The sequence below is a fragment of the Engystomops pustulosus genome, chromosome 6 (genome assembly GCF_040894005.1).
Source record: "Engystomops pustulosus chromosome 6, aEngPut4.maternal, whole genome shotgun sequence".
NCBI lineage: Eukaryota > Metazoa > Chordata > Amphibia > Anura > Leptodactylidae > Engystomops > Engystomops pustulosus.
The window spans coordinates 92,969,117-93,036,680 of NC_092416.1; the positions used below are offsets into that span (position 1 = coordinate 92,969,117).

The 67,564-nt window shown below is 42.0% G+C and overlaps 1 protein-coding gene across 1 annotated transcript; it reads right to left on the minus strand.

The window, feature by feature from the left end:
* Positions 1-18,208: 18,208 nt before the first annotated feature.
* On the minus strand, positions 18,209-29,762 carry APOC2 (apolipoprotein C2). The gene is made up of 5 exons (XM_072110390.1): positions 29,739-29,762; positions 29,473-29,497; positions 26,220-26,300; positions 25,307-25,457; positions 18,209-18,472 (listed from the first exon to the last, which is right to left on the minus strand). Exons 3-5 carry the CDS (start codon positions 26,272-26,274, stop codon positions 18,385-18,387), a joined length of 294 nt encoding a protein of 97 aa, XP_071966491.1. The 5' UTR covers positions 26,275-26,300; positions 29,473-29,497; positions 29,739-29,762; the 3' UTR covers positions 18,209-18,384.
* Between the last annotated feature and the right edge of the window lie 37,802 nt (positions 29,763-67,564).

The window sequence follows — 67,564 nt, forward strand, 5'->3', positions numbered from 1 at the left end:
ATCCACATTAAACCTCATTTGCCAAGTGGATGACCAAACATTCAGTTTGTCCAAGTCACCCTGCAGCCTATGAACATCCTCCATAGACTGTATTACACTACACAGTTTGGTGTCATCTGCAAAAATAGACACAGTGCTATTAATTCCTACCTCTATATCATTAATAAATATATTAAATAGTAGTGGGCCAAGCACAGAACCCTGAGGTACACCACTCATAACTGGTGACCATTCCGAGTAGGAATCATTGACCACAACTATCTGGATACGATCCTTCAGCCAGTTTTCAATCCAATTGCAAATGATTTCTGCCAAACCAATAGCCCTAATTTTACCCATCAGGCGTCTATGAGGGACAGTGTCAAATGCCTTTGCAAAGTCCAAGAACACAATATCCACAGCTGCTCCTCCATCCAGGCATCTGCTCACCTCTTCATAAAAGCAGATAAGGTTAGTTTGACAACTTCTATTCTTAGTAAACCCATGCTGGCTATCACTTATTATTCTATTTGATGTCACATACTCCAGTATATAGTCTTTTACTAACCCTTCCAATACTTTCCCCACAATGGAAGTTAAGCTTACAGGCCTGTAATTGCCTGGCGAAGTTCTAGAGCCCTTTTTATATATTGGCACCACATTTGCCTTGCGCCAGTCACTTGGCACCACACCAGACATTACGGAATCCCTGAAGATTTTAGACAGTGGTACAGCAATAACAGAACTGAGTTCTTTAAGAACTCTGGGGTGTAACCCATCTGGTCCAGGAGCTTTGTACACATTGATTTTATTGAGCTTAGATTGGATAATGCCTACATTCAGCCAGTCTACTATATTACAGGGTGCATGACCCGCACTAGCACCACCCAAGTCAGAAGTTCTCTCTTCTATTGTATAAACGGAGCTAAAAAACCTATTAAGTATCTCCGCCTTCTCTTGGTCTCCAATCACCGATGCCCCATTTTCAGAATAAAGGGGTCCAACCTGTTGTGACCCATTTTTTTTTGCATTGATATACCTAAAAAATTTCTTGGGATTTGTTTTGCTATCTTTAGCCACCTGTCTTTCATTTTCTATTTTGGCTGATTTGATTTCCTTTTTACAGATTTTGGTAAGTTTTTTGTAAGTATTGAAAGCCTCAGGTGACCCGTCAGATTTATATTTTTTAAATGCCCTCTTTTTCTCATTAATTGCCCTTTTAACTGTAGCTGTAAGCCACGAGGGGTGTAATCTAGCCCGTCTATACTTGTTACCTATTGGAATAAATTTAGAAGTATAAAAACCCAGGGTAGATTTGAATTTCTCCCATTTAACATTAGTATCACCATGTGACAGTATCTGATCCCAGTCTATATCTTGTATTGCAGCCCTGAATTTTTGGAAATTAGCCCTCTTAAAATTCAAAGTTTTCGATTTTCCCACCTGTTTCTGCTTTTTAAAGTTTAAGAGGAAAATAATTATATTATGATCGCTGTTCCCAAGGGGTTCCCGGATACTGACATTTTGGACATTCTCCGCATTGTTAGAAATCACAAGGTCCAACAATGTGTCACCTCTTGTTGGATCTTCTACAAGCTGCAACATAAAATTATCCTGCAGAAAGTTCATAAAATGTCTCCCCTTCACAGATGAAGAAGAGCCCTGACCCCAATTTATATTTGGAAAGTTAAAGTCTCCCATTATCACTACGGTCCCCTCCTGTGCAGCCCGCTCCATCTGTTTATATAGGTGACCCTCTATTTCCTCAGAGATGTTAGGGGGTCTATAAATTACACCAAAAATAATTTTCTCAAAGCTCTCTTGGGTTTGAATTTCCACCCACAAAGTTTCAGCCTCCTCACACTCTGAGACCACTGACTCATTCACAATCGCTTTTAAGTCTCTTCTGACATACAGACATACACCACCTCCCCTCCTATTTGCCCTGTCTTTCCGAAAGAGTGTAAAACCTTGAATATTAACATCCCAATCATGCGATGCATCAAGCCATGTCTCTGCTATACCAACAACATCTAACTGTTCCTCTAATATCAGAGCCTCAAGCTCGCCCATTTTGCCTGTGATACTTCTGGCATTTGTGAACATACAATTTAATTTACCACAGTTATTTATCTGATTTAAAGTAATTTTACTGGCACATATATCCTCACCACCGTTCTGTAACTTGTGGATCTCCTTATCCACTGCCTTAGGCCCCCATACACCGCCCACATCACCACCCACCAACCTAACCTGCCCCCTCTCTGACCTGTCTACCCCTTCAGTGTCTTCCTTTTCCTCCTCCCCCGATCCTAGTTTAAATACTCCGCCACCCCTGCTAGGATCTCCTCCCCCAGCACAGCAGCCCCCCTTCCACTTAGGTGCAAGTTAATACATTGAGTATTATTGTACTCATTTATTTATATCATCATGGGTTTTTGTGTCAGACGTTCATATTTCCTGTTTGTGCCAGTTTTGTGTTACGACTACACTGTGCCACCAAATTAGCCACCAAAAGGGGTGTTTTGGTGCTGATTTAGACTGTGTGCCACATTTATTACTGTGATTAGACAGAATTGCGTTGCACGCTCTATGTTCGAGGTGCACCACAAAAAAAAAAAAATGGTGCACTCCTCCCAAGCAGTGCAGTGTGTGCCAAATTAATGAAGATCGTGCACCAGTATTCAATAATCTGCTGCACCATGAACATTAGTAACTGAACATAGTACAGACTGAACTACTTTTGATAAAAGTGGGCCATTTTATTGTGCAAGGTCACAGTGGGATGAAGTATAGGAAGGAAAAGAAAGAAAGACGGGTCACTCACCAAAATATGCAGTCTTTATTCAAGACAGCAGGGTAATATTGAGAGGTGGCGTGCCCGGCATCTCTCAATGTTACCCTGCTGGCTTGAATAAAGACTGCATATTTTGGTGAGTGACCTGTCTTTCTTTCTTTTCCTTCCTATACTGGATGATATGTGTCTTTGCATTACTAAGAGGAGTGCACCACCTTGCAAGATAAGTGTCAGTGTCTGAAAAAGTTCTGTATACCCTGTTAGTGCAAGAGTTGTGCAGTTGACGCAGTTGCCTGCTTTCTTTTTTTCTCTTTTGGATGACAGTGGGATGAAGCATGGTGCATGCAACATGGCCATGGTGCAAATTACAGGAGATTCGTGGCAGGGTCACTCTTTGTCTATTGACTTGGGCATGGTTAGTGGTGCTCACTTGCCTATGTCAGACCATGTGCATAAGGCCATACACATGTAGATGCATACCGTATTTTCCGGACTATAAGGCGCACATAAAAGCCTTGGATTTCCTTGGAAATCCAAAGTGCGCCTTATAGTCCGGTGCGCCCTATATGAGGACAGCGGACATAGGTCCCCGCTACCGGAGACAGCAGATCTCCAGCGGGAACTGCAGACGGTCTGCAGTTCCCGCTGGAGATCTGCTGTCTCCGGTAGCGGGGACCTATGTAAGTATGGTCCGCTGCCCTCCTCCACCTCCCCCTCACCTTCCCGGCTCACCTTCCCCGCATCGCCGCGTCTCGTCGGGTCTCGTCTTCGGGTCGCGTCGCGTCTCTTCTCGTCGGGTCTCCGCTCCGCCCCCGGACCTCCGCCACGCCCCCGGATCCCCTTATGGAAAAAGATGAAAAACTGAAAGGCTTCCATTTACCAACAGTTTTAGGTGTTTGTTTTTCTCTTCCATAACTGAAGAGAGGAACAGACACTGCTAATTAAAGTTGCTTATTTGTAGGGAAATGCAGGTCATGAAGAGCTTCCTATTGCCCAGACATTGATGGAGCCTGAATAGTATAAAACCAGTGGAACCTCTAGATAGCTATTATATGAGGTTAATTTGGGTAACAGAATTTAAAACAATTTTCAAAGATCCGTATACATGTTTGTAGCATAACTATAAATGTGTACTTTTGGTTCCAGAGGTGACATGGTGTGAACTGTGATGAATACTACAGCCATACACTGGATTGCACTGGAATACAGCAAACATCATCATTTATAAGATATCAGTGCATCAGAGAAGTGATGATATAACATTTAATAACTTTCATAGCAATATTTTATAAGGCAGCTTAACTGTGACAGCAAAAAAATCATTTGTATGCAAGAAAATGGTCTAGAAAAAAAACTTGGAAAACTAGAATCATTGTGAGTAACAGCATAGTCACAACAGTGCTTTAGTCTTAGTACCAAGGCAGGTCACTGAAAGCTCTGAATAGTTGAATGTTCCTTAACCTTGAAAATAGGCATGATCCAACTCCACAGTAGTACTAGTCAAAAGTTGATAAGCTACAAAATAAATTGTTTACTGTACAATTTTCAATAGGGTTTATGTGTCTAAATAAACAAGTTATCAATGATCCCCTTATGTATTGGAATGTACTTATAAAAGCAGTGGGGCACATTAATCCGGGACGGTATGGCTGAAAACTGGTGCATATCCTTGTGCACGGCTGGGAACAGCACCTATTTCCCCTATTACACCACCTCCATGCCCCAGGGGTGCATGAAGAATGGGCAGCAGAATGGGCATGTGCACAAGCAAAAGCCTGCACCCATCCTGGAGTAGAACTGCCCTACCGGGGCAGCACTGCGGCTCTCCAGGATTTATCAGAAAACAGGTGCCTGGTATAACTAGTATATAATAAATGTGCCCCATAGTCTTGTGTGTAGAAGCAGTACAAAAGAGTATATGAGTAAAAATGATGCAGGTCAAACAGATGCAGCTATCGTTTTCAAGTTTTAATAACCCTTTGATGTCTGAATTCAGCTTTCTAAACCAGACTCCCACTTGTTATGAAATTAATTATGTTTTTATAGCTGTATTTTTAGTGGGGTTTTTTTTACATTAGATAATTTATATAAAATGTGTGTGGCATCTGACAAATATGAATTCTTCTACAATGAAAATGGATCCTAATGACTCCAGATATGGTTGTCCTTTTTAAAACATTCAGGGCGCCTTCCCACGTGTCATTTTCAGCGCATTTTTAAACGCATCCAAAAGGAAAGTGGGAGGGGGGGTCTGCCTGAAATGCATGCGTTTCCAATGAAACGCATATGCGTTTTGGCCAAATCCCCTCCCACTTTCGTTTTGGATGTATTTAAAAATGCTATGAAAACGTGGGAAGGCGCCCTCACGGTCTAGTTAGGATGTAAAGTAGCTGTTAGTATCAATCAATTAGATCCCAGAGAGATGGTATGAGGCCAAGAAATAATGTGCAACCTTTGCTAACAGATTTGTTAATGCTATCCATACCTTAGTGAAATTGGATGTCTGAGAATCCTTAGTCATTTTATGTGGCTGAAGGTTCAGCTTGTTCTCATTCCCTGCAAATAGTCAAAATAGTGAAAAAGCTTGAATTTCCGTTGGATATTCAGGGTTTCTGTTAAATCTGTCTCAGAGTCTTCTGTAGTCTGTATGGTCAACAGAGCAGACACTGAATTCTGCTGATTCACTTCAGTCGGCAATCTGAACAGTGGTCAAGTGCTTGGCCTGCTAAAAATCTACCACACCCAGCTGTCTGCAAGCTTTGCCCTGGTCTGGCAAGATTTAATATGCTCAGCTTTGCTCTCTGATAAATGAACTGTCTTCTCTGTTGTCCCTGAGTCCAGTGTCCCCATTTGTTTAATTGGAAGAAGAAAAGCAGGTGGATATTTTTAACACTATAATAGGGAGACTTTTGAAGAAATAGGATTTACTAAATTATCAAAAGATTGGGGGAAATTTATCAATCCACTTTTGCCAGACTTTTTGCGTAATTTGTGCCTAAAACCTGTCTAGAATGCCTTGCACAAAATTTATCAAAGATTTTAGACATTTTTTTGATACTTTGCCACATTATGGCGCACAGTTTAGGCCACTAAAAGTAAGTCTATAGTAGAGCTTGACAGCACTACACTGCACTAGAATGCTTTATTCACAATGTTTTTTTCCTTGCATAGGACTGCATATTATCATCTTATACAGTCAGTGGGATTTATCTTCCTGTTCGGCACCTTGTCCTTGGAAGCAGGAGGAGGAATTATAATTGATGTTCAGAGTATCACTATATATTGGCGACGATTTTACTGAGGCAACGCTCACATTTTATGATTAGTGGAGGTCTGGGATGGATGCCATACAGTGACATGTATCTCCCATTACCTATTATAGCATCCACTGAACATACACATTTTTTTATATCAAGCAGGATGATGAAAAAGCCCAATATCCTAAGTTTTTTCATCCTGTATTTACTGCTGTATATTGCTGACAGAGGCCAAAACGCTGGAGCTTTCCTGGCCCACACTGGCAATTAAAAAAGTAGGTATGAACCCAGACTTTTCTAACAACTCTAGCACTGCCTTTTTCAACCCTAGACACATTTCACTTTAAATATCGAGCTAAAATTGTTTCACTATTTGCTGAAGTGCTAGATTTGCACTTAAAAACTGTTTTTCCCAGAGAATTTATGTAGCAGACATAGAAAGTGATAGTTAAGGTTTTACTTTTACTGAGAAAGATTATGATGAACCATTCACATAACATCCTGTGGCCTTGGTATTAAGTTATGAAATCTTTTTTTTACTGTGCAAATTTTTAATGATATTCATGCCAAGAGAATTTATAGATGAAATTAAGCAAAAAAAACCCAAAACAAACAAAGACAAATGGGAAACCTTTTTTCAAATAATAAAACAACTGAAAGTATATATGCGTATAAATGGGGTTTATTTACGGAGTACAGTTTTAACCAGTGTTTGTTTTTACAAAACACAGTTTCCATTTTGGGTTTATTTAAACATCATTATACAATCTGGTGAATGTAATGAAGCACATTAGGGCCGATTCTAGCCTTTTTGCGGTTTGAGGCGAAACTTGAAAATGCTGCCCTCCTCTCCCCATGCCTGATGATGCTACCTTACATAAAATTAATCAGTCAGTGACACAGACATTAGTGACATCCAGTATTTAGTACCTTACAGGTGATGATCTGCTCCATCAGGAAGATGACTTCTTTACTATTTCTCCCAACCATGGTTTTTCTCTGGGGCCTCCCCTGTATACACAGCCTCCTTCCCGTATATACAGCCCCCCAGTATACACAGCCTCCCCCTGTATACACAGCTTCCCTCCAGTACACACAGCCCCCCAGTATACAAAGTCTCCCTCCAGTATACAAAACCTCCTCCTGTATACACAGCCCGCCTCCAGTATATGAAGCCTCCCTCTACTAAATACAGCCCCTCCTGTATACACAGCCTCCCTCCAGTATACACAGCCTCCCTAGTATACACAGCTTCCCTCCAGTATATACATATTCTCGACCTTGTATACACAGCCTCCCCCTGTATACACAGCCATGACACCCCCCCTAAAAAATACCCCCTCATAGGTATATTATGTACAGACCCCTCAGCCCCCATACACAGATGCCCCCCTACTTGGGTCTATTATATATAATCCTGTGATAAATATGGCCAGGGTGAGGGGGCCTTATACTACTCAAATCCCCCATTTCCCCACAGCCTCATGCTAATTAGCCTAATTGAGCTAGCTAGGGTGTTACCTATCACTCCAGGAGGGGTAGCTTCAAAAGATCTCTGCAGCCACATTGTCACCATGGACACCATGGAGTTATGGTCCATCTCAGCCCAAGGGCAAATACATGTTTTTTGGAACCTGTATTCCCAGAGTATCATATTGGTATGTCTATTTAGGTTCTAGCATCCTTGGGCCCAGATAAATATCTCTGGATAGGACCATAACAAATGGGTCAGGTTTGGTATTAATGGGATCCACGGATTCACCCGGATCCAGTGATACCAGAACCCTGACCTTATGACTTCCCCTTAAGAAGTTATGACTTTTCCAAGGTTCTAAACTTAATACCAGGTAGAAGGGACCCATGACCCTTCCTGGGTGTGGGCAGAGGTGTGTCTGCACCTGATATAATCAGACACCTCTAATGCTCCTTGTCTAATGTCTGGGAACTAGAGATGAGCGAACATGCTCGTCCGAGCTTGATGCTCGTTCGAGCATTAGCGTACTCGAAACTGCTCGTTGCTCGGACGAATACTTCGCCCGCTCGAGAAAATGGCAGCTCCCGCCGTTTTGCTTTTTGGCGGCCAGAAACAGAGCCAATCAAGAGCCAGGAGACTCTGCACTCCACCCAGCATGACGTGGTACCCTTACACGTCGATAGCAGTGGTTGGCTGGCCAGATCAGGTGACCCTGGGATAGACTAGCCGCTGCCCGCGCTGCTCGGATCATTCTGTGTCTGGATGCCGCTAGGGAGAGAGCTGCTGCTGGTCAGGGAAAGCGTTAGGGTGTTCTATTAGCTTACTGTTAGGCAGGAGTGATTCTCCAAGAACCCAACAGCCCTTCTTAGGGCTACAATAACGTTCTACTTTTTTTTTTTTTATTTGCATCTAGTACCATTTTGTGAGGAATTAGCAGGGGGACTTGCTACCGTTGTGTTTAGCTCTTAGTGGCACACATATCCACCTCAAACACCAAAGTGGGAAAATTTAGTAGGGGTTGGATTTCAATTAGGCACAGTCTGCCATTTTTCCTTTTTTATTTTACGTTTATTTTGTTTAATAACTCAGTGTCATCTCATCTGGCATAGTAGTGTGCTTTCATACTTGGCTAGAAAATAGCCATAGGAGAATCTAAACGGCTTACGCCTACAGTAGCGTTATATATTTGATTTCTGGTTGATCTGCTGGTGGCTGTACTTGCTGCAGTGCATCTACTAGCCAATTGTGAGCAATTTGTAGTGAGACTTGCGACCGCTGTGTTTTGCGCTTAGTGACGCACATATCCATTGCAAAGACCGAAGTGGGAAAATTTAGTAGGGGTTGGATTTCAATTAGGCACAGTCTGCCATTTGTCCTTTTTTATTTTACGTTTATTTTGTTTAATAACTCAGCGTCATCTCATCTGGCATAGTAGTGTGCTTTCATACTTGGCTAGAAAATAGCCATAGGAGAATCCAAACGGCTTACGCCTACAGTAGCGTTATATATTTGATTTCTGGTTGATCTGCTGGTGGCTGTACTTGCTGCAGTGCATCTACTAGCCAATTGTGAGCAATTTGTAGTGAGACTTGCGACCGCTGTGTTTTGCGCTTAGTGACGCACATATCCATTGCAAAGACCGAAGTGGGAAAATTTAGTAGGGGTTGGATTTCAATTAGGCACAGTCTGCCATTTGTCCTTTTTTATTTTACGTTTATTTTGTTTAATAACTCAGCGTCATCTCATCTGGCATAGTAGTGTGCTTTCATACTTGGCTAGAAAATAGCCATAGGAGAATCCAAACGGCTTACGCCTACAGTAGCGTTATATATTTGATTTCTGGTTGATCTGCTGGTGGCTGTACTTGCTGCAGTGCATCTACTAGCCAATTGTGAGCAATTTGTAGTGAGACTTGCGACCGCTGTGTTTTGCGCTTAGTGACGCACATATCCATTGCAAAGACCGAAGTGGGAAAATTTAGTAGGGGTTGGATTTCAATTAGGCACAGCCTGCCATTTGTCCTTTTTTATTTTACGTTTATTTTGTTTAATAACTCAGCGTCATCTCATCTGGCATAGTAGTGTGCTTTCATACTTGGCTAGAAAATAGCCATAGGAGAATCCAAACGGCTTACGCCTACAGTAGCGTTATATATTTGATTTCTGGTTGATCTGCTGGTGGCTGTACTTGCTGCAGTGCATCTACTAGCCAATTGTGAGCAATTTGTAGTGAGACTTGCGACCGCTGTGTTTTGCGCTTAGTGACGCACATATCCATTGCAAAGACCGAAGTGGGAAAATTTAGTAGGGGTTGGATTTCAATTAGGCACAGTCTGCCATTTGTCCTTTTTTATTTTACGTTTATTTTGTTTAATAACTCAGCGTCATCTCATCTGGCATAGTAGTGTGCTTTCATACTTGGCTAGAAAATAGCCATAGGAGAATCCAAACGGCTTACGCCTACAGTAGCGTTATATACTTGATTTCTGGTTGATCTGCTGGTGGCTGTACTTGCTGCAGTGCATCTACTAGCCAATTGTGAGCAATTTGTAGTGAGACTTGCGACCGCTGTGTTTTGCGCTTAGTGACGCACATATCCATTGCAAAGACCGAAGTGGGAAAATTTAGTAGGGGTTGGATTTCAATTAGGCACAGTCTGCCATTTGTCCTTTTTTATTTTACGTTTATTTTGTTTAATAACTCAGTGTCATCTCATCTGGCATAGTAGTGTGCTTTCATACTTGGCTAGAAAATAGCCATAGCAATAGGATAGCATTGTTTGGTTTTAAAAACTCAAAAACACAAAAAAAAAAAAAAACACAAAAAAAAGTTAAAAAAAAATTAAAGCTATAACTCTCATTTTAAAAATGTTTAACCCGAGGGCTAGGGGTAGAGGACGAGGGCGGGGACATGGGCGTCCAACTACTGCAGGGGTCAGAGGCCATGGTCCTGGCCGGGGTGAGACACCACCTGCTTATGAGGGAGCAGGGGAACGCCGCAGAGCTACACTCCCTAGGTTCATGTCTGAAGTTACTGGGACTCGTGGTAGAGCACTGTTGAGGCCAGAACAGTGCGAACAGGTGATGTCGTGGATTGCTGACAATGCTTCGAGCAATTTGTCCACCAGTCAGTCTTCCACGCAGTCCACCCATGTCACCGAAATCGCCACTCCTCCAGCTCCTGCACCTCAGCCTCCTCCCCCCCAGTCTGCCCCCTCCCAGGAAAATTTGGCATTTGAACCGGCATACTCTGAGGAACTGTTTTCTGGACCCTTCCCACAGTCACAAACCACTTGTCCGGTTGCTGCTGAGCAATTTTCCGATGCCCAGGTTTTCCACCAGTCACAGTCTGTGGGTGATGATGACCTTCTTGACGTAGTGGAAGTGTGTAAAGAGGTGTCCGACGATGAGGAGACACGGTTGTCAGACAGTGGGGAAGTTGTTGTCAGGGCAGGAAGTCCTAGGGGGGAGCAGACTGAGGGATCGGAGGATGATGAGGTGACAGACCCAAGCTGGGTTGAGAGGCCGGGTGAACACAGTGCTTCTGAGACGGAGGAGAGTCCTCGACCAGAACAGGTTGGAAGAGGCAGTGGTGGGGCCAGACGGAGAGGCAGGGCCAGAGCTGGTGCATCAGCGCCAAATGTGTCAACTAGTGAAGCTCCCGTGGCGAGGGCTCTTGCGGCGAGGGCTAGATCTTCAGAAGTCTGGAGGTTCTTTAAGGAAACACCGGATGACCGACGGACTGTGGTGTGCAACATTTGCCAAACCAGGCTCAGCAGGGGTTCCACCACTACTAGCTTAACTACCACCATATGCGCAGGCATATGAATGCTAAACACCCCACTCAGTGGCAACAAGCCCGTTCACCTCCGGCCGTGCACACCACTGCTCCTTCCCCTGTGTCAGCTGATAGTCAGCCCCCTGCCCAGGACCCTGCCACAAAAACCCCATCGTCGCCTCCACGATCCTCCACAGCATCCACCAGCGTTCAGCTCTCCATACCCCAGACGCTGGAGCGGAAACGCAAATATAGTGCAACCCACCCGCACGCCCAAGCCCTTAATGTGCACATCTCCAGATTGCTTAGCCTGGAGATGCTGCCCTATAGGCTAGTAGAGACCGAGGCCTTTCGCAACCTCATGGCGGCGGCCGCCCCTCGGTATTCGGTCCCCAGCCGCCACTACTTTTCCCGATGTGCCGTCCCAGCCCTGCACCAGCACGTGTCAGACAACATCACCCGTGCCCTGACCAACGCCGTTTCTGACAAGGTCCACCTGACCACGGACACGTGGACGAGTGCTGCCGGGCAGGGCCACTATATATCGCTGACGGCACATTGGGTTAACTTGGTGGAGGCTGGGACCGAGTCTGACCCTGGGGCTGGTCATATACTGCCGACGCCGAGGATTGCGGGGCCTACCTCGGTCCAGGTGTTTCAGGCCTACTATGCCTCCTCCTCCTCCCACCCCTCCTCCACCTCCTCCTCCGAACTACCATCCGTGGGCACGGCGCCATCAGTCGGTAGCTCTAGGCACAGCAGCAGTGCCGTTGCTAAGCGACAGCAGGCGGTGCTCAAACTGCTGAGCCTAGGCGATAAAAGGCACACCGCCCAAGAGCTATTACAGGGCATCACGGCGCAGACTGATCTGTGGCTGGCACCGCTGAACCTGAAGCCAGGCATGGTTGTGTGTGACAACGGCCGTAACCTGGTGGCGGCTCTGCAACTCGGCAGACTGACACATGTGCCATGCCTGGCCCATATGTTAAATCTGATAGTTCAGCGTTTCCTCAAGACATACCCCAATCTGTCAGATTTGCTCACGAAGGTGCGCCGCATCTGTGCGCATTTCAGGAAGTCCAGCACAGATGCTGCCACTCTCAGGGCAGCGCAGCGCCGCCTCCAACTGCCCGCTCACCGACTGTTGTGCGACGTGCCCACGAGGTGGAATTCAACACTGACCATGTTATCCAGAGTTTACCAGCAGCGCCGAGCCATTGTAGACTGCCAGATGTCAACTTCCACCAGAACTGGTAGTCAGGTCAGTCAGCTTCCTCAAGTCTACAATGAGGAGTGGACGTGGATGTCTGATATCTGTCAGGTGCTGAGTAACTTTGAGGAGTCAACACAGATGGTCAGTGGCGATGCCGCCATCATCAGCCTCACCATCCCGCTGCTTGGCCTGTTGAAAAACTCTCTGATCAGCATGAAGTCGGAAGCTTTGTGCTCGTCACAAGAGACGGGGGAAGAAGATTCCCTTGTTGATAGCCAAAGCACCCTTAGGTCTGTTTCTCAGCGCATATCGGAGGAGGTGGAGGTGGAGGAGGATGAGGAGGAAGAGGAGGAGAATGTTGGCGAGACACAAGAGGGGACCATTGTTGAGTCCTTCACTGTTCAGCGTGTATGGGCAGAAGAAGAGGAGTTGGAGGAGGAGGAAATGGACAGTCAGGCCAGTGAGGGGAGTGAATTCTTACGCGTTGGTACTCTGGCGCATATGGCAGATTTCATGCTAGGCTGCCTATCCCGTGACCCTCGCGTTCAAAGAATTTATTCCAGCACCGATTACTGGGTGTTCACTCTCCTGGACCCACGGTACAAGCAAAATCTTTCCACTCTTATCCCTGCAGAGGAAAGGAGTGTGAGAATGCATGAATACCAGCAGGCCCTGGTTCACAAGCTGAAACAGTATTTCCCTTCTGACAGCGCTAGCGGCAGAGTGCGTAGTTCTGCGGGACAAGTAGCGAGGGAGAGTAGGCGAGCAGGCAGCTTGTCCAGCACTGGCAAGGGTACGCTTTACAAGGCTTTTGCCAGCTTTATGTCACCCCAGCAAGACACTGTCACCTGTCCCCAGTCTCGGCAGAGTAGGGCTGATCTTTACAGAAAGATGGTGAGGGAGTACGTAGCTGACCATACCATCGTCCTAAATGATCACACAGCTCCCTACAACTACTGGGTTTCAAAGCTGGACATGTGGCACGAACTGGCGCTGTACGCCTTGGAGGTTCTTGCCTGCCCTGCCGCTAGCGTCTTGTCCGAGCGGGTTTTCAGTGCAGCTGGTGGCATCATCACCGATAAGCGTACACGCCTGTCGACTGACAGCGCTGACAGGCTGACGCTTATTAAGATGAATAAAGCCTGGATTTCTCATAATTTCCAATCTCCACCAGGTGAAGGAAGCTCAACCTGAATAATTGATCCACTCCTCCTCCTCCTCATTTTCCTCCTTCTCCTCCTCTTTGTACAGTAAAGCAGAGGAAACTGGCTATTTTTTGACAGGGCCCACTGGCTCTAGCTATAGTACTTTATGCATTTAATTTTTCTGGAGGGCCACCGACCCGGTCCTCTGTTTTAAACAATTTTTGGGAGTGCCACATACAGGCACTCAATCTATTCAATTTTTCTGGAGGGCCACCTACCTGCTCCTCTGGTTTGAAAACTTTTTGGGACTGCCACATACAGGCACTCAATCGATTCAATTTTTCTGGAGGGCCACCTACCTGCTCCTCTGGTTTGAAAACTTTTTGGGACTGCCACATACAGGCACTCAATCTATTCTATTTTTCTGGAGGGCCACCTACCTGCTCCTCTGGTTTGAAAACTTTTTGGGACTGCCACATACAGGCACTCAATCGATTCCATTTTTCTGGAGGGCCACCTACCTGCTCCTCTGGTTTGAAAACTTTTTGGGACTGCCACATACAGGCACTCAATCGATTCCATTTTTCTGGAGGGCCACCTACCTGCTCCTCTGGTTTGAAAACTTTTTGGGACTGCCACATACAGGCACTCAATCGATTCAATTTTTCTGGAGGGCCACCTACCTGCTCCTCTGGTTTGAAAACTTTTTGGGACTGCCACATACAGGCACTCAATCTATTCTATTTTTCTGGAGGGCCACCTACCTGCTCCTCTGGTTTGAAAACTTTTTGGGACTGCCACATACAGGCACTCAATCTATTCTATTTTTCTGGAGGGCCACCTACCTGCTCCTCTGGTTTGAAAAATTTTTGGGACTGCCACATACAGGCACTATCCAAATTAAATTGTCTCCATAGCAGCCTCCACACGTTGTCTCCATTGCTACCTCCAAAAGTCGTCCATATAGCTGCCTCCATACATCGTCCCTTTATCAAACGAGGTGTGTCAGGCAGAAATTTGGGTTGTTTTCATGGATTCCACATCAAAGTTGTTAACTTTGTCGCCACCCAGCTGTGTTATCCACAAAATATACTAATAAACTTTTATCATTTACCAATATTATTTCAGCGCTTCTTGCGCATCTGTTTACATTCCCCTCACCCGCCATATCCCAAACTTATAAGAACGCTACTACACTTTATCTTATACAAAAGGTTCTTAGAAGTGCTGTTTGGGGAGTAGCCTAGAGACAGGGGCTTGGATTGGCGAAAGCTCGCCTGGCTGCGGAGCGCCAGCTCCATGCCAAGATCCAACTAACATAGTTTTAACTGCAGCACCTTTAATCTACTACTAGTTCACTGCCTCCATACATGGTCCCCTTATCAAACGAGCTGTGTCAGGCAGAATTTTGGGTTGTTTTCATGGCTTCCATGTTAACTTTGTCGCCACCCTGCTGTGTAATCCACAAAATATACTGGCAAACTTTTATCATGTACCGATATTATTTGAGCGCTTCTTGCTCACCTCCTTTGGTTCCTCTCTGCCACCCATTGGTTTGAAGCCTGAGTCCATTTAGGGTATGTCGCCATGACACTCTCTAGCCTGCCGCTGCTGCCTCTGCATGCCGTCCCCTATAGTGTCAGGGTCAATTATTGGATGTTTTAGATGCTATCTAGCTTCATTCTGTCACTCTGTCATGGCCATGCTGTTGCCCATAATTTTGGCATAATGGTGCGATTATGCAGCCTCAGAGGCATCCATGCATGCTGCCCCTGCTGTTTCCTGTCCATTTCCGTGGTGTTTCCATCCTTTTCTGAGGTTCCCAGGTGTTTGGCCAAGCTTCCCTGTGCAGAGCCTTGGTCTCCTTGAAAAATGCTCGAGTCTCCCATTGACTTCAATGGGGTTCGTTATTCGAGACGAGCACTCGAGCATCGGGAAAAGTTCGTCTCGAATAACGAGTACCCGAGCATTTTAGTGCTCGCTCATCTCTACTGGGAACCCATTTAACATCAAGTGCAGAGGAAGATCTTAAGGTGTGGACTATTAGGTTCCATTTGGCCCACGCAAAAGGTAAATAACCTACTGAACTGCTGATACTTGTAGTGCTAACTTTGTATTTTGTACTCTGTTTAACCCCTTAAGGACGGAGGGTTTTTCGCCTCATTTCTCGCTCTCCAACTTCAAAAATCCATAACTTTTTCATTTTTCCGTGTACAGACCTGTGTGAGGGCTTATTTTGTGCGTAACAAATTTTACTTTCCCGTAATGTTATTTATTTTAACATGCCGTGTACTGCGAAGCTGAAAAAAAATTCCAAACGTGGAAAAATTGAAAAAAAAACGCACGTGCGTCATGTTCTTGTGGGCTCAGTTTTTACGACTTTCACTCTTCGCTTCAAATAACACGCCTACTTTATTCTTTGGTTCGGTGCGATCGCGGTGATACCAAATTTATACAGGTTTTATTGTGTTGTAATACATTTTCAAAAATAAAACGAATGTGTACAAAAAAGAAAAAGAATTTTTTGCCATCTTCTGACGCTAATAACTTTTTCATACTTTGGCGCACGGAGATGTGTGAGGGGTCATTTTTTGCGAAATGAAGCGACGTTTTCATTGCTACCATTTTGAGGTCTGTGCGACATTTTGATCATTTTTTATTTCATTTTTTATGTTATGTAAAAAGGTGTAAAAGTCGCATTTCGGACATTTGGGCGCCATTTCCCGCCTCGGAGGTCACCGCTGCCCATAACCGTTTTTATATTTTGATAGATTGGACATTTTGGGACGCGGCGATACCTAATATGTTTGTGATTTTTACTGTTTATTATGTTTTATATCAGTTCTAGGGAAAGGGGGGTGATTTGAATTTTTAATATTTTATTAATTTTTTTTATTTTTTAAACATTTTTTTTTCTTTTTTTTTTCACTATCTTTTAGACCATCTAGGGTACATTAACCCTAGATGGTCAGATCGCTGCTACCATATACTGCAATACTTCTGTATTGCAATATATGGCATTTTTGCAGCACATTCATTACAATGAGCCACTGGCTCATTGTAACGAATCTGCAGCTGCCATGTAGCCTCGTGTCAAGAGAAGACACGAGGCTACCATGGCAACCGATCGCCGCCCCCCGATGACGTTCGGGGGCGTGGCGATCGAAAAAAAGATGGCGGCGCCCGCGCGCCGCCGTCTGTTAAACGCCGCCGGCGACTTTGCCGGCGGCAAAGAAGGTGTTAATAGCTGCGATCGGTGCAAGCACCGACCCCGGTTATTAGCGGTGGGGGTTTTGTGCAAAATGCAAAAACCCCCACCTTTGTATGAAGAGGACTCAGCCCGTGAGCCCTCTTCATACATCCCTTATACCTCTGCGCCGTAGAGCTACGGCGCAGAGCGTTAAGGGGTTAACTGTATATATATCTATTGTGTGTACTGTATTGTCTAGTGTGCCTTTAAGGCAATTAAATATAAAATTAAACCTGTGTTGCTCTTTTATCTTGATCCACAAATCCCTCGTCCGTGTCTCTCGGGTAAATACATGCTAACGGGTTGATTCCTCACCCTATATAATCCCGTTAAAGACTAGGCTTATGTTAAAGGAGAAATGGTGGCAGCTTAATTTGGTTGATAAGGTTCTGTTTCACTGAGGCTAGTGAAAGGGGCTTATAGCCATTCAGGGTCCTGATTTATTGTTGTGCCATATATTATTGTTGTTTGGACAACTTTAAGTGACGTCATGCGCCTCTCAGAACCCGTGTATTCTGGAAGTGTCTAAAAAGGATAATTAAGCAACCTTGCGTACCCTTCAGGTGTCCGAAACATCACGGTTCCCCTCTCATATTACAAACCAGCCCCTATATATAGATGCAAAAAATATTAATAAAGCCCTCTTTAACCTGTACCCTGCCCCCAATGTACATAAAACAAGTGGCCATTTTTTAACAAAAAAATGTAATACTTATGTGATGCTATGATGGGCACTTGCAGATCTTTTCTTCTCTTGGGTCTTCCTCCAGCATCTTTAGTGCCTTCTGTGCAGGGAGGCAGGTGGCCTGACATCATCACATGCCGCCTGTGTCCTACATACACTACATACTGAGTGACGCATAGAAGTTCCGTTGCTCAGTCCTTTAATCGCACCAGAATCATCCACAAACATGGGAACATGCAGCTCCTCCCAGGGCTCTCGCATCTGGCAGGGACTCACCACATGCTGCTGACAGGGAGCCAGGTAATGTGAAAAAAAGTTTTATAAAATTACTGATAGGATACTAGTATATAGACTATTGGAGCCTGTCACCAGCTGAAAATTACATTCCTGCTGACAGTTTTGCTTTCATTCACAAACTCACTGCTGGGCTCCAGTGCTGGTCCCTGCTTCACCTATGTTTGCTTTACTATGCTGAAATCAGCTCTGACTCAGCAGCTGCAACTGAAGTCAATCACGCTGTTTCGGTGGTGGTGCCCTTGGATCGGACAGCAAAACACAACTGAATAACGTCTTTAAATCTATATATTCAATCACATGACAATTAATCAATTTTTTAAAAAAAACATCTAGACCACCAACTAAAACAGCCTTTATTTTATCATGATTAACAGGAAGGTGTCATTTCATTACCAGATAAGCAATTAAACACTTAGAAAACAATGTGTGTTGGAACATACAGAAGGCGTCATTTTCATGGCTTTACTTAATAAGGTTATATTTTAATAAAAAAATTGTGACCATAGGTATTTCAGTTTCCTTGCCACCAGTGGTAAGCCTGGTCAGATAGGATGTTCAAGTAGGTAAAGACAGCACTTGTACCTTTTTCATAATATTCCCTGGAGAAAACAAGGTATAACATATCAGTGGTATACATCTACTACATTTGAACATTGCAAAACAGCCACAATCAACAGTATCACACCAAATGGAGTCCTAAAGCAGTTTTGACTACGTAAACCTACAGACAGTGTCTGGAACTGTTATTGGCAATGTATATGTTAGTAGCAGCAGGGAAAATGTATTGGGGGATTGGTGCAGTCCTGTGTAAAAATGTATTTACTGAAATGTTTCACAGGCCCTCCTGATTTCTTTAATATCCAGCCAGATGTCTGCTAATGTTTTTACTGAGCATAGAGGAGGTGGAACAGTTTATTCAGGGCGGCAAAATTTGCGGCCGATATACGTCCCCCATAGACGGCAATGAGCGCACGGCGCCCTATGGGAGCGGTACGGTGCAGCACACGTGCGGCACCGTACCCCAGAAAAAGATAGGACATGTCCTATCTTTCTCCGTAGTACGGCGCCGTGCGCCATAACTTCCTATGGAGAGGGGCGGGGGTGGGCTGTGCTCACCTCCTCCTCCTCCTCTCCACGTGCACTGCCGTTGCCCGCTACGGTACGGTGCGGGCAGGCAACGGCAGTGTGAATGTAGCCTAATGTGGACGATTTGGGCGCCTGTTGCAGCCCCAATCGCCCACCAGATAAATAATTCGCACCTGTCTCTTTAATAGGATACATTACTTTGCATCAAGTAAATCAAATGCTGGGGGGTCTGTATTAATAAATTAGTGGTGTTGTATATTGATTGGTGTGCTGTGCATGTTATAATGCTATAATTCCAGTAGAATATACAGTGTAAATATATAATATATATGGTCAATTGTGTTGTGAGGGGTATATATTATTTAGGAGCAGAGTGTTGTTATCCAGGAGACTCTATGAGGGTGGTTCAATAAGTACCCATGTTTATCAACAGAGGCTGTTTCTGAGGGAAGTTGGTGTTATCATCGTGTGCTGCCATGTATCAAACGACGGCAAAACAAATTGCAGACTGATTGATAGGTTAGTTTGGATTTGGCAGCCATTTGAGTAAGACAAAGAGCAGTATCGTTCAGTAATTCGCTAATTTTGTTTTTGGATGAGAAAAAATGCGAGGAGATAAAAGCAAAGTTGGATGCTGTTTATGGGGACACTTCTGACCTCCGTTAGATATTGGTTCAAGGGATTTAAACATGGGCGAAGATCCAGCGACCAGGATGCCCGGCAGACTTGGTTACTTAGGAAATCATTCAAAGCGTCCATGACCTGATACTCACTGATTGACGAACGAAAATGCGCGAAGTAACAGAGGCTCAGGTGTGTTGACCAGAATGGCAATGGTGTTTGGAGCAATTTAAGCGAGATCCGAAGAAGTTTTTGCGTTGAATTGTCACCATTGATGAAACCTGGATTCATCATTACACACCAGAAACTAAGCAACAATCAAAACAATGCATTTCTCTCAGTAAATCTGCTCCAAAGAAGGTGAAGACGGTCCCATCGACTGGAAAGTTCATGGTGACGATTTTTTGGGATGCGAACGGCGTCACCCTCATGGATTTTTTAGAAAAAGGAAGAACAATCACTGAACAATACTACAGTGAGTTAATGGTACCCCTTCGACAAAAAATTGAAGGAGACACGGCCGCATTTGGTCAAAAAGAAGGTGCTATTTCAACATGATAACGCACCAGCACATTCATCCGGAGTTGTCGCCACCAAACTGCATGAATTGCATAATGAATTGCTGCTGAACCCCCTGTATTTACCCGAAAATTTAGTTCAAATGAGGAAGTCACCCTGAGAGAGAGGCGTATTTTGGAGAGTTCGACAAATCCAAATTTTTTGGAGGGGTTAAAAAAAAATGCCAACAAAAACAAAAAAAAAGCCAAACCTATTCTATACTATATCGCTACAACTCTCGAACAAATGTCCAATCAACAACTCAAACAAAGAGAGCCGTAAAGAACCATCAAAAAATAAAATTCATTGTATATTTTATTAAAGTAATAATACACACAATACAAGATATATGCCACGTAATGCCCAGTAGTTTATTGGCCCCCTTAAGATCTCCCATCCAACCTACCATCATGCTTTCGGGTAAGCATTAATTGTTTAAATGTATTGTGGGAGCCAGAAAGTACCTCCGGTCCCCATTCCAAATATGACCGATTGAGGATATTTATTTGTTTATATTCTCATCTGCATCACTCAATATTTATAAGACCTTTGAGTCTGTATTGTTACTTACTGATTTTTAGGTTCTGGGGTTTTCTGAGGGCGCTTGTGGTTTTCATGGTTGCCCCAATATCCATCAGGGGCCACTTGTTTTCCCCCTTCTTCTTTCCCTATTACGTGGCATATATCTTGTATTGTGTGTATTATTACTTTAATTTGCCAGAATCCAATTTAGGTGCAATAATGGAAGATACCAGCAGCACTCCAAGATTATTCAATAAATCCCTAGTTAGACTTTATTTATCAGAGGTATGATGTAACGTTTTGACCACAAGGTCACAAGCATACTTCCAGAGGTAGCAGCCATAGCAGCCGCTATACAGCGCACAGTGACAGAGGGCTCTGACATCTGAGCTATTTATGTTTGTGTATTATTGTATGTCTTTATATGGCAGTGGTGGCGAACCTATGGCACGGGTGCCAGAGGTGGCACTCAGAGCCCTCTCAGTGGGCACTCAGGCTGTTGCCCCATGGCAGAGTTCCCCAGACAGGGATCCTCCTGCAGTCTCAGGACTTGCCATGTTTAGCATTATTTTAATGTAGAGCATCCTGGTATACCTGAGGCTGCAGGAAGAGACAGGAGGCGTGGACAGGGTCAGGTTATCATTGGAGCCCCTCCTGTGCGACCCCTGAATCTTCCTGTTTAGGAGGCTGTCAAGGGAAGCTCCAGTGACAACCCAAATTTCCTTTCCTTCTGACAAAGATATTGGTGCACACAGGCCCATTGAAAGTTGTGGTACAGCACGGAGCAAGAACATTGCGATAAGTTACTGCTTGAATTGCTGTTTTGGCACTTTGCAAAAAATATGCAGGTTTTGGGTTGGAGTTTGGGCACTCGACTTCTAAAAGGTTCGCCATCACTGTTATATGGTATTGCATCTATATGTGTATTGGCTGTATGTGTTTAAATATGATGTGTAAATGCTCTATGTGTGTGCATATGTGATATGTGGATGCCACATGGGTGCATATGTTGCTGTATGTATGTGTGTATATGCTGTATGTATATGTGGTGTGTATAAACTGTATGTATGTTTATTCTGTATGTGTATGATTATAAATTTGTGTATATATGAGTGTATAAATGTGTGTGATTGACAGGGGCGTAAGTACAGCGGTAGCAACCACAGCAGCCACAGTGTCAGGGGGACTGCTATGGGGCCATGCCTCTCCTAATTATGCCCCTGTATGCTTCCATTATTGATACACAAATGTATGGTTACAAAGACCCCTATGACCAATACCTAACATTAAAAGATAACAAACGGAGAACTGGGAAAAAACGGGGGCACTACCGCAACCCCCCACGAGCCTGCAGTCAGTATGTGTCTTCAGAGATGGTATAGAGGTGAAAAAAGTCTACGTGGGTGGTGCTCAGCATACAGAGTACAAGATTCGAAAATGGTATAGAAAAAGACGTTTGCGGCACTCACCCTTTAGAAATATTCTTTATTGTAGTCTCACATAAGATCAGTCCGACATGGTACAGCCAAAATGGGGCAGAGGTAGGAGCAGGGGGTCAAACAAAGCGACAGCCGTTTCGCGCCGTCTGGCGCTTTCTCTAGCCTGTCTAGCCAGGCTAGTGAAAAAAGCGCCAAACAGGTGAGTGCCGCAAACGTCTTTTTCTATACCAATACCTAACATTATCTGCAGCTTTGTATAGTCAAAAGGGCTGGTAGACTTCCTTTAAAGGGGGTTTTCAGTCATTAACATTGATTATCAATCCATAGAATAGGTAATTAATATTAGATCAATGGAAGTTCCACATAAGGCTTCCTCATCATTCAGTAGTTTCTGGCTAGATTTTTAAAATATTTCTTACCACCGTCCTATACAGGGATTCTTCAATGTAAAAGCAGCAAAACTATGGAACTGACTGCCGCAGCTTGTTATGATGGTTTGAGATACTAGGCAAGTTCAAAAGGGGCAAAAAATATCACATTATGGGAAAAAAATTCTCAAGATGGAATGTTGATCCATGGTTTTGTGAGTCAGGAAGGAATATTTTCCCTATCTCTATTGGCATTGGCCTTATGTTTTATTTTTGCATTCTTTTGTTTTAACACAGTAGCTTTAATGGTTGGACATCATGGACCTGTGACTATACAACAACTTTAAACTTATCTACAATGATGATACTAAGAATTACCAAGACTAGGTTAGTGAAGCTTAGTTACCATTCCAATGAACTGGATCTAAGCTGTATGAACATAGTTAGGCTACTCTACAGAGATTGGAGCTGTTATTCTGAGTTTCTGTGTGTTGATTTTGACACTGATCATTGGGGATGCAAGCTGTAGAACGTCCAGCAATATGTTATTTGTTACCTATCCTATGGATAGATCATTTCTATAAAAAGACTGGAAAACTTTCAAAAGGATTAAAGTATTCATGAGGATTTTTCCACAAATCAATAGTACACTGTGTATACATAAAAGATATAAAGTCTTTTTCTAGACTTTATATGGCCAGAAGTCTACATTTAGAGAATATTTTTCCTCTTTCTCTTATTTTAGGTACTCTTTGATATTGTGCAGGGATACTACCATATATACTCTAGTATAAGCCTAGTTGGGCTTGCTATATATTACAGGGAGCTGGCTATATACTACAGGGACCTGGCTAGCCATATACTACAGGGGGCTGGATATACTACAGAGGTCTGGCTGTAAACTACAGGGGGCTAGCTATATACTACTGGGGGCTGGCTGACTATACACTACTGGGGGCTGGTTGGCTATATACTACTAGGGGCTGGCTGCCTGGCTATATACCACTGGGGGCTGGCTGGCTATATACTACTAGGGGCTGGCTGCCTGGCTATATACCACTGGGGGCTGTCTGGCTATATACTACTGGGGCCTTATTAGCTATATACTGGGGAGGCTGTACCTAATGCATTACCTACCCTAGGCTTATACTCGAGTCAATAGGTTTTCCCATTTTTTTGGTGGTAAAGTTAGGTTCTTTGGCTTATACTCCGGTCGGATTATACTCAAGTATATACGGTATCTGCTCTCACTCTGCCCCCTCTTCTCAGCCGCCTTTCTAATCTGACTCTTCTATTTTCGACTTATAAACATTTTTATTATAAAAAGAAATGAGGAAAGAGTCCCTAATATACGATTTTTTTTTTAAATATTAAAAAAAAAAAAATACTCTACATATAAGGTATCATCGTGTCCATAACAATTTCTTCAATAATTCTAAACTAATATTGAACAAGGAATGAGAGCGAATCATTGCTTCGTGACTCGTAAAGAGAGAATGAGGGAAGGGGAATGAGGGACTTGATTTCTCTTCAGGGAGTCAGTGTCTCTTTCAACTTGCACATTACCCCCTCTCTCAGGAATTCTTTTAATTGATTCACACAGCCAGCATCTCTGTCAGGAACCTGAAGACAAGGATGAGCTGGAAGAACATGAATGTGCCGGACTCAACTCAAAGGAAAGATTATGATAAGATTCATATGGGGTCATTTTGCATAAATGGTGAGTCAACAAATGGACTGTGGAACCTTACAGGCATGGGAAGGAACAATATAGGGATTGTACTGCAGTAGCAATTTTCATAGACATGTTTACTTAGTGTGGGTAAATCTAAGGTAAGGTTTTAGAGATGAGCGAGTATACTCGTCCGAGCTTGATGCTCGTTCGAGTATTAAGGTACTCGAAACGGCTCGTTGCTCGGACGAGTATTTCCCCTGCTCGAGATCGAGCATTTAATTAAACAAACACAGTGAAGAACAATGAAGAATAGAATAAAAACAGTGAACACAGGATCATTTAAGTGAAGAACACAGTGAAGAATAGATTACAGATGTTCTGCACATCTGCTTACTTGTCGGAAGATACACGCGGAACGGCAGCAGGGAGACATCGCACAGCAGGGAGACATCTGGCGCAGCAGAGACACATCTGGCGCAGCAGAGACACATCTGGCGCGGCAGAGACACATCTGGCGCAGCAGAGACACATCGGGCGCAGCAGGGAGACATCGCGCGCAGCAGGGAGACATCGCGCGCAGCAGGGAGACATCGCGCGCAGCAGGGAGACATCGGGCACCAGGGAGACATCGGGCAGCAGGCAGACATCGGGCACCAGGGAGACATCGGGCAGCAGGGAGACATCGGGGAGACTTCAGTGGAAGAAGAGGAGCGGATCCCGGGACAGCGTATCTCCTCTCCCGACAAGTAAGCAGATGTGCCGAACATCTGTAATCTATTCTTCACTGTGTTCTTCACTGTGTTTTTCACTTAAATGATCCTGTGTTCACTGTTTTTATTCTATTCTTCACTGTTCTTCACATCTGATAACTTGTCGGGAGATAATATACGCGCGGAACAGTGAAGAATAGATTGCAGATGTTTGCATACATCTGCTAACTTATCAGAAGACATTCTTTTTCAATTAAATAACACATTTTATTCCCGAACCATGGTCCCTTTGAAAAATGCTCGAGTCTCCCATTGACTTCAATGGGGCTCGTTATTCGAGACGAGCACTCGAGCATCTGGAAAAGTTCGTCTCGAATAACGAGCACCCGAGCATTTTAGTGCTCGCTCATCTCTATAAGGTTTCCTTTAAGCTATTCTTTGTTATTGCACTTACTTAATTTTCTCTTCTACTCCTGTGGATCTTGCCTTTTCAATCAGTTCTTGGGTTTTCCCATGTACTTGTTCCCATGTCGAACTCAACATGTCCTGGGCTTGAGACAAATATGTTGGAGACTCCCTTTTCCGTATCCTGTAACTCTCTATTCCTGGAGACAGAAACAGCATTTAAGAATGCAGAGGGTATTTTACATTATTATGTGGCAAAGGTTCAATGTCTGTCTACAGAAGATCCACAACAGCAAAATATACATGACAGATGATCTAGTGCCAGGTTTCCACTGGAGCTCAGAAGCTTGAAGCTATGCCACAGATGCTGCATTCTATGTTGTCTGCCTGTGTCCTCACACTGCAGAGGCTCTTGCCCCCCTGCGGGGAATCACTCGGGGTTAAGTAAACTGACTGTGTAAGGAGGAAGCAAAGCCTGGGGGGGGGGCGCTGCTAGCTCTATGGGGTGGGGGAACTAAGCACTTTCTGAAAGGAAAGTACAGCCTGCAGGGGATAAGACACTGCTTGGGAGGTTAGCGCTGTCCGGGTCCGGTGGGCACCACTTTCTGGGGGGTTAGCACTGTTGGTCTGAAGGTGAAGCAATGTCTGTGTGGGAGGTTTAAGCACCGTATAGCTGGTGTTTTACATTGACATTACACCAATTTAGGACTTCAGACAATACTTTTTGGTTAAAAGGTGCTTCAGACAGTAGTCAATCACACCACTGTGGTTGTGAAAAAGCAGCACATGCTATTAATTGAAATCAGTGTTTTTTCCAAGGACAAGCATGCTTTGTAGCCCTTCTATGTTAGCTTATAGATAAGGGTACCAAATATGGTAACTTCATTTTGAGAGCTCGTTACATTATCAGTTATTTGTTGATAAAAATCAATGACACTGTATGACAAATTAATGACACTGACCTGTACTGATGAGAAGCAGGATGAGGGAAATGGCTAAAACCTGTGTCTTAGTCATGATCTTGTTCAATATCTACAGGTCACCTACAAGAGGCATTTATATAAAGCAGTTATAGATTTGGTAAATAGATAAGAAAATGTATAATTTATATCACTCTTTACTATGTTTTACCAAAAGCAAACCTTGAATCAAAAGAAATTATTTACCCAAAGTTAGGATAATGATTGTCCGCCTTTTAGATGACCCTTGATTTTGCAAATTAGTTTGGTTTGTAATCTTTGTAATTTTTACATAAAATGTGAATATCATATAGCATAAATACTGGAGTAGAAGCCGACCCGAGTATAAGCCGGGGTTCCTTATTTTACCATAAATCACTGTGAAAACGTATTGACTAGTAAAAACCTAGGGTGAGAAATGCAGCAACTACCCTTAAATAAAATGTGCAGTAGTCTCCCCTCATCAATGACATTTCCAGCAGTAACCACCCTTCCACCAAATGTCCACTGCAGCCTTCACTCATTAATGAAATATCCAGTATGACCCCTATATAATAAAAGGTCCAGCTAAGCAACCTTTTGTGATAAAATGTGCAGCATGGCCCCCTTTACAATATAATCTACAGCGTGGCCCCTTTTCCTATAACATTTCCAGCATGGCCCCCTTTATAATAAAATGCCTAGCATGGCTTCTTTTATAATAAAATGTCCAGCACAACCAGACAATATAATTTCCAGCATGACCCCCCTATAATAAAATGTCCAGAATGACCCCTTTTATAATAAAATGCCCAGCATGACCCTTTACAGTATTATGTCCAGCATGGCCCCCTTTACAATATAATGTCCAGCATGGCACCCTCAAGGCTCCTCGTGGCATCCTCCTATAATTGTGGGCAGAGGCACATCTATGCACTCCTCCCACGCACACACTATGATGTCAGCAGGTGGTGATACCACCTCATAATATGTGCGCAGGCAGCCCACACTGTTTGGGGGATGCCAATGAGCCTGGAGGAGAAGAGGAGCTGTGAGGAGCGCCGAGGGTAAGTATATAAGTTTATTATTTTTATATACTTGTTTATAAGCCAAATGGGGCTTTTTTAGCACAAAACTTGTGCTGAAAATCTAGGCTTATGCCCGAGCAAATATGGTAATATAGTTTCTCAATTATTACTTTTACTAGTAGAATTTAAAGGGATTTTCGAATCTTTTTACCATAGCCTTGAGGCAGCTTTTCTCCACACAACCTTGGTTTTCTTTCACCCTCTATTGGTGGTGTCGCTTTCTTAAAGCAAATCAGTCACCAGGAATTAAATTTTTAGCTGGTGACAGGTTCCAATAGCTTGTGCTATACTTATTTTTAAAATGCCTTTGTCAGCATTCTGAATCATTTCAGTACTTTATACAAGTTTAATTTACATTACTTGGCTCCCAACAGCATGTGAGTCCCGGGGAAAAGCATGCAGTTGCTGCAGCCTGTACGCCACCTTTCCCCTCCCCTACCTGCTCAATGCACATGACAGGAAGTGGAGAGGGTAAGGCTACACAGAGACACAAACTGCCCATTCCTGGGACTCACCATATGCTGCTGGTATGAAGCCAGGTAATGTGAAATAAACTTATATAAACTACTGAAATGATTCAGAATGCTGACAAAGGCATTTTTAAAATCAGCATAGCATAGACCATTGGAATCTATCATAAGCTAAAAATGACATTTCTGGTGACAGGTTCACATTCATTTTGATTTTCTGTTGATTTGCTGTTGCCCTTTGATCTACACTCTGATATATGATCAATTAAATTCAGTATTATGCATGCATTTATTACAGACTATGACATTTCCAGCCAAGAGACATGCAACTTCCAAGGTGGATAGATGGGGGTAGTAAGTATTTGTGTCTTTCATTCTCCGCCCTCCAACGACATTAACTTTTTTTGAGGGCTTGCTTCCTGTTTTACACATTTTAAGAAGAAGTTTAAAAATAAACAAAATAAACAGTTATGTCATTTTATTGACGACTTTCACTGTGTGGACAGATTGCCACAGTAAAGGGATTTATCACCCTGTTGTCTGGTTCTGTGCGTTACTTTTGGTAGCCTTTTTTGTCTTAGTGGATGGTGGAACACAAAGTAGTACAAGAAACTAGACAATTTGGTAATAAGTCCTTGTGCCCACAGAGAGGGTTTTGAGTGCCACCTCTTGCACCCGAGCCATAGCTTCAATACTGCCCTCAGCACATTACCACCCTGTCCCTAGCAACCATGCTAAACTAGAATGAGTCATTGACCAAATGATGCTTAAACATGTGTTGAAGTTTTTCATTATTTCCCTATGTTCTTTCTACCATGGTATATCTAGACAGTTGCTGAGATATATGAAAACTCGTTTAAACTGCCTTAGTGCTCACTAATGTGCAGTTTTGCAGGAAAATCCAATGGTGGTGCGCAATCTTCTCTGTTTTAATGATGTGCTCAAAGTTGCATCTTTTTTTCTTGGTGAACTTTGATTTATGCTGTGGCCACACAATTGTAAATGTGGCACAAACTCCAACTAAGCACTACTACATCCCTTTAGGTGCACAGTTTTCTAAAGTGTTGGACAAAATGCAACTGTGACAGAAAAGTGACGCAAACACTTTAAACATACATGTGCAAGCTCCAAACACGCTTGTTCTGGTGCAAACTAATACAAAAAAGTTGTGCAGGCACAATAATATATCTAGGCCAATAACTGATATTATACATTGCAATTCAAATGCAAATTAGTAGAGAAGAGTGCCTGAGATGACTCACTTTTAGAGGCTGGGTTGGGAGCATAACTTCAGATGCCCCTATTTACAGTGCAAAGAACTATGATTTTGGTATCATATTAAAGATTAGTATGTCATTGTTCAAATCACATCTGGCTTGTTACATATTCTAGAACATTGAGCTGAAATTGTCAAAATTCACAATTGTACATACACGTAAAAGGGACAAATTTCTAATAAGTCAATTATCCTCTAGTATGCTTTTTTTCATGTGGGAAGAAAACCCATACATCCATGTGTAAACCATAGAAATTCCGTGAAAATGTTGACCTTGATTGGAAATGAATCCAAGGGAATCAGATGTACTGCCTACTATTACACATTTCTCAGCACAAGACATACAGTACATCACTCAATCTGTAAAATAGATGCTTTACAACATGTACATTCAACAGGTCTTAGAATATTCTTATACACATATTCTTATACTAGTAACTCACCTTAGAAATGAACCAGAAGGTTAATCTGATGAAAATAAATAACAACAAATTACAACACATGTAACAACAACAAAAATAAACATTGCATCACTCCAAAAGAATCAAGCACGTATAATAAAAGAGATTTGTGGGGATTAAAATCAGTATTAGCAGATGTAGCAGTGCTGAATTTAGAAATACATATGTATACTAGCTTATTTAATGAAAAGCCATCTGAATTAGCCCCATCACTCCTCTCCCCCCAATCCCCTTCCCACCACCCTTACCTCTTCTGTAGTATCTGCAGGCTCATGGGTCACTTTGTTATATACTCTACCTGCTGTGTTGTCAGGTTTGAGGTTCTAAGTCCAAGCAAACAATGAGCTCAACGTGTACAGAGGGCAGATTCACCTACCCCCTGTCTGTAATCAGAGGAATACATGTATGCCAATATCAGCATTTTATAATAAACAGCAATGCTCCTAACATGCCCTGATCTGCCGGGGCTCCATTCAGTCCCTGCTTGGAAATCAACCAATGTGCCACTTGATAAGAACTCTTGCTAATATTGTATACTGCAAGTTATTACAATAAAACATTTTAAATCGACCCAACCTCCAAAGTGTCAGGATACCCGAGGACGCTTTCAGTTAAGAATTATATCACAGCACTTGACTGGATGTAAAGTCCAGCTACTGGAAACCTTTGTCTTCTTAAAACAGCAAAATTTTATTCAAACTTCTAAAAGTGAATAGCAAACCACTGATACACAACAAAAAAGATAACGGTCCTAGCCTACATGTTTTGGAAAAACATCCTAATTCAAGGCTAATCTATACAAAAAGTGGAGGTCATGATATAAACTGGTTTACAAGGTCATGTGAAAAAATTGATCACGTTTATAACTCTCATGATGTCCTACGTTGGTAAAACCTATTCACCATACCCATTTGCAAAATAATATCTTGTCGTTTATCGAAACTTTGACTTCTGTGAGAGAATTTAGAAAGTCCCCTTAGCGAACAGCTTTCCTTTATTAGCTCCTCCTCATAAATGTTTGGTAACTCTTTCAATGCCCATTACTGTTAGGTGTAAACAATCACCATCATGAACCATAGCAAAATAACAAGAAACCATAGAAATGCCCATAGAAAAGCCCATTAGATCCCACGGTCAATGTTGTGACTGCGGGATCTACGTATCTGTAGAGAAAGGGAGCCCCCTCTCCTCTTGGCACCCCATGATGCGATCCCTCTCCTCATCTTAGATGTGCAGACGGGAACTTAATGAAGTCTGCTATCTGCATCTGCCTGCTTGGTACATCGGCATCTGCCTGCTCGTTCAAGCCCCTGGCTGGACCAAGTAGCTGCCTGTCACATGCATAGGCTGACACTTCTGTATTCATGTATTGCAGTGCATTAGCATGAACTAGTGATCACATGATCACTAATTCATATGATAGTATTGTAAAAATAAGAGAGTAAAAAAATAAATAAAAGATAAAATAAAATTAACACATATAAAACAATAAATAATAGAGAAAATGAAAAAAAGTAAAAAAACACAACATATTAGGTATCACTGCGTCCAAAAATACCCAATACAGGCGGTCCCCTACTTAAGGACACCCGACTTACAGACAACCCATAGTTACAGACGGACCCCTCTGACCTCTGGTGAAGCTTTCTGAATGCTTTACTATAGTCCCAGATTGCAATAATCCTCTGTAATAAATCTGTTATGAAGCTTTATTGATAATCCTTGGTCCCATTACAGCAAAAAATTTTAAACTACTATTGTTACTGGGGCCAAAACTTTTTTTGTCTGGATATACAATTTTAAAATATACAGTTTCGACTTACCGTATATACTCGAGTATAAGCCGACCCGAGTATAAGCCGAGGCCCCTAATTTTACCACAAAATACTGGGAAAACCTATTGACTCGAGTATAAGCCGAGGGTGGGAAATGCATTGGTCACAGCCACCCCAGTGTATATAGCCAGCCAGCCAGCCCCTGCCCCAGTGTACATAGCCTGCCAGCCCCTGCCCCAGTGTACATAGCCTGCCAGCCCCTGCCCCAGTGTATATAGCCTGCCAGCCCCTGCCCCAGTGTATATAGCCTGCCAGACCCTGCCCCAGTGTATATAGCCTGCCAGACCCTGCCCCAGTGTATATACCCTGCCAGACCCTGCCCCAGTGTATATAGCCTGCCAGACCCTGCCCCAGTGTATATAGCCTGCCAGACCCTGCCCCAGTGTATATAGCCTGCCAGACCCTGCCCCAGTGTATATAGCCTGCCAGACCCTGCCCCAGTGTATATAGCCTGCCGCCACTGCCGGACAGATCGCACAGAAGATATACAGGGGTCGCCGGAAAGGTGAGTTTAGATATATTTATTTTTTTTGACTCGAGTATAAGCCGAGTTTGGGTTTTTCAGCACTTTTTTGTGCTGAAAAACTAGGCTTATACTCGAGTATATAAGGTACATACAAATTCAACTTAAGAACAAACCTTCAGACCCTATCTTGTACGTATGTACGACTGCCTTTATATAAAACTCTAGAAACAGTTAATCCCGATGGTGAACCCCGTAATGGAAAAATGCGCTCAAATATACAAATCACCACTTTTTTGCCCTTTCCCAACACATAAAAAATGTTATAAAAACTGATCTCAAGGTCATACAGTCCCCAAGGTGATAGCAATGAAAATGTCAGTTTGTCACGGAAAAAATGACTTTGTATTTCAAAGTATGAAAAAGTTATTGGAGTCAGAATATGGTAAAAGTAATATATATATATTTTTTATAAAACCTATATGAATTTGGTATTCATGTGATTGTAATGCACCAAAAAATATAATAGATATGTAATGTGGAATGTACAGTGAAAGAAGTAAAAACAGAGCCCATAAGAAAATGGTGCAAATGCGGTCAAATTGTCAATTTTACCGCATTTTGAATTATATTTCCACTTTCCAGTACATGGCATGGAATATAAAATACTGTCACTAGGAAGTAGAATTTGTTACGCAGAAAACAACCCCTTACACAGCTCTGGACACGAAAAAAATACAAAAATTATTGATTTTTGAAAGTGGGGAGCGATAAACAGAAGGTAAAATGAAAAAAGCCCATCAATGGCACGGAGTTAAATTTCCCCCTATACCACATGATAAAAAGTTTACAAATTCTCTGGGATAAGGGTTTGTGGTACCTGAGGCCATGTTCACACTTGGAATTTTGGTTGCTTTTGGAAACACACTCCAAAGGCTGCACTTGTGATCACATATTTTGGTAACATTGGGGCACATTTACTTACCCGGTCCTGACGCGATCCCGCGGTACGTTGACCGACGAGGATTGGGGTCTGCCACGATTCACGTAGCTCGTGCGCCCGATTTCCTGCATCCATCGCTTCCGTGCTGAGGTCCGCCGGAGTTCACCTACTTCTTTCTGGTGCATGTGAGTGCTTGATCTTGCGACACAATTCCTTTTTTAAATTCTGCGGTTTGTCCGAATCTATCGGGTTGTCCGGTGGCCTGCCCCCGATTTCTGTCGCGTGCAAGCCATCGTTGATGTGCGAAAATTCGATTGTGTGCGCCAAAAACCCAGACCAATTTGGCGCAAAACGGAAATTGTCGGGAAATCCAACGAGAATGCGTCCGGTGGACCCTTAGTAAATGAGCCCTATAGTGTTCCAAACACGTTAACTGAACGCGAAGTAAAATCAATCTTATCTTAACGTGCGATCGCAGATAGAACCTTTGGATTGCGTTTCAAAATGCAACCAAAATGCCACGTGTGAACGTGGCCTCAGGGGCCCTACAAAATCTCAATGGTGCTCCTTCCATTCCAAAACCCATATAGAAATGAAACAGCGTCATAATAAAACAAAAGGACGCTTAGAACATGACTCCAACACAAAGCTGAGATATGGTAAATGTTAGTTAGTAACTAATTTGGGTATTAAGTATATCAGCTTGAAAAACAACATTTTGAAGTTAGAAAATATCTAATTTTTTAAAAAAATGTTTACCAAATTTACCTTTTTTTCATAAATAAATTTAAAATATATCAACCTGGTCACTCAACTTCCATGGAATTGGGAACAGGGAGCAATGCTGACAACCTGCTTAAAATGGGACACAAACATTTCCCTATTTGTGCAAGAGGCCTTGGACTGATCAGACTCACTCATGTGCAACCAGCAATTCATCTTTTGCTGTGAAAATCCTACAAAATTTACAGCGGATTTGAGATCCAATCCATGGTGGAATCCCCCCCCCCCACACCTTTCTTGGAAATACCATAAAAATATTCATAAATAAACAAACAAAGTTATTCATTTATCTAGTGTATTGCCGGATTTCACAACATGAAGGGGCACATTTACTAAGGGTCCATGGATCGCATTTCCGTAGGGTTTCCCGACTATTTCCGTTTTTGCACCACATTTAGCAAGGGTTTTTGGCGCACGCAATCGGATTTTGCGCAATCGCACCAACTTTCATGCGACACAAATTGGGGGGTGTGGCCGTCGCACAACCTGACTGATTCGGACTCAGCGCAGGATTTAAAATTCAAATTGTGTCGCAAGGCATGCACTCACATACATTGGGAAGAAGAAGGTGAACTCCAGCTGACCTGAGCAGGGAAGCGACACATGCAGGATCTCGGGCGCACAATCGTGTCAGACTTTATCCTCGTCAGACAACGCTCCTCGAGGATTGCGCAGGGACCGGATAAGTAAATGTGCCAGAATGGGTAAAGTTCATGTTTGCCTGCTACTTAAACCTGTGGGTGCATGATATTTGTGGTGTTGTGAAAGTTGTTTTTAGTCATTCTTTTTTCCACATTTGTTTATTTTCGTATGTACAGTACTTAGCTAAATTTTAGGCAGGTATGGTAAACACAATGCAAATAAATAATGCTTTTGAAAATAGTAGTGTTAATACAAGTGTCAATAGTTTATTATTATGAATAAACAAAATGCACTGTGAATGAAACATGAGAAAGCTAAATCTAATTAATAATTTGTAGACCAGAAGGTTAATCCCAGCCTCTCACTGACTCGGATGAGTTGGTTGTTAAAATCACTTCAAGCTTTCCGAGTCGGGGAGAAACAGGGCAGAGTACTGGCTCCAACCTCTAGCTTCAGCTTTCAGCTTCCTGCTCCACTGCACTACATCCATCAAATTGGCGCCAAGAGAAGATGGCCTGGTGTGTAATTAGGTAGTTTTATCCCTGGCTACCGTTGGACACGAACTGTGACTACTGGCTACTGGGGGAAAACCCTGACTATTAAGGCAAGCACTGTGACTATTGGCTACTAGGGGAGGCACTGGGACCACTAAGAGCAGGCATTGTGACTATTGGCTACAGGGAGTAGGCGCTGTAATTCCTAGCACCAGGGGACTAGCTCTGTGACTTCTGACTGCTGGGGTCATATACATTGTAACTACTTGCTAGTAGGGGCAAGCACTGTGATTATTGGCTACTAAGGGAAAGTGCTGTGACTACTGTCTTCTGGGGCAGGCGCTGACATTGTGACTATTGGCTATTGGGCAAAGCGCTGTGACTATTGGCTACTGTGGGAGGCACTACAACTGTTTGCTACTGGGGACAGAATGTGATTACTGGCTACTGGGGGCATAATTGTGCCTACTGGCATGGCAAACACTACCACTATTGGCTGATGGGAGCTAGTGGTGTTACTTCTGGCTACTGGGGACAGACATTGTGATTCCTGGCTACTTGGGCAGAAACTGTGATTCCTAGATACTGGGGCAGGCACTGTAACTACTGGCTACTGGAACAAGCACAGTGACTACTTGCTACTGTGGCAAGCACTGTGGCTTTTGGCTACTGGGGCAGGGACTGTGACCACTAAGGGCAGGCACTTTGACTATGGGCTACTGGGGACAGGCACTGTGATGACTGACTACTGGATACAGGCACTGTAACTACTGGCTACTAAAAACAAGCATGATGACTATGGACTACTGGGGTAAGGCTCTGTGACTACAAGCTACTAGATTCAGTTACTTTGACTACCGGCTACTGTTAACAAACATGATGACTATGGACTATGGGGGGAAGGCTCTGTGACTGCTTGCTACTGGAGACATAGACATTGTGACTACAGGATAGTAGTGGCAAGCACTGTGACTATAAGCTATTGAGGGAAAGTACTGTGACTACTATGTTCTGAAGGCAGGCACTGTGACTACAGAGGGCAGATACTGTGACTATTGGCTATTGGGGGCAAGCACTATTCCTTTTGGCTACTTGGGGAAAGCACTGTAATTATTGACTACTGTGGGCAGGCACTGTAACTGTTATCTACTAAGAACAGACACTGTGATTACTGGCTACTTGGGGAAAGCACTGTCACTGTTGGCTAATAGGGTCAGGTGCTGTGACTTCTGACTACAAGGGACAAACACTGGGAGTCTTTGCTGCTGGGAAGGGCACTCTGGCTCCTGAGTACTGAGGCAGACACTGTGACTACTGGCTACTGAGGGCAAGCATAGTGACTACTGGTTACTAGGGGCAAGCCCTGTGACTATTGGCTACTGGGGGCAGGCACTGTTGCTGTTGGCTACTAAGGAATGTACTGGGACTCATGACTACTGGGCACAGACACTTTGACTACTAGTTTCTAACTACTATAACCTAATGGCATATATGAGCTGTTTATAACTTATTGGCTTATATGAGCTTTTTACTTGCATAAACCCCACGGTACATAATTATAGCTACATTTATATTCCAATTTTTTATTAAGGGCACAGATGTGCACTTGGGCCCTATGGTGCCATTTGTGCCCCTTTTTTTAGCCCAGCCTGAGATATTACAAAGTGTTACACATGTATTATTTTATGTAATTTGTAATTTAACCATCATAGTTAATAAATAATGTGTATGTATAGTATCTAACCATTAGCGTGGATTGGTGCTTGGTGCAATTTCCCCTTTTATACTTCCAGATTTATCAAGCTGTCTGAAAGTCAGAATATTTCTAGTTGCCCATGGCAACCAATTACAGCTCAGCTTTCATTTTACCAGTGCTCATGAATATTTTAAAGGGGAGCTGTGATTGGTTGCTATGGGCAACTGGAAATATTCTGACTTTCAGACAGCTTGATAAATCTGCCCCATTGTGTTTCTAGGCTACTTTGAGGGTAACATGTGTCCTGGCTACTGGGAACAGGTGGTGTGATTCCTGGCTACTTGAGATTCGGTTTCTGGGTATTTGGGAAAGGTACTGTGACTACTGCGGGCAGGCACTGTAACCCTGGCTACTGGAGGCAGGCATTGTGACTTCTTGATACTGGGGGCAGGCATGATGCTTATGAGGGCAAGCCCTGTGACTATTGGCTACTGGGGCAAGCACTGTGACCAGGAGCTGTGACTACTGAAGAATATTGTTGTGACTACTGGCTACTGAAGGAAATTGTTGTTACCACTGGCTACTCAGAACAGACACTGTCACTCATGGATACTGGGGCAAGGCACTGTGACTCCTGGCTACTGAGGACAAGTGTTATGACTTCTAGCTACTTGGGGCAGGCACTGTGACTGCTGGCTACTGGGGACAAGCACTGTGATCCTGGCTACTTGGGGTAGGTACTGTGACTCCTGGCTACTGGGGGCAGGCATGTGTGCTACTGGGGGCAAGCACTATGACCACTTGGGGCAGTTGATGTGACTACTGGCTACTAAGGGAAAGCACTGTGACTACTGGGGGTATACACTGTGCTTATCTGCTACCAGGGAAAGCACTTTCCTATTGGCTACTAGAGGCAAGCAGTATGACACATGTGAAGAGAGATATATCTTCTCATCCGACTAACAATATTCGTAAAATATAACATGGTATGGCCACTACATGGACAACTTTCTGATTATATGATCATCCAGTAGTGAGTCTATACTAGGCTTTATGGATTTTTTTTTTTTTTTCCAACTTACATTTTATTGAATAGTTTAAAGTTTCACAAAAATAACAGATAGTACAACAAGGTCATTATAGTCATGAAAAGTGTACATTGTATTCACAATAAGTTCTTGTAGAACCTGCACAATAGGTAGCAGAACATATACATCATGTAGACAATGTACTGGTCCAGCAAACAACTTGTCGTTATCAAGGACAAGAATGAACAGGGACCATCAAGAGGTCCATTTTCTGTTAAGCTTCTATTTTCATATTATTACTCTGAAACTTCACATCTAAATATCAGCATTTAGGAATTAAAGAAAAATAAACATAAACATTCCCGGAGGAAGAACAGTGTATATGGAAGAAAAGAAACTACCCATGGATCTCCTATGTGTCTCCATAGTAATGAGGTTTATTTCACTAAGGAAGGCCGTCTTCTATAGCGTCCCAAGAGGCCCAGATCGTACAGAATTGGTCCGTCTTTTCATGTAGAGAGGCGGTCATATATTCCAGTGTTCTCATGTGCCGCACACGTGTACATAAATCTGATAAAGTAGGGGGAGTCGACTTCTTCCAGAATAATGGAACTAGAGTTTTTGCTGCACTCAAGATATGTAGAAATAACCTAGTTCGGGGCTTCCCTAGTCCTAATGGAGGTAGTCCCAAGAGAAACGCTACCGGGTCTTTTTCTAATGTAGTGTCTAGGGTTTTCTGTAGTAGCATGTGAACCTCAGACCATAAAGTTTGGATAGATGAACACTCCCAGAACATGTGAAATAAAGATGCCCCAGGTCCATCGCACCTCCGGCATATGTCAGGAATAAGTGGGTTAAGTCTGTGGAGTAGCATTGGTGTATGGTACCATTGCATCAGGATTTTGTACTGATTCTCTTTATAAATGGCTGACAGAGCTCCTCTGGGTGCATTCTCCCAAACTATCTTCCATACTGACTCCGGTAATGTTTTACCTAACCATTCCTCCCATTTAAGCATATATGAGTGTCTAACTGGTTCTGGGTTTGTTTGTGTCATAACTAGAACGTATATATCTGAGATCAGACCCTTTGATGTGGAATTATTTAGACTAATCCGTGAGGGGTGGTATGGAGGCAGATCCCAATATTTTAAGACAAAATTGATAGATCTGGGGATAAGTATCAGTTACTGGGGTAAATTGATCGGATGCAGAACAGAGATCTGTGATAGTAAGGAGTTGTTTAGTCGTAGGGTGGGCCAGGTCTCTAATTCGGGAAATGTTCATTGGCTTCCAAAAATTAACAAAGTCTGCTCCAAGACTTTGGGATAAGAGTGGGGTATATAAAAAGGGGGTGAGCGGTGACCTATTTGTCGCTAAAGAATAACAGAATCCGACATTTGCTCCATATATCTCTGGTGAAGGCCATAGGGGCTAATAAAGATGAGTTGGGAATTTCCACCGGAGGACCCCAGATTAATGAGGTGGGATGTACCGGAGCCAACCAGAGTTTTTCAATCTCAGTCCACCTATTGTAGGCAGGTAAGGATGTCCAGGAGACTATATGCCGCAGATGTGTCGCGTAGTAATACATAGTTATGTCTGGAAGGCCAAGACCTCCTTTTGATTTTGGTGCCACCAGGACCGTTTTCGGAATTCTGTGTCTTTTAGAGTTCCACAGAAAATCTAAAAAAAGTGACTGAATCAATCGTAAAGATGTTACCGGGACTCTAACTGGAAGTGTCTCAAACAAATATAAAAATCTTGGAAGGATTGACATTTTAATTGCTGCTATTTTACCCAATAAAGATAAATATAAAGGGCGCCAACTTTGTAGCTGTTTTCTCACATCTTGTATGAGGGGAGGGAAATTTTCCTTATATAGGGAAGAGATTGTAGGGGTAAGCTTAATCCCTAGGTATTTGAGGGAGGTTGGGTGCCAGGAGTATCGAAAATTACTTTGTAAAGAATTAAGTGTAGAAGGGGGTAGATTCAGCGGTAGGGCTTCCGTTTTAGTGTGGTTAATTTTATATCCTGATACTATGCTGTAGTCCTCAATAGTAGTATGGAGATTCGGTAGAGTAACAAGAGGATCAGCGAGTGTGAGGAGTACATCATCAGCAAATAAGGCAACTTTAAATTGCTTGTCCCTCACCTTAATACCTTTAATGTCTGGGTTATTTCGAATTTTTGCTGCCAGGGGTTCGATACTCAAAACATAAAGTAGGGGAGATAGGGGCCATCCTTGACGAGTCCCTTTATATATAGTTAAGGGGGCAGAGTGAGCATAAGAGAGTCGGATTTGTGCCGTTGGGGTAGCATATAGACCCTTCAGGGCTTCCACAAAGGGCCCACGCAATCCAAAGCGAGCAAGTGTTTTAAACATAAATTGCCAATTTAAGCGATCGAAAGCCTTTTCAGCATCAATACTCAGAAGCAACGCCTCCGACTTAGTTTTTTGTGTTAAGCTTATAAGATCGATAGTATGTCGTGTATTATCCCCTGCTTGTCGATATCTAACAAATCCCACTTGGTCCTTGTGGATCAGTTGTGGTAGCCATGGTAAATATTTTTAGGTCGGCATTTAGTAGGCTTATAGGTCTATAGCTAGGACATTCTGAAGGGTCCTTGCCTGGTTTGGGAATAACTGTAATATATGAAGAGAGCATTGTCTGAGGAATCGGTTCACCTTGAAGGAATCTATTAAATAATGTGACCATGTGGGGGCCTAGGAGAGTGAGGAAGGTTTTATAATAAAGATAAGTATAGCCATCAGGGCCTGGGGCTTTACCCCCTGGTAGACCTTTTACTGTCTCCTCAACCTCCTCAATTGTTACTTCTTGGTTTAAGTGAGTCAACGCCTCTGTAGGGAGTCGAGGTAAATGGCATTGAGACAAATAGTGGTCTATTTTAGTGTTCCGCTCAGGGGAGGTAGGTATAGGAGAGGGAAGGGAGTATAGGGCTGAATAATAAGTATGGAACAGTTCAGCTACTTTCGTGGGATGGTAATGTAAGGTGCCCTGGTTGCCAGGTAGAGGGTAGATCCACCGGGGCAGGTTGTTGGGGCCAGTCAGGTAGGTCCGGAGGAGTAAGCTGAAAGGTATCACAAAAAGTGGGTAGGTCCTCTGGAAAGCGTAGAGTAGCCGAGCGACCATCCTTTCTGGCTGTTAAACTGAAGGGAAATCACCAACGGTAGGGTATGCCTTGGTCTCTCAACAAGTCGAGTAGGGGTCTCAGAGCGCGACGTTGCTGAAGAGTAATCCACGAAAGATCTTGGTAAAGTTGAAGGCGGGCTCCCATAAAAGTTATCGATTTCTGCAGTCGAGATCTTTTCATGATTTCCTCCTTGAGCACAAAATCGGTGATGTGGCATATAACATCTCGAGGAGGACCAGATGTTTTTGGGCGGAGGGCTCTATGAGCTCGGTCCATCTTGTTTATGGTATCCACCGGTCTGTCTAAGATTGTGTTAAATAGTTGTTGCAGGTATCCTTGCACGTTTTCTTCGCCTTGTTGTTCTGGGATGCCTCGAACTCTGTAGAGTCGACACTACCACTCTGGCTGCATTATGGTCATCTTCTAACACATCAACTCTGTGCGCCACTTGTTGTACATCTTTGTGCACTGCAGCGATTTCCTGTCTACAAGTCTCCTTGACTTCATCGATCAGTTCTCTAAAATCCTGCTTGGTAGGCAGTTGTTGAATGTAAAGCCAAAGCGGATCATGGAGAGGCGGCGAGGGCTGTGGAGGAGCTGAAGTATGGTGGTGCGGAGATGCCGAAGGAGTTGTCATTAAATGGGGAGTCAGTGTTGGCGAGCTTATCTGACCCCCATAATGAGATATAAGGTTTTCTCTTAATACTGCTGCGTATGATATCTCCCCCTTAGAATGCCCCTGGCGAACTGCAGGGTAATCTGGCGATTGTGCAATTGGGGATGGGGGGAGAGAAGGTGGGGGGTCTGAAACTGCTATATCCAATGCAGGCATCAGTTCACTCAGGTCTCTCACATTAACTTCATTGTCTGGTGTTGGAGGAGTTAATGAGGGATCTGGAGACATCTGCTGGCTGTGCTGGGTATTACAGGCAGCATTACCATGTGCTCTCTTTTGTGTTATGGCTGCATCAGGCAGCGTGGGACACTGTGTTACAGGCGAGTCCGGGCACCCAGAGTGGAAATTCACCTGCCCACTTGAGTTTTCTAGTGTGTGGGATGCAGGTAAGGGCTGCTGCTTATTTACTTTCTGTGATGACTGTGTCGTCCTATATGTAGGACAGGAGACATGCTGTGGCTGGGGGGAGAGAGGAGGAGGGATCTCACCTCCCTGCACTGTGTGTGCCGGCGCCATTTTGGCCTTCTCTGTCGGGGCATCTGCGGCCCGTTTTTTAAAGATATCAGCCGCAGGTGGCAGCGGTGGTGGTCTCTCCTGGCTCCTGGAGAGCCTAGCAGAAGGTCCCCTTCGATTCCCCATCAGAAGGTGAGGTGGACCCACAAGTTTAATGCTTATTTAGCCATAGCTCCCAACCGTCCCGATTTTGACGGGACTTTCCCGTTTTTCTTACCTCTGCCCCGCGTCACGGGCAGCTATGAGATTGTCACGGATTGTCCCCCCAGGTCCCGGCGCTGTGTCCCCCTAGTAAATACTTTGAAAGCCTGAACTCACAGTACAGAATGGCTTCTACAGACATCGGGCAGGGAATCCTTTTCAGAGAAGTGTCGGGCTTTGGGCTTAGCGGAGAGCAGGGACCATGTCATCAGCTTCAGATCAGCATCTGTCCATATATGGTCACTGCATCTCCTAGGGTTCCCCAGAGCAGACATCGGGCAGGAAATCCTTTTCAGGGAAGTGTCGGCTTAGCAGAGAGAGCAGGGACCACATCATCAGGTCAGATCACCATCTGTCCATATATGGTCTCCAGGGCTTCCCCAGACACAAGCTATTTATTTAATTACATAAAGTTTTGGTCAGGCTGAGATTCAAACCTGGGACCCGCTGCACCATAGACATGAGCTTAACTAACTGAGCTATAAGCCCAGTGATACAGAGCTAAGGATTTCTGGTAACTAAGACATGTTATCTGCCATTTACCCTGTGACACAGACCAATGCACTGATATATAGAGAGGGATTTTCTCAGAGGTTATTATTGTAATTATTGAGACTATTATTATTATTATAAATTTTATTATTTTTATTATTATGGAGACGATTATTAATAATAGTAAAAATAATAATAATCATCTCAATAATAATAATAATCATCTCCATAATAATAATAATAGTCTCAATAATTACAATAATCTCTGAGAAGATCCCTCCCTATATACCAAGGCAGTAAATCTGTGTCACAGTGTAACAGTGGTCATAGTTCTTAGTTACCAAAATTCTACACCTTGTTAATTGCTGAGATTATAGCTCAGTTGGTTGGGGCACTGTGTCATTATTGTACATGGACACTGCAGGTTCTGGGTTCAAATCCCAATGAGGATAATTTTTTTTTTTTTTTTTAATTAAGATGATTTTTATTATTATAATATGGCTAAAATTTGGGGCATGGCCAGGGAGTTATTGGGGGTGTGGCTTTTTGTCCGCCATTTTGTCCCTCTTTCCCTTTCACAAATGTTGGGAGGTATGATTTAGCTCTAGGTAAGCAGCGCTGTCCTTCTATGCACGCATCGGCTTCCGGCCACGCCCCCGCTTTATGGATTTTTTGAATAAAAATCCTATGGGTTTATTTTTACATATAAGGGGGCAGGAGGCAGATAGAACTACAGTGAGCAGACAAGAGAAGCTATTGATGAGAAGACCACAGTCAGAAGATTTACAGTCGTATCCAGGGGCAACTGAAATTGTGTACACCAGGACTGATGGAGACAAATTGGAATTATATCTGTGAAATGCTGCATTTTTGTTAATAACAGTGAATTAGAGAATGTGTTATTTTGGTATCCTGAGTATATTTAAGAATCTTGTCATTGTGTAAATATCCATTTAATAATAGCAGTACTCTTAATAAAAATCTAAAAAACATAGATGTAATGCATCCTTTCATTTCCAGGGTGTCCATTATTTATTACCTCAATTTTTCCTCTATTTATGTCCATGTATTTCATTGTATAGATGTCTATCAATAACAATTTGTTGAAATTGGAAACGTGCAAGACACAATCGTGGTGTTTTTTCTAACATTTTCTCATGTTGGTTATGGATGGATTTGAAAATGCTATAAATAATGAAGTGTTATTTTTAACCCATTTCTGGGATCTTCTGGCTTGCCCCTTTCCTTTTTGGTCAGGGTAATAGACGTGGGTCATGGAAAAAAATAAACTCTTTATGGAAATTTGACTTTGCAGGCCATCTTTTCATATACAGGCTAGGTGCATGCAGGCCTATAGTTATAGATGTATAGATTTTAAAGGTGGTCTGCAAATGCAAATCTCTCTAAGCAGTTTACTTTCTTCCCAGAACCACACTGATGGCCTCTAACCTAGTCAAATAGATCCCCTACACTGTACTGATAAAATGCAATGACATTAAACAGCACTATAGTTGGGAGTTGTTGCTACTTTGTCATGTTGATGATTTTGCTGGTTTATTTTATTAAATGGAGTTTTAATGTGCTAAAAGAGCTAAACCTGTAGGTCAACAAAGGTCTCTCTATACATTCAGCATGTTTCCAAGTTTCAAGGAATAATTAGTGTGGTAGACTGATGAAGTTGTACATTTAGTCTATAATTTAAACACCTGAAAGCTTCCACTGGCTTTGTGGTCATTCACTGCTGGATGAACTGGGATAAAACTGGCACTGACAGCTCAGCTCATTACAACATCAATTTATTATTCATTTCTCTGAAAACGTTCACGGACTCGCTCTATGACAGGCTTGGTCTTATTCTCAATCCACTGCAAAGTGTTCTGGGTTGGTGCTTGAAGATGATCTTGATAGTATGCATGTAGGTATCCACCAGTCCAATTGATACCTCCCTGTACCCCATTTATAGCCTTCCTAAAATTGAGAAAATGGAGTAAAGTCAAAGATCAAGTAGCATTCAGAAATAGACAAGGGTTTGGAATACTTTGACAGTTTACCAAACCTGGAATTTATTCCGTTTTTGAATGAGACATTTACAGTGTGATCTAGTTACAAGCAGTGCTGGATTATACTATAAGCGGTTTGGGCAGTAGCCAGGGCCCAAGCTTTCTAGGAATCCCATGGCCACCCAAACCATCACCAAATTTTATACTGAAAATGACCTTCACCCATGAAATCCTCATACATCTATTCATGCTCTCAATACACATGTTCACAAGAACCATTTCAAGACCTTCAAAGGTTTAGCAAAGGTGCTGAAACCTCAGATTTAAAGCAGACAGAAAGGACACATTCTCCATTCCCCAAGAAGCTTGATTCTGGTGCCATATGTAGGAAGTGATACTAGACCTGTAGGGGCCTTTGGCAGTCTTAATTACAACGCACAGTATATGAATCTTTTTCACCCAGGGTTGTACTAATGAAAAGGGGACATCCACTTTAGACTCCAGAGTAAAGAGAGTTTCACCATCATTATAGACAGGGATTCTTTACTGTAAGGACAGTTTGCACTTGCTGCCAAAAGATGTTGTGATTTTTTAAAGTAAAAATGTGCTCTTTAGGAAACTGAATCACAAAAAAAATGATAAGACTGCATCTTTATTAACCCCTTCAATCCGGGTCCCGCTGCATGGAGAGGGCTCGCCAAGCCCTCTCCATAGCGGGTAAGTCTTTGCTACATACTGCCAAAGTATGAAAAAGTTATTGACGCCAGAAGACGGCAAAATCAAAACATTTTTGTACAGGTTGTTTTAATTTTTGTAAATGTATGAAGACATTATAAACCCTATACAAATTTGGTCTCCCCTTAATTGTACCGACCCAAAGAATAATTTGTGGCGCACAGTGAAAGCTGTAAAATCCAAGGCCACAAGAAAACGTCGCAAATGCGTTTTTTTTCCATTTTCACTGCATTTGGAATTTTCTTCCCGCTTCCCAGTACATGGCATGGAATATTAAATGCACTCACTATGAAGTGCTATTTTTTTTTTGGCAGAAAATAAGCCCACATACAGCTCTTTACATGGAAAAATAAAAAAGTTATAGATTTTTGAAGATGGTGAGTGAAAAATGGAAGTGAAAAAAATAAAAAAGGGCCAGGTCGTTAAGGGGTTAAAGGTTTATTTACTTTAAATTCTACATTAGTTGTTTTGATAAAATGGTTGTTTGGAGTAGCTCATAGACATATCTATCTGCATGTTAACTCCAAAAAGAAAAGGTTTCAGGACTTGTTGGTGAGAAGCAGTTTACTAAAACTGCTGGATGCTCCTCCTGGAGCCTCCAAGACAGATGTGAATAATTGCTTATTTTAGATGTTTATGTGACATATGTGGTTATGATACTTAAGAGTGGAAGAAAATGACAACATACCCAAATACATTCCAGGCTGAAGAGTTGGTGACCTTTTCTACCAATTCACCAGTATATGGCTTTATATATTGATTTATTGTACTTTGCAAAATGGTGGATACTCTCCAGTCATCAGACTGCATTTCAGCTGGGGCTCCAGAAACCTGGGAGACTTAAAAAACACTATGTGGTTAATACAAAAACAAGATTTCTAAATCTTTTATAAGGAAATCATTAAACATAAGATGACTTGTAGCTGATGTCCTCTAATGTCCTCATTGACCATCAAACTGTACAGCTTGACCAATTGATAGAAACCAAAAAGATTAAGTGGCTGCCAGGCACCTTTGGTACAGCTTATATCTAAGAAAAGCAAGGCTTAGGCTGGTTATAATACCACTGATACTTTTTTTTCTGAATGTCAAAGTTTTTTTTTACATGTTTTGCAACAAAACACATTAAAGGGGTTGGCCATTTTACCTAATTTTTTTGTAATGTGGGTGTAGTTGTAGGGCAGGATAAAAGGTAATTTAACAATATACTGTACATCTCTTAAAAGTTCTGCACTGCTTTCTTGATAGTCTCCTATCTTTAGCCTCATCAGCCAGATTTTCCTGACCATAAAATGGCCACAGATGGAGGGTCATGCGATCCTAATGGTCTATGAGCAATCTGTCCATTATTATTATTATTATTATTATTATTATCTGTCGATTAACTGTAGCCAATCACATACTTAAACAATCTTATGTTGTGCAAACTTGACGCATGGCAATGTTAAGTTATATATATATTTCTATTAGAACAATATGGTCATATGTTAATTTTAAGGAAATATTTTTCTTCACTGAATCTTCTTCACTGAACCTTTAAGATTGTCCCACAAATAATGGCAAATCTCTTGTCAGCAAAACTGTAACCCATTCATTGTAAATCCTAGACATAATGAGGACCATTATTTGGGGTTTAAAGGAAACCTACCACCACAAATCTACCTATAAAGGTAGATTGGGTGGTAGGTGGATCAATGGGACGTGAGGATAGCCCTTTTAAGGGCTAATCCTCGCGTCCCCGCACTTTTTTGATAACTTTTATTACACATATATTCAAATTTACTTATGCGGCTACTTATGCGCAGTCACTGCTCCGAAACAGGCGCGTCCTGCTCTTCTGCGCATGCGCAGACGGCAGAATCGCCGGACGAGGGCGCGCAGCTATGCCGAGCTGCGCGCCAAAGATGGGTGAGTAGGAGGGGAAAAGAGGCTACCGGGGCGTGGAGTAGCCGCCTCGTGTAACCTCAGATGCGGCTACTCCACGCCCCAGTAGCCGCATAAGTAAATTTGAATATATGTGTAATAAAAGTTATCAAAAAAGTGTGGTGACGTGAGGATTAGCCCTTAAAAGGGCTATTCTCACGTCCCATTGATCCACCTACCATCCAATCTACCTTTATAGGTAGATTTGTGGTGGTAGGTGCCCTTTAAGATCCAATAATTTCTCTAACATTATTTTTACAGCAGAGAAATCGACACCTATATAGAATTACGACTCCAAGTAAATCAATGCAAACACCTGTGGGAGAAATCATCCATGGGTTTCAAAAGCTCACAAGTTTCAAATGATGGTTGAAGGCATATGTGAGATATACAAATGTGTTCTTAAATGCTTCCAGAATACTTACCAAAAATGCACAAAAGTGCCACACTCCAAAGCTGAGATATAGCTTTCATTATTTGACCTGGAAGACCAAAGTTGAAACTCAGCCTTTACCAAATGAAAATATTGTAGAGAAGATATAATTATGTAAAGAAAGGGACAATTATGTAAAGAAGAAAAGGACAGAGATGTTTACATTAAATATATTGGAAGGAAATACTGCCAATGAGCCTAAGGGCCTCCAGGATCCATTAAAGATGTATTCCGGGAATATGAACGTCTGACACAAAGACCCATGATGATATAAATAAATGAGTACAACAATACTCAATTCCATTAGTCACAAAACTGAGATTAAATAGTTTGATTTTATGATTTACAAAATTTATGGCCTCTCTAAAGTAGGTGGAGTTATCACTAAGATGGCCGCCACTGGAAACTACAAGTTCCATGATCCTTTAGTTCTCAGTAACTCCTCCTCCCTCTTATGCTCTGCTCCCAGTGATGATGTAACAGACTGTGATGCTCTGTTACCATAGTAATGATGTGTAACTGCCATCACCACAACACTGGCCATACTGGATGCACTGCAACCAACCGACTACAGCCAAACGTAGTGGTGATCACATGACCTGCCCAGGCAGGTGCAGGACATGTGATGTGAACATGTGACCAGCGGCCATCTTGTGTCCTGTGTATGCTCTGCAATGGACCGCGTGGAGGAAATTACCGTACTGTTTAAAGGGCCAGTAGCATTTTAATTTTTCGTTACAGTCTATGTTTTAAATAACAACTAATTACACATTAGCTTATATTTTGAGTACCCATTTGTATATGAATTATGCTTATTCCTGGAATACCCCTTTAACACTTATGAAGCCTGGAGCCCCTCAGGCTCATTTGCATACAGTCCTTCATACTGGTGGTAGATGCCCTTTAAGAATCCTGATTTGAATTTTTACAACATTTCCATACAATGGCCCAGATTTATTATTTGGCTTGCACCAGTTTACTGTCAGTCTTTCCACATACACTTGTATTTATTATGTGTTTCCAGCAGTAGGCAGCGACACAATAACATGAAGTTTGCCTCACTGATAGTAAGTGTATGGCATTGTATGTTCATGTGACAGATACACCCATCCAAAATATAACTGCAAATAACTTAAAGGAAATATACCATCAAAATCAAGCATGATAAACCAGGGACACTTACTCATAGATCCTGGCCCCACCGATACCCACAACCTAGGGTTAAAGTGCCCAAAGTCGAAAATGGCACTTTTTTGCAATTTTGAAAAATATTTAAAAAATACTATAAAAAGTGATCAAAAGGTCCTAGAGTCCTAAAATGGTAGCATTGAAAATGTCATTAAATGTCACACAAAATTACATCACCCACAGCTCCGTACAACGATTTATGAAAAAGTTATTAGTGCCAGAAAATGGCAAAATTAAAAATGTTTTAATGTTTTGGATTCTGACCTGCGTCGCTTTATATGGTTATAACTTTTGAACACTGTTACTTATCAAAGCGATTCTGAGATTGTTTTTTCCCCACATGTTGTACTTCATTTTAGTGGTAAATTCTGGCAGATAAGTTTTGCGTTTATTTACAAAAAAAAGAAAATATGATACATTTTTTGAAAAATTTGCCATTTTCGAAATTCTAAATCATTGCGTTTTCAGGCAGATAGATTTACCACCTAAATAAGTTGCTGAATAACATTTCCAATTTGTCTACTTTACATTTTCATAATTTCTGAAATGTCTGGATAATTTATTTTGATGTCACGCGGCTTACAAATAGAATATCGCTTTTCCGGATTTTCAGAATTGACTATTTTGGGGATAAATACAGTTTTGAATGAAATTTTACATATTTAGCATCAAAACCCCCCATATAACCAACCCAATTTCAAATCTGCACCCCTCAAGCTATCAGAAACATCTTTTACGAAGATTGTTAACCCCTTGAGATCTTCATAGTAATTGAATCAAAATGGAGGTGAAATTTAGAATGGTCATATTGTTCCCTTATACGTTCATTTAGCACTAAAATTTACACATTTCCAAAATATAAAAAGAGAAAACCCACCATACAATTTGTTCTGCAATTTCTCCTGAGTGCAGCGACCCCCCACATGTGGCTGTGACTTGTTTTATGGGGACACAGCGAGGTGCAGAAGGGAAGGAGGGCGCTGCAGCTGCCAGGATTTTAGTTTCCTCATTGGCCCCTTTTGAAGGCTATAAAATTTTCACTTTTTCGTTATTGGGGTCATGTGACGGCATTTTTTTTGCGGGATGAGATGCTTTTTCCATTGTTACCATTTTGGGGTTGGTATCACCTATTGTTGAAAATTTAGGAACTTTTTTTGAGGGCAGGAGTAGAAAAGCATCAATTCTGTACTGGATTTTTTACTTTTTTTTTTTTTGGTGTTCACCGTATAGACTAATAATCATGTTATCTTTATTCTATGGGTCGATACGATTACGGGGATACCAGACATGAATATATTTTCTTACGTTTTACTAAATTTGTCAAACAAAACCCTAATGTGGGGAAAAATCTATCATTTATGTATTGCCGTCTTCCAATCGGCATAACATTGTTACTTTTTTGGCTACGGAGCTGGTTGATGGCTTATTTTTTGCGGGACATGTTGTACTTTGCACCAGTATCATGTCTGAGTACATATGGTTTTTGATCGCATTTTATAGCATTTTTTGTGGGATTGAAAAGGTAAAAATCATAATTTTTGGAGGGTTTATAACAGTTTTTTTTTACGGCGTTTATCGTGGGGGTTCAATAATGATTTACTTTTATTCTACGGGTTGTTACGGACGCGGTGATACTATATATGTGGGGTTTGTGTTATGATTTAGACTTTTTTTTGAGTTATATGTCTCTTTATATGTTTTGGGGGTTTGGGGCATTTTTAGTGATTTATGACTTTATTTTTTTATTGAATAACTTTTTTTTTAACTTTTTCACTTTTATACCATGGGATATGAACAAGCAATCCTCTGATTGCTTGTTCATGATAATATTCTGCAATACTGATGTATTGCAGAGTATTATCAGTGCCAGCCTATACACTTGCATAGGCTGGCACTGTGCCAGTAAGATGACGTCACAGACGCCATCTTACTGGCAATTCTTGCAAGTAACTCTGGGGTCCAGATCGGACCCCAGAGTTGCTATGGCAACGATCGGCGCCCCCCGAAAACGGTTCGGGGGGGGCGATCGTGGGGGAAAGACCCCCCAGATGCTTGTTAGATGCCGCGGTCGCGCTGACCGCGGCATTTAACGGGTTAAGCACCCGCGATCAGAGACAACTCCGATCGCGGGTGTTACACTGGGGTGCCGGCTATTAGTTACAGCCGGCACCCCGTGTTTCCCGATGCCGGTTCGGCTCTGATCCACTGAGCGCTAAGTCACTGCGCTCCGTGGCGGATATATCCGCCACGGAGCGTGAAGGGGTTAAAGGTTAACCGCAAAAACTATGCTAAATACAAAGAACAAAATGTAAAACAAGTACAAGTATATGAAGAACAATAGAATGTGGTAGTTGTAGGGGTGTGCCAACTATTTTTAATTGCAAAAGAATTATACCAGAATGTAGCAATATAGAATATGGCCATGAATTCCATCATCATCTTCAATATCTTCATCTCCACTTGGTCTCACCAGCAATCATTTCTCTCATCCATAGGTATGTCTGCTTAATTCAGCACCAAAAGTCCCAGCATCTCTTGTCTTTTTCTGCACCTTTCATGCTTATTAGTTAGTATGTGTAAATGAGAATCTGTTTCTGTGCTCTCACTGGAGACTTCCTCACTCTTTGCTGTGTCTCTCCGCCCTCTTGATTGACACATGGTAGTTGTAACTAACGAGCTGGATTTATAAATTGCTGACTACAGGTCATACCTGACCTTGGTCATACCAGTGTATCTTTTTCTAAGTGCAACTAATTTTAAGTGCAAAAGAATTATACCAGAATTGCACAAAAAGGAAACAAAGGGACTTTATCTGTAAGAACTTGTCTAATACTTGTCTTTCAAACTGTTATCTGAAAATCACTATTACCTCTTTCCTCCATCACCTCTTCCTCCACTGAATCTTGTGTACTTGTTGTGGCAATTGGGATAAGATGCACTGCCCAGGTGGCAGCCTGTGCAATGGCTCCGGCTTTTGATACCCCAACCCCACTTGGCCTAGCACTCACCACTCAGCTGATCATTAGCAGCAGGGGCTCCATGTTCAACAAGTTGTTGCAACAGAGCGCCAGAATCGGATCCTGGCAGCCGAGAGGACCAGTAGTGGCTTTATTGAAGCACCTGAAATGTAAGTGATCACAACCAGAGCCTAACTGCAAGTCAGGAGGAACACTGCACCAAGGCTCTGGTGGCAGCCACAACCAGGCAGCTTAAGTGCTGCAAAATGCAGCTACTCATGGTATCTCTTCTGCCAAACCAACACCAGCAGTAGCAGTACACCACTAATTCACCACAACACTGTTTACGCCGCACCAACACTCCTCATGTAATATATACACATGTCTGTCTAGTCTGTGTCTATGTGTTATTGTGACTGGTATATATTTGCACCCTAATTGTTTCCCCATATGTAATGTAATGTGTCATGTAACCTGTATTGTGCTGTATCGCAATGTCCTGTAACTATGTTTATATGCAAGCAAGGAACTAGCAACAAGTAAGAATGCGCCTCTCTATAACTGGTAACTGTGTAACCATCGCCTGAACACTATGTACAAAATAATTTCCATCCCTGGAGATCAATAAAGTTGTATTGTATTGTATTGGACTCCATACTGTATTTACTCTGTGCTTTATTCATGTACTAAGCTTTGATTTAGTGAACTATGTATGTTAATCTCTAGTATAATAATTCATGGCAGGCACAATATTATAATCTGTACATTTTATTGAAAGGAGGGACAGTGTATATGTTACAATTAATTTGCGGGGAGCAATGTCTAAGGTAATGTCTATAGTGCTGCATATACTATAATTCATACATAAATGCATGTCTGTAATATTTTTAATTTGTGGAAGCTGTTTATCCCAAAAATCAGGGCACATTGTATATATTTCAATAACCTTTGGGGGAGGGGAGTTGAGATTTGCCCTATTCAACAAATTACTTAGAACCTGCCCTGAAGACACCACCTGCAATGAGATGGGGGGCACCATCAGGAGCAGAGTCACCAGTTACAAAGATGGACCTGTCATTTAAAATAATGTCTTTTCATACCTGATGTTTTTATGGGTGTGGGACCCTGCATGGAGGATACACTGCATGGGATGAGGCAGCCACCATTCTACAACTTTTTCAAGCATGCAACTCAACATGGAAACGTCACTGTGAAATAAAACATTCACCCTTTTGCTTACATACATCGGAGTTCTGCCTCTTCATTGGATTTAGGTATGTGACCCATGCCAAAGGATCTACTGCTTTGCACTACTGCTGCTCTGGACTTTATTGATAGCCTTCATCATCTAAAATTTCTATAAAATTTTCATGTATAAGATAATTGGAGTATTGGAGAGATTAAACATATTTCACTTCATTTAATTAACTCCCAAAGACAATACTATAAGATATAAAAGTCATGGATATGTAGTTACCACAAGCAATCACAATTATAAATGGTCTTCCTCAGCAGGCTGTGATATGTCCTTGCTTTAGTTTTTCTCTCCCTCTTGTGGACAGATTTCACTTTGTATTCTTAGAATACAAAGTTTTTAAAGGTAAACAGCATAAACTATGATAAATACATTGTAAAAGAAATACATGCATATAAAGAATGGTGATTTGGTAGTTGACTCATCCAGATTATTTTTCAAAAAATAGGAATACAAAATTCCAATACAAGTGTGTAGGAAGGGATGTGTGTATATCTTAATTAACAGCATACCACATAGTATGTTATATCAACCAGTTTTCCATTGCTGGGAGTAAAGGTGTCACATAATTAAAAGTGTTTCTCAATGGTACCATATCTAATTCTTTTATTTCTTTACTGCTTGGATTCTATGTATTGTCCCCTATACTAGGTGTATATTTAAAATTAAATTGTAATTATCATAAACAAGGCATTGTTTAGTTAAAGCAACAATAAGGATTCAAAAGGAACAATACTTTATCACTTATATGTCAAGGACATGTAAATTAAACTTGTAAGATGTGGTCTATATGGTCTCTGTATGTGAAGAAATCATTGTCCCACTCACCTGTCCCTTCACACCACACACTGTCCCTCTTCCTCACCCAATGACTTCTGATGACTCTTGTTGTCTTTCATCTGCATCAGCAGATTTATATCAATGTCCAGTCACTGACCTCACTGACAAAATGATGATGGGATTGTATTTTCGGCAGCTTTATTATATATACTTTAGAAAAGATATTTGCAGAGCAGATGTGTCTTGCCACATAGTAATGTGTGTCAATAGCCTGACTGTGACCCTGTACTGTGGTATGTAAAATAGGACAAAGACTAAACTGGAATTAATTGGCGTCAGTGGAGCACAAAAATTCATATTGTTGGGACTGGTACCTGGTGCACTCAATTTAAGGGGCTTGCAACACATATATGTTGGACTTCCAACATAAATGTGGCGGCCAGTCCAAATGTGCAACGAAACGCCCCTTTCTGTACACAGTATTGTGGCATGGCGTGCACAGTACAGCCGTGACACAATACTAGCCCAAACACTTCATAAATACAGTTTGCACATCAATGTGGTTCGGTGATCACACAATGTGGTCACCGAACTGTACCATAAGCGTCAATGTGGACCGACATCCATCCGCAAATGGTGCAGACGGATATAGGGTTCCATTCCGTTCATGTGCGAAGGCTGGTAGGTAGATTCCTGATGTTAGGTTTCCTTTAAAACCTTATTAATGAAAAAAAATCTTCATTTTACCATATTCTGACACTAATAACTTTTTTAAACTTTGGGGTGTGGAGCTGTGTTAGATGACACTTTTTGGGGGATGTGATGATATTTACATGGATATAATTTGGACATTTTCGATTACGGAGTTCACCGCCTGGAATAACATTGATGGATCGGAACATAAAGTACCTGGCGATATATGACATGTTTATAAATTTTATTGTTTATTTATTTTTATATCTGTTCTAGGGGATATTTTTACTATTTTTCTTATTTTTTATCTGACTGCTCCTCCACATACTGCCTTACTACAGTCTAGAATGTGACATTTTGCACATGATCTGTAACAATATTCCACCAGCACATTGTAACAGAGCTGCAGAAATTACAAATTCTAGGGTCTTATGAACACCCAATGCTGGTTCATCACGCTCCAATAACTTAATGGGGAGTGATGATCACAGCTAAGATTGTGGTACTTTGCTTAATAACCACGATCAGTACCAGCGTTGTGGGTGTTAACAGTGGTGTTTGCTGCAATATGCTGGTCTATATGGAGAGCCCATGAGTCCTCTCCATACACTCCTTTTCACATGCTGCCGTACTGTTATATTGGTTTACGGCAGGGGTTAGTGCCGCTGCATATGTTCATTATTTTCAATATATAAATCTATATATAATATTATATTCAAGATATAAATCTCTTAGGCTACATTCACACTACTGTACGGAGGACGTATATACGGCCGACGTATATACTGCCGATATACGTCCTCCATAGACAGTAATGGGTGCAGGGCGCCCTACAGGAGAGGTACGGTGCAGCACACGTGCGGCACCGTACCGCTCCGTACCCGGGAAAAAGATAGGACCTGTCTTATCTTTTCCCGTAATATGGCGCCATGCATCTCTATGGAGAGGGGCGGGGGCTGCTGCCTTCACCTCCTCCTCCTCTCCCCGTGCACTGCCGTTGCCCGCTACGGTACGGTACGGGCGGGCAACGGCAGTGTGAATATAGCCTTACTACTGTAAATCAACAGGGCACCACCAGCCTCTGTATAATAGCAGAGACCAACAGTGCAGCCCTAGCCTCTATATACTAACTATATCTATAGCCCCACACATCTATAATGTCCCCTGGTGTTTGCCCTTTTCATTATGAGGAAAAAACTATACATACTGTCAGAGGTCGCATTAACGCCTCACCATGCGTCATAGACGTGTGATGAGGCGCCATTACCCCCCAAAATAATTGCCATGCGTAAAGTTACGCTTGGCAATTATTCCGTGTAGCGCGCTGCAAAAGAGGGGGATGTCACTAGCGCGAACACAGCGCGCGTCGGGCCGCTCAGCGGGGCACGTGACTAAGGGGCGTGCCGGAGAGACCCGGAGTTAGAGCACCGGCCACAGGGGGTAATACGGCGGCTACTCATTAATAAAATGTCCACTGCAGCCCCCCTTTTAATTGTAATGTCCACAGCGGAGCCCTCCTTTAATGTAATGTCCACAGTAGAGCCCCTTTTTAATGAAATGCCCACAACTGAAACCCTTTTGACTGTACATCCCCTTAGTGCGCCCCATTAATGTAATGTCCCCTGCAGAGGCCCCTTTAATATAATGTCCCCTGCTGAGTCCCCCCTTTAATTTAATGTCTCTTACAGAGCCCCCCTTTAATGTAATGTCCCCTGCAGATTTCCCTTTATTGTAATGTCTCTTGCAGTGTCCCCCTTTAATATAATGTCCCCTTGGATCACAACCCACTGCTTGTCTTATTAGATGTCTTCCAAAGCTTAGGCAACACACCTAATGTCAAACTACTATTAAATAATTCACAGAAAACTGGACCAAGTTCCAACTGGACCAAGATTTTTGCACTAATACCACCCGGCCCTGATGATTTCTTTACCTTTAGTATATTTAATTCTCTTCTCACATCCTCCTCAGAGATGGTAAAGCCAACAGCAGAAGGTCAACCAAAACATTCCATGTTCTCATTCTTTAGGACTTTTCCCTCTCCACTGAACTGATTAAAAAACATATTTAGAGCATTTCTTGTCACCAGTAGAGTTGAACGTCCTTGCCTGTAATCCAGTATTAAGTTTCATACCTTTCCACACCTCACTTCCCTGATAACCTCCTAATTTATGTTTTAAATTTTCTTTGTATCTATCTTTACATTCCCTTATCTTAGCTATAGCTTCCTTCACTATCTTGATCTGCTGAACAAGGGTAAAGTTACAGGTCGATTTTTTTACTTTAGCAAACAGCAGATCCAATACATTCTTTCCTTGCATAGGTTTAAAGAAAGATTGAGAGAACATGGTTGAAGTCCCCTGTGACGATAACAAAGATCTCAGGATACTTGGTTTGCATGTCCCCAACCACCCCATGCAATTCCTTGTTTGCAGATGGAGGAATGTCACAATAATAACTACTGTAAATTCCCGGGCAAGTATGTAGGTCTAATTCACCCTATTTGGTACAAGTCAGAAATCATCTGGTGGGGTTACCCTGCACCATAAATGCCAGGGACACTCCCACCTGGGTACGGAGTAACCGTGTGACAATGTTATTTGACAAAGGAGGCACAAAACAGGACAACCACTGCTTCTTATCACCACACAGTTCATATTCCACGGACTTCAAAGTTTAACCTACCTGTAAGATAACTCATACATTGCATTGAATTGCATGATGTTGTATGAAACACTACACTATAAAGTTCCGCAGTACAGCTCAGTACAGCATACAGAAGCTTGTTATCCTTTTTTAACCCCTTGCCGCTCCGCGGCGGATATGTGCAGAATAGGTCATCCCGTCGCGAGATGGGAGGACCGACCGCCGACACCAGGCGGAATCAAGAGGGGACATCCCCCCTCTGACATCACAGGACCTGTCATGTTGGTCCTGTGATGTTGATCGCTGCAATTGGCCCGTCTGTCATCCCTGCCCATGTACAAGGTACCACTGCAGAAGCCCCCAAGCCAGACTGTATTTTGGATTACAATAGGTACATGGGAGGGGTGGATTTGTTGGACCAGGTGCTTTAGCCATACAATGCCATGCAGAAGTCGAGGGTGTGGTACAAAAAGCTCAATGTGCACATCAGGCAGATAGGATTGTATAATGCTTACGTGCTGCATTGATGTGCCAGCCAGAGGGGAACTTTCCTGGAATTTCAAGAGGTGGTAGTCAAGAAGTTGATTTTTAGAGACCAGGAAGGGGGGAGTGATAGTTTGTCTGGAAGCGTAGCCACATCACGGATTGTTAAAATGTTCACTACATGCCTAGATTTATTCATGGAGGGGTGTCATTTCTAAATAGGGTCAGTTTTTAGGGGTTTCTACTGTACTGGTCGCTAAGGGCATCTACAATTGTTTTATGATGTAAAAAAAAATGTAAATGACTGTGCTCCAAATACCATTCTATTCCGAGCCTGTAACTTATTGTCACACATGGGGTATTGACATACCCGTAATAACCAGCAGAATGATTTTTGGGGTGTTTATCCACAGTGGCATGAGTTGGACTGATTTCATTTGTCACTACAATGGCACAGTTGTTAGGGTTTTGCCCTGCCTGAGATCCTGATTGGCATTCACAATAGTGGAGACACGGACACGGACAGCGACTTACGGGTACTCAGCCTTGTGGGGACTGTTCAATATGCCCCTTTATATCTCGCAGGGATGTCTTCTGTCACCCTAAGAATCAAGAAGAAAAACATCACCTACGGTCATTTATCAACTGTCGCTCCCGGAATATCATTTATTGCCTTCAGTGCCCTTGCTCTCTGTTGTACGTGGGTCAAACCACACAAGAATTTAGAAAACATGCCCAGAAGCACATCTCCACTATTGTGAATGCCAATCAGGATCTCAGGCAGGGCAAAAGCCTAACAACTTGCCAGACACTTCCTCCAATGCCATCAGGGCAATCCTCGTGGACTTCGGTTTATTGGATTTGAAAAATTACAGCAGAATATTCGGGAAGGGGACATCGTACCGGCCCTGTTACGGGCTGAAACAAAATGGATATATCGTCTAAAATGTAAAGCCCCAGAAGGCATGAATGAGGATTTCTTTTTCGGAGGTTTCTTCAAACGGTAATGTCCAAATATGTTTACCTGTATTTTTTCTTTCTCGGTCACCATGATTAGTGGCTTTATCTTTTTCACTTTTTTCTTTATCCGTCATGTTCACTCTTAGTTCACCATCCCGGGTCACCTCCTGGTGTTTTTATGTGACCCCTTCCTCACTTGCACTTCTATTTATTCCCACATTATGGGTTTGTGAGTAGCCCTAGAAGTTTACAAAGCATGTTTAACACCATCACATAACCCATCATGGGGCACATCCTGTCATTTTCACACATTTACAAATATATTTTTCAGTGGTGAGTATTCTCTCCGGCATCTTTCCAGGGACACATCAGGATTATCACCAGGGCACATGGTTGTCTTGCCTCACTCAGTGGGCACATCTTGCTTTGGAGCACATTCACTTTGCAGGTTTGTAGTACCTCATATGTACATATACCTTACTGATTGTTCTCATCTGCTTTACTTACCTTTCCTCCAGGTCTGTTGTCCAAATCTTGCCACTTTGCTGATTTTTGCCCCAATTTCTCATCTGCATGGCCATTTGGTACCACTCTTATATGATGTTCGTCTCTACTGATTGGATCTACCACATGCCGGCCTTTCCAGTCGGGCACCTGAGTGCGTCCGAATGTGTTTCATTCACAGGCGCATCCAATGAAATAACATGATATGAAATTTTTTTTTTGATATATATATATATATATTTTTTTTACTATTATCTTTCTGTCGACACCGGCAGTTCTTGGCATATGCACTTGCACTTTATTTTTGTATATTTACAAGTATGGAATGGTGGCATGGATGTTCATGGGCCCGTGAAAGTATGTGTGAGTGTATGCATGAGGTATATCTACTTATTTATTTATTTATATTTATTTATTTAGTTATTACAACTTTTTTTATTCATCTATTTATTTAGAGTTGATTTGGTTGTTGTCTTTGAATTATAATCGAAGCACTTAAATAATTGTATTTATACTCATCATGTATTGAACTGACTTGTCACTTGATATGATATATATATGTCATTACCATGATGTTTTATTCTTTAGTCACTTGCAGGATATTATGAATTGTTGGTTATTTATTTGCATGTATATATTTATTAGTTAGCACCGTGTATGCACAAGGTAAGCACATGCACATTTACATTTTTGCAGATACCAGGTAGCTTTCTTTCCTTGTTCAATATATTGTGAAACATGCACCTTGCCATTAGGCTTTCTCATTCATATGCCGGCTGTCCGGACAATTAGAACTTTAGAGTACCGGCTCATACAATAACTTGGAACTACATTGCCGGCATCAGCACGGTTGTTTAACCGTGCGGTGTGGCGCAGGCGCAAACACTTACTTTTATTCAGGCATGATAGTTACGAGGTAGGCACCCTTTACTCGTCGCGCACGCCACTTCCACGGGAAGTCACATGACTCGAGCGCAGCTGACATTTGAGATTCGCTCCCCCATATAACGGGCATCACACAGCAAGTACAGCACCCCTGAGGAAGATAGGTTGCTAGCGATACGCGTGTGGTCTCCACCCCAGCTCCCCCCCACCGCACTTCACTGCATGACCTCGCCATCATCACAGGTAAACATGCGTGTTTTACGTGCTTGGTCCCACTTTACTCAATAGCAACATGCCAGGTTAATCTGTCTGGTTTGGATTTGTGTGCTTTGGATACACTTTTTAGTTGTTTTTATTTCTGTTTGTTCTTGTTGTGTTTTGGAAAATTAATAAAATTGTATACATTTTTTGGTCATAAAGCATACGTCTATGTGCTTATTTGTGTTCTTTCCAAAAATGGGGTCACTACTTGGGTGTTACTATTGCACTGGTACCTCAGGGGCACGCCAACATCAGTCTATTGAAAAGGTGCTCCAAAAGCTAAATTTTGTTTGTCCCTTCTCAGCCCTGCTGTGTCCCCAGCCTGTAGCTTATTGTCACACATGGGGTATTGCCATAGCCGTAATAACCCGCTGAATGATTTTTGGGGTGCTTATCCACAGTGGCATGAGTTGGGCTGATTTCATTTGTCACTACAATGGCACATTTGAGAAAACAATGCAATTTTTTTACTGAACCATTCACTTTGTATTACATTTGGGCCAGCATTTCAGGGGTTAAAATGCTCATACAACCCTATATCAATTCCTTGAGGTGCGCCCTTTCTAAAAATGGGGTCACTATTTGGAGGTTCCTATTGCACTGGTACCTCAGGGGCACCCCAACATAAGTCTATTGAAAAGGTGCTCCAAAAGCTAAATTTTGCTTGTCCCTTCTCAGCCCTGCCGTGTCCCCAGACTAGAGACTATTGCCACACATGGGTGATATTGCCGTACTTAGGACAACCCGCAGAAGGATTTTTGGGGTGTTTGTATACATTAGACACTAATATAATGACATTTTTGTGATAAAAACATAATTTTTACTATGCATCATTTAATTTGCATTCAATTTTGACCTGCATGTTGGGAGTTAAAATTCTCACCACAACCCCAGATGAATTCTTTGAGGGGTCTAGTTTCCAAAATGGTATAATTTATTGGGGCTTTCTATTGCACTGGTATCTCACGGGCCCTGCAAACATGTATTGGCACTCCAAACGTGTGAAAACAAAGCTGAAAAATCAAAATTTCACTCCTTCCCTTTTCAGCCCTGCCGTGTGCCCAACCTGTCAATTATTGGCAAAAGTGTGATATTGACGTACTCGGGACAACCCGCAGAATGATTTTTGGGGTGTTTGTCTAAATTGCCATGGGTTTGGCACATTATATTAGGCACTAAAATGACATTTTTGCAATAAAAATGCAATTTTTACTAAGCACCATTTATTTAGCATTCAATTTTGACCTGCACTTTGGGGGTTAAAATTCTCACCACAACCCCAGATGAATTCTTTGAGGGGTCTAGTTTCCAAAATGGTATAAATTCTCAGGGGTTTCTATTGCACTGTTACCTCACGGGCCCTGCGAACATGACATGGCACTCCAAATCCAAACATGTGAAAACAGAGCTGAAAAATCAAAATTTCACACCTTCCCTTCTCAGGCCTGCCCAGAATTCTTTGAGGGGTCTAGTTTCCAAAATGATGACATTTTTGGGGGTTTTCTATTGTACTGTTACTTCAGGGGCTGTTCAATACACTGTGGCACCACAAAACATTTGCAGCCAAATTGGCCTTCCAAAAACTCAATAGTACAAACTCTGTTCTGGACATCAGTGAATTTACCTCAAATATCTAATGAATGTGTCCATTTCAGGGCTAAATGAGAAAAATCGTAATAAACAATTGAAATTTCAGAATTTCAAATCCATTTTCGTTAGCTTCCGTAAAAATAATAAAAGGGTTAACAGACTTCTTAAATGCTGATTTGAATAGGTTGAAAGTTGTAGGTTGAGCCTTTGTAGGGCACTTCCAAACTGAATTTATCACCAAAAATGTCACATTTTTCAAATTTCAAGAAAATCTGAATTTGCGTCTAAAACTTCAAACCTTCTCACATCCGTAAAAAAAATGGAAACGTAAAACAAATAATGGAAATAAAAAGAAGACCAATGGCAAAAGGTTTCTTCAAAAAAAAAATGGTGTGACTTTTTGTCTAAAAAGTATAACATTTGAAACTTTGAAAATTTTATTTTTAAAATTTTTTTTCCTAAATCTGTGAATTTTTACCCCCCAAAAAAGGAACAGATCACCAAAATGATACTACTAACATAAACTACAATGTCTCACAAGTAAAACAATCTCAAAATCACAAGGATATCTTAAAGCGTTGAAAAGTTTTTACCACAGGAAGAGGCACTGGTCAAATTTCTAACAAATGGACCGAACCTTAAAGGGGTATTCTTATCTGGGCATTCACATTCAGTTTCATTAATCTGCCATATATAAACATTTCTTCAATTAGATGTTACTAAAAAAAATGTTCCTGTGTGAAGATAATTTCTCATACATGTAGTCTTATGGTCCCTTAGAAACGAGATGGCTTCCTCGGATACGGCCTCCTCTGCTGGAGGTTATTTTATATGAAATGTCCGGGAGTTACTACATGTCGCACAGCCACCCTGTGGTAATGATTGCTGAATCCTGGTGGTCCGGCAGGACTCTATAGCGCATGTCTGGCCACCGCCGCCAGAGTGTGACGTGGTCGTATCCGAGGAAGCTATCTTGTTTCTAAGGAACAACATGACTACATTTATGAGAAATTATCTTAACACAGGAACATTTTTTTTTATTAACATCCAATTGAAGAAATGTTTACATATGGCAAGTGAATTCAATTAAATGTAAATGCCCAGATGGGAAAACCCCTTTAACGTACAAACAAGCTGCGTCCTTAAGGGGTTAAAGAATGAGCGGTGTCTAAATACATGACTTTTAGGTACAGAAAATAGCACACATGTATAAAAATTCAACTTTATAGACTAGATCTGTACTTTGATACATAAGTATAATATATAAATTATTTGTATCACAACTGTTATGCACGTTGAACAAACTTAGAGATGTGTGCACAAAATTAGCATATACAGTGGCTATAAGGCATTTCTAAATTACCTGCCTTTAGAAAAGATTCTAGAAGTTTCTGAAAGTGTGAGAAACTAATCCACTGGATACTTGTTTTTTTTCCTCTCCCTCCGCTCTTTTCCTCATTGATTGCCACAGTTTGTAAGAAGATACAAGTCACATATCAGCCTTACAGATCATTGAGCATGTTTTTAGGTAGCAAGTAGAAGCAGTATATGTAATACAAAAACATCTCACACTGAGATGTGAGTCTGAAGATTGTAAAACATCAGCCTTGCCGGTTATTTGAGCTTGTTTGTTAGGCAGAAAGTTAATGCTGTGCATACAACTCTGATCTCTGAAGTCAGATATCAAACTCAAGTGTCAGTATCAGGGGTCAGAGTCAGAAGTCAGGTGTCAGTGTTAGGTATTAAATATGCCATTATATGATCTATGACTTCTGACCATGTCTTAAAATGGACACTGTGCTGCTGGCTTTAGAGGCAGTGGATTGACGTTGCATGCTGTTATTTAATCTATGATCTAAAAGTACACCCAGTTTCTCCTTAACAAGGAACTTTTCCAGTATTTCTACCCCTAGGACATTTGGTATATACATCTTTGTCCAGTCATCTGCTTAACTCTTTCTAAAAGCAAAGGTTTATCTAACATCTCATATCCTTAGTTAATGCTGGCTATTCTCATCTCATACAGGATACAGTGGGGCAGATTTATCAAGCAGTCTGAAAGTCATAATATTTCCAGTTGCCCATGGCAACCAATCACAGCTCAGCTTTCATTTCACCAGTGCTCATGAATATTTTGAAGGGGAGCTGTGATTGGTTGCCATGGGCAATTGGAAATATTCTGACTTTCAGACACTTGATAAATCTGCCCCAGTATGTCATGAATAGATGATAGATGCGTTTCCCAGAAATCTGCTGACCTCCTTTCCACATGGCTGAATGGAGAGAGTGCCATGCATGCACGACCACCCTCACTGTACTCTTGCCGCTCCCATAGAGCTGAATGGGGAGTGGCTGCGTATGTGCAGCACCATTTCCATTCAGCCCCTCTGCAGGAAGGAGACAGGTGTGGCTTCCACACCTATCACACCTATCATCTAGTCATGATATATCCTATCATAAATAGATAAGATGGAAAAACCCATTTAAGTTTTCTGGTTTGCAACTAATTGGTACAAACTAGATGCTGTTTTTGAATATCGGCATCAATTTTTGAATATTGACTATTTTTAAATGTTTTATTTATAATATTGTTTTTCAATTATTTAATAAAACTTCACTCGGGGGACTTACACTTGTGATCTTCAGCACTTTTGAGGTCATACACTCAGCAGAAACTTTTCTTGTTTGTGCGTTGATAAATCCACCTAATACAAGTTTAAGGTCCTCTAAAAGAAAACTTTTCCTATAAAGATGATCTACTGTTAAAGAAAATAAATCATTAGAAAAAACAAAAAAAACTACGCTCCTGGTTTAAGAATTCTAATGCCTAATGCTAAATTTAAGTGCAATCTAGGTAAAATATTTTAGGTTAGGTATAAAGGTTCTCTTTTTAACTATAAAAGCCTATGATTACTTTTCTTCCGGTCAATATATGTTATGCGTTATAAGGTAATATCAGGTGAACATGGGCAATTGCATCCTTGTTTTATTGTAATATGAAAACCATTGCCCTTTGTTTTATTTGCTAGTAAATTATATTTGATTCACTATGTCTAGGTCCTTGTAGCACCACAATGGAATAGTATGTCCAGTTGAAAACAGCTTTAGTGCACCATACCAATTGTCCAATTGTGTTGCTTGCATGGACTCAGAAACAGAGTTCATGCAATCGGAGCAGGAGCCTGGAGTAGACTGACCCCCGGGCTCCTGCAACAAAAGGCTTGGCCACAGTGCCATTCTGCATACCTCCATTCCACTATCTAAGTATTGTTGTTGTTGTTGTTGCATCTGATATTAACCATAGTATTGAAGTGTATTATAGGTGCTATAAAGGTATTGTACCTTCTTGTCCCTTCATGGGAAAATATAAACATTAAAAAACTGTTTCAAATTTTTTAAAAATTGCGTAAAAATGACAAATTATTTTAAAAAAACTGTATATAAAGGAATCAAAAAGTTGCCTATACCCTTGAATTGTACCAATTCAAATTAGAGCAAAAAGCCCTCAAATAGCTGTACCAACATATGGACAGAGGAAAAACCGTGACCGCACATCCAAATATTATATATTGCCACTAGGCTACATTAACAAACTCGATGATCTAGTTGCATTTTTATAATTAAATTTTATAAGCCCACAAAATACTTCATGTTTAATTTGGTCCCTACGATAATGAGTGCAGCATTACAAGGCGTCCACTGTCCCTCCAACAGAGACCAAGACCCAGCAGTGCCCCGATACCTGTAATGGCAGGTTAATCCCCCATGGGTCTGGGCCTCATTCCAAATGTTGGTATAGTTTAAATTCTGTCCTCTCATTGTTTTATTTTTTTTTTTTTGGTACCAGCATTCAATCCCATTTCACTCAGGTGTTTTGAATTTGCCATAGACTGTATATATATATATATATATATATATATATATATATATATATATATATATATATATAGTGGCCTACCCTCCAAGGATGTCAAGAGAGGCACCAACCAGCATTTAAACATGAGCAGACCTGGTAAGTGCCGTGGTTGGGTTCAGGTCCTGCCCCTAACAGGTTAATTGCTGTCATCTGTGCCAGCACCATCAGTGGCTGTATAACTGTATAACAGAGCTGACACATGCCATGTAAGGAAAGGGTTCAGTCCTTAAAGGACACCTGTCATCAGGTCTGTGTCACTTGTCCTGTCACCACTACCTGTTGGAGCAGATCACAAGGATCCCATCACAGCCTTAATCTAGTCAATTCATACATTAATCATTGTAAAATCATCATTTCTTTATTATGTAAATGAGGCAGGTCACATGGTCAGAGGCAGTGATATCACCCCTGTTACCCCTCCCCTCTCCTCCCCGTGCTCATGTTTGTGTGTAATGTATAGTAAAGTATAGTTAGTGTATCTGCTGACATCCTCCTAATACACATGTGTGATACACAGACATCAGCTACACAAGTACCTGACATGTTTTGCTATGACATCTCTCCTATACACACACAGACTGCAGGGGGTGTGGCCGGCAGCACCAGGAAGCACATCATTATACAGCCTCACAGCATTGTACAGGCTGTCAGTCAAGCATTGGGGGTGTGGCTGTACCTCCCACTCATGAATAAGCTGGATAGCTTGAATATGATAATGACTCATTGGACATTTCATAGGTCATTTGCATACAGCTTTAGGACCTCATTGCTTAGGTTTACAGGCATGTAGAGGGACAATGAAGGGATAGAGGCAATGCTTTCTAATGGCAGTTTATGAAAATATATTTAGTTTAGGGGGGTTATTTTGCATGATGGGTTCTCTTTAAGCCCTCTCCATACCATACTTACTGGTGTACAATGTATAAAGATATATAGTAGTAAAGAAGTGGTTAAGAAAATGCAAAAATGAACGATTATTTTAATAAAAGTATTTTTATTGTATAACATCAGTGTTACGGACCTGTCCAGCAAACAGCACAACCACAACCAGACTTGTCAAAGTTGTCAAACTGGATAAGAGGTGGCAAACTAACCCAACAAGGACCCTGTGAGCTATAAGACCACCTTGATAAAGAAAAACCTGCTATCTGGAAACTAACTAAAGGACCCTCAGAGACCCTGCTACGTGACAGGGAAAACTTACTTCTTCTGGCAGCTGCTGGATGGCAGAACGGACAGGTAACAGGAGGTCAGAGACAGGCCAGCGTCCACACTAGTACACAGAAAAGTGTTTTTTTTTTAAGTACAGAAGCCTGAATTCTGATCCCAATAAGAGCAATTAGAGAGTTGTGATGTAAAGCCATCAAATTCCATAGTGTTTAACAGATTCGTGATAATATATGCTAAAAAAATAAGACATTAGAGAGTAATAACAGTCATATGAAAAAATAGGAACGAGAGTCCTGCTCGCAAGAGCTTACAGTCTATAAGGAAGAAGGGGTGACACTATAGGTATAGGAGCTTGTATAATGGTCCAGTCATTAATGGAATAAAAATAATAGAATGAATAAAAATGCTGCTTGAACCAGCCATCAGCCATCATGTTATGTACAAAGTCCAAAGTCAATGGAACTGCAGAGAAGCCTGTAGCTTGGTACCTGGGGGGAGTACCTAGAATTGGTTAATAAAGAGAGAGTTAAAGTCCACCATAACCCCAAGGCAGTGAGCCTGTTGCTTTGGGGTTAGGGTGACATCACAGATGGAAATGGAGAAATCAGGGTTAGGTTGGTTAGCAGATGGTGGAAATACAAGAACTTCCATTTTGGAGAGATTACATGAGAAGAGAGAGAACATGATGTGAGATTCAGCAGGGAGACAGTCACTGATATTACATACAGAAGTAATATAGCTGGGTATCATCAACATAACGATGATACTGAAAAC

What these genes read in the sequence shown, in the direction of transcription:
- APOC2 (XM_072110390.1), bottom strand. Translation starts at nt 26,274, where the DNA reads ATGACTAAGACACAGGTTTTAGCCATTTCCCTCATCCTGCTTCTCATC. An exon ending in CCTGCTTCTCATCAGTACAG is followed by an intron (nt 25,458 to 26,219) that starts GTCAGTGTCATT and finishes TTCTGTCTCCAG; the next exon opens with GAATAGAGAGTTACAGGATA. An exon ending in GGAGTAGAAGAGAAAATTAA is followed by an intron (nt 18,473 to 25,306) that starts GTAAGTGCAATA and finishes TGTTTTCTCCAG; the next exon opens with GGAATATTATGAAAAAGGTA.